We start from the raw sequence: 71,867 nt of genomic DNA, 5'->3' as shown, positions 1-71,867 counted from the left end.
CCAGGCAGAAGGGAGGACGGTAGCGGAGGTGGGGAGGCTGGAAACAGCAACGCCTATCAGAGGAATATAAGCGGCCCCAACCGGCTAGTTAAGGGTTCAGGTAGGGAAAGGGTTGAAAACAAGACTGAAAGGTGGATGGTGATCAGGTGATGGTATTAGAGACCAGCCAGAAGGCGGACTTGGTCATTCAGGGGAGGGTGACGCAGGCGACTACTAGGGAGATGGCAGTGGGCTTGCAGAAAAGCAGCAAGGCTGGGCGACTCACCAACGGTCGTGAACACACGGCCACCTGGAGGTGGACTGTGGCGAGCATTTTCCAGGGCGAGGGTTTGTGGCTGAAGTAAGCGGAGGAAACTCAGGCTGCCCGGAAGGGCAGGTGGCAGGGCTACTGGGCCACGGCAGAGGGTGAAGGGCTGAGTGGGTACACTGCACTGTCGGTCCCCCCGCCCCCGCCCCATCCTGCGGTCTCGCAGGCCAGCTGGGCCCTTGAGGAAACTGCAGATACGGCTGGAGGTGGGAATGGGAAGTAGGAATCCCAGGAGTTAGCTGGGGAAGCTCGTCCCACCCCATAAACACACCCAAGCCCACCTGGCTTTGTGGTCTGGAGTTTGTGGCCACTCTAAGTTTCTGCAAAATTAAGGAAGGAAGAAAGGAAAATGACAGAACACATGTAGCCTATAAAAAGCATCAGCGATGCTAGACTGGTGAAGATGCCCGTGGCAGGCTGAAACACAAGCCCCCAAGATGTCCACACTGTCATCCTGAGTCTGTGACTATGTTACCTCAGCTGACTTTAAGAAGAGTCGCCTGGATTAAACAGGTGAGCCCAGTGTAATCACAAGAGTCCTTTAAAAGTGGAAAAGGCAGGCAGAGGAGGAGAGAGTCAGGGAGGGCGATGCTGCTGGCTGTGGAGGCGGAGAGAGGCCACGAACTAAGGGATGTAGGCAGCGTCTACCACAGGCGTCCTCCAACTACGGCCTGCAGGCCACATGCGGGTGTTTTTGCCCATTTGTTTTTTTTACTTCAAAATATAAGATATGTGCAGTGTGCATAGGAATTTGTTCACAGTTTTTTTTAAACTATAGTCCGGCCCTCCAATGGTCTGAGGGACAGTGAACTGGCCCCTGTTTAAAAAGTTTGAGGACCCCTGGTCTAGAAGCTAGAAAAGACAAACGGATTCTCTCCGAGAGCGTCCAGAAAGAAATAGCCCTGTTGACACACCTTGATTTTAGCCCAGTGAGACCCGTGCTGAACTTCTGACTTCCAGAACTGTGAGATAATCCATCTGTGTTGTTTGTGATGACTTGCTGAAGCAGCCCTAGGGAAAGAATACAGTGTGGGTTCCAGTCCACGTGCTGGGTATCTCCCAAAAGGGAAAGTACTCATGGGAAGCCTCAGAAATCAGAAACAGAGTGGAGGTGCTCCTTGAGACACGTCCCAGGGGCTTCAGACGTCCGCATCTTGGGCAAAAGAACTGACGGTTTGTTCTTCTCTAAGCACTAGGAGTCAACGAACAGACTTTGCTAACAAGTGAGATGCAGAAAACACTTTTATTTCATTTTATGAACAACTACATGGCTCAGATGGCTTCATTCAATGTCATTAGCGACTAAATTCATGAAATACACTTGTCTTGTCTGTCTAGGTGGGTGGAGCAGGTTACATCTGACAGTAGCCCTGGTTTGGAAGCACTGCTTTTAAAACTTGTTCTCTTTCCAGCATAATCTTCATTCCTCCAACCTGCCACTCTAACTCATTTTTCTTTTGCATTTTGTTTTACAAAGTCAAACTATGGCGTCAAAATAAAACTCAAGGTAGATCCGAAGGGCTTCAGAGTACTGTCAAGGGCACAAGGTGGTTAGCAATAGAGCCTTTGGCTAAGAATAATCAGCATTAGTGACATGAATCAAAAAATGTACTTACATTCTAATATTGCTAACTTCACAGAAACAGGTTTTTCTAAAACTTCTTATCTAAGCTAAAGGATTCTGCTCATACAAATACATCCTCTGACAGCCTTAAGGAGCTTTGTTTTGTTTCTTGGCAGCAAAATCCTTGCTGAGCTTTCTAATGACATCCCCGTGGGTAATCCCCGCATTGCTATGCAGAACTAATCTATAATTCTGCTGCACATACTTGGCAAATGGGCGCACATGCGGTGTAATGGGGGTCCCATCCTTCCGAGTTAAGGGCAGCATGACCAGAGACCCCTTGCATTCGGCACAGATGGAGCGCTTGGTGTTCAATGATCTGGTGTAGCGGCCGATCCTAGCGAGGAAAGGAATACCACACAACAAAGGAATCAGTCACTGTACCTCGGCATCAGCTCTGAGATGTCGGCCTGGGGCCCAAAGCAAGAATTTTCTCTGGGTTCTCAGAGAATGGGGTACCAAGCAGCAGTAGGGGCCGGGCCAATTCAAATTAGGAAGGAGAATGGAGAAAGAGCACGGAAAGGAGAGTCAGATCGCAATCGGCTTTACTGATTAAAAGTCACTGAAGAGCCACTTGGAGGCCGTAATAAAACATAACTGGGAAAAGTCTGGGAAGAAAGGTCTTTCTTACCTGGATTTGCACCGAGTACATTCATACTGAATCTTGTAGTTAATGGTGTAGTTATGGCAACGGGTGACCAAGGGCAGCTCCGGGTGCACCAAGTTGGATTTCTTGGCATAATACTTCCATGTGTCACCATGAGAATCACGGACGCCATCGAGCAGCCAGGAGGCAGCATGGCATAGCTCATGGATCAAAGTATCGCGGAGTCGGTCTTGAAAGAGGAATGAAAAGAAAGCGAGCACTAAAGCCGAGCCTTTTCTGGCCTGCCACCCAGCTACCCTAGACTCTCAGCACACCGCACAGCCATCGTCAGAAGCACACGCAGGCGGCCAGGAGTGTTGCCTTCCCAGAATTCTGAAAGTGAAATTTCCACCCACTTCAGCCCAAGTTTGTTCATGGCACGGAGCCTTTGGTGAACGGGTCTTTTTGGAGCAGCTCCAATGTGTTCATCTTTTAGTGGGGCGCTGCTAGAAAAACATGTAGACAAGACCTGGTTTCTGCCTTTCAGGAATGGAGGTGGGCAGGGCAGGGCGGGGAGCGGTCACTGTGGCTGTGGGATTTGGTCAGAAGCTCCACGGAGGAACTGCGATCGGAGCTGAGCCCTTACCAATTGACTGGATCTACAAGGTTACAAAGGCCATTCTGGGTGTGGGGAAACACGTGAGCACGTAGTACTTTTTTTTTTTTAGAGACTAGGTCTCACTATGTTCCCCAGGCTAGCGTGCACTGGCTATTCACAGGTGTGATCATAGTGCACTGCAGCCTTAAACCCCCGGGGCTCAAGCAGTCCTCCCGCCTCAACCACCCAAGTAGCTGGGAGTCAGGCACATGCCACTGTACCCAGCCTGTGGACTACTGGTGAAGTAGTGAGACTGGCCACGTGGAGTGGGGGCCTCAAAAGCCAGGCTCTAGGCCTTGAAAAGCCCTAGGTTTCTGAATATAATAGAAGTTGGAAGAGGCTGGGGTGTGGCTCACACCTGCAATCCTAGCACTTTAGGAGGCTGAGAAGGGAGGATTGCTTGAGATCAGGACTTTGAGACCAGCCTCTACTAAAAATAGAAATTATTTAGCCAGATGTGGTTGGCGCACGCCTGTAGTCCCAGCTACTAGGGAGGCTGAGGCAGGAGGATCGCCTGAGCCCAGGAGTTGGAGGTTGCTGTGAGCTATGATCGTGCCACTGCACTCTAGCCTGGGTGACAGAGTGAGACCCTGTCTGAAACAAACAAAAAAAATGTTGGGAAGAAAAACGCCCTAGATTTCTCAGCAGTAAAGCAATGCAGTGTGTGCAGGAGACTAACTGAGCGGGGATGACAGCCCATTCCTGGGCAGACTCACGGATGGAGAAGGAAGATTTGGTGACTGGCAGATATATGGGACCTTGAACTTCAGCTGGTGAGAGAGTGGAGATGCTGCTGGCATGGGGACATGCAGAGAGAAAGGTGGGCCTAGCAGAAAGACTGAGTTGGATTTACAGGAATGGTGAAACATCCAATAATGTCCTCTAAGCCAGGGGTCACCAACCGTTTTGGCACTAGGGACTGGTTTCATGGAAGACACTTTTTCCACGTTGGGGGGAGGGTCATGGGAAGGAGACAGAGCTCAGGCGGTGATACGTGGCCCATTTCCTAACAGGCCACAGACTGGTACCGGGCTGCAGCCCAGGGGGCGGGGACATAGCTCTAAGCAACGCACAGTAGGCCTGTCCACCAAGGAATGACAGTTCAAGTTGTGATACTGGCCGCCGGCTAGGAGTAATTTAACAGGCAGAGCGTGACGAGAAAGCCGCCACGCCCGTGCGATCACCTGCAGAGTCGCAGACTTTCAGAGCAATCTGGATCTTGGCGAAGCGCTCCCTCTTCGGGTGCTGTTTCTCGCCGGTGGTGCATAAGCCAGCAGTTCTCAGCATCTTTTTATTCCAGGCAATGTCTATCTTCTCCGGCAGCTGAGAATGGAAAGCAAACGGAAAAGAGTCGGAAAGCAGTTCTAGCAGATCAGAAAACATTCACTCCAGAGTTTTCCTTCCTCTGATAAAAAGGAAAAGGAATTTTCTCCCCCAATTTTCTCTCTCCCTCTCTCTCTCTCAAAATTGGCTCAGAGCAAGTTTGAGAAGAAATCTGTCCAAAGGGCACACAAATCTAAACATTCTGGGGAGAAGAAAAGCCAAGTTGAAGTCCAGGTAAAGACAACTAACAGGCAATCGAGATACAAGGAGGGCCGGGTGCAGTGGCTCAAACCTGTCATCCTAGCACTCTGGGAGGCCGAGGCGGGAGGATCACTCAAAGTCAGGAGTTCAAAACCAGCCTGAGCAAGAGCGAGACCTTGTCTCTACTAAAAATAGAAAAAATTAGCCGGGCATGGTGGTGCATGCCTGTAGTCCCAGCTACTCGGGAGGCTGAGGCAGGAGGATCGCTTGAGCCCAGGAGTTTGAGGTTGCTGTGAGCTAGGCTGACGCCACGGCACTCTAGCCCGGGCAACAGAGTGAGACTGTCTCAAAAAAAAAAAAAAAACAGACACAAGGGAGACTGTTCAGACCACGTGAAGGCAGGATTTGGACTCCCCTGCATGAGACAATAGTCTGGGACACCCAAGGACAGAAACACAAGCTTGCTGAGGTGGGCAAGATGGCAGCCTGTGCATGGGAGTGGCGAGGCTGAATTGAAAATATGACTCAGGTCACTTCAGATTCTGACATGACACCACTGTCATCAGGAAGGGCACCAAAGCCTGGGAAACCTTTAGGAAGATACGAGAACTTCCCTCCAGAAAGTCTTGTCACCAGGGACAATAATCTAAAAATCCCAGTGGCCGACAGGTCTTCCCACCTCCAGATTCCATCTCAAACTCCTGGCCTCCCAAAGCTCTAGGATGACAGGCGTGAGCCAGCCACCATACCTACCCATCCAGTCCATATCCACAGGCCACTGTCAGATTAATTTCCTTCAGCAGCCACTTCATGTCATGCCCCTCCTGGTGCAGAGGCGCCTACTCGTGTAAATCTAATCTCCTCCGACCTGATTCCCAAGGCCCTCCGTTACCTGGTCCTATGCTATCAAAATATAATAAGCTTACTATGTCCTAGGCCCTGTTCTAGGCACTTTATGCATATTAACTTACGTAGACTTAATGATAATTCTATCAGATAGTAAGGACTGTTACTGCCCCCATTTTACAGATGAGGAAACTGAGGCAAACTGAGGTTAAGTAACTTGCCCAAGGTAACACAGCTCTTTCCCATTATCCTTCCACATAAATCTTCTCTTCCTGATAGGCCCCAACACACACCTTCTCCCTCAACACGGTTTTCACCCCTTACCATCCTTCAAAGAACCAGAGAGTCTCACTTCCTCCAGGCGATCTGATTTCCTGACTGTTCGGGCTCTCAGCCATTTCTCCCTCTGCTGATCTCCTGTGGTAACAACCATCTGTCCCATACATTAGAACCTGTACACATTCTTCCATGTATACACGTCTCACCTCCCCACCTAAACCGCCTCTCGGCAAAGGCAGGGAGTATACACAGTTAGCACTTGTCACGGCACCCAGGATTGATGGCGCATAGGTGCTCCTCAATGCTTATTTAGTGATCCTACCTTTTGATCAAAGACGGAGCTATTAAATAGGCTGTAGATCTTCTGAACCAGTTCATCCTTATTTTGCTTGAATTTCCTTCCGGAATATTGCTTTAAGTATTCAAGGCCAAGCAAGAAACATCCAGGTATGTTGCACGTAGGGTGCCTGCAAAGGTAAAGTCAACTGAGTTTTGTATGGCTTAAGAAATAGGAGAAATCTGCATCTACTTAGAAAGGAAGGAAAAAAAATAAAAAAATTAGGCCGGGCATGGTGGCTCACGCCTGTAATCGTAGCATTCTGGGAGGCCAAGACAGGAGGATTACTCAAGGTCAGTAGTTAAAAACCAGCCTAAGCAAGAGCGAGATCCTGTCTCTACTATAAATAGAAAGAAATTAATTGGCCAACTAATATATATATAAAAAATTAGCCGGGCATGGTGGCGCATGCCTGTAGTCCCAGCTACTCGGGAGGCTGAGGCAGAAGGATCGCTTAAGCCCAGGAGTTTGAGGTTGCTGTGAGCCAGGCTGACACCACGGCACTCACTCTAGCCTGGGCAACAAAGCGAGACTCTGTCTTAAAAAAAAAAAAAAAAAGGAAAATCAAAAAATTAAAAATTAAAGAAAAAAAGAAATAGGAGAAATAAATGTATAAAAGGTCATGTCAAGGGAGTTTCAGAACTTGCTGCTCCCCCTTCCACCCACCTTAGATATGGGGGCATTTCTGAAGCCTCCGTTTGTAGCCCCTTCTCTTTGCACATTCTGCAAGGCATGAAGTGCCTGGTTTCAACCTCCACACGACTGATCCCCACACCTGGATCCGAATTTACCTGATGCAAACTTCCGCTGTACCTCCAGCGGAACACGTTCAATTAGCAAACTTGTTATAACTGGCTGAAAACCTTGGAGGCATTTTTAAATTCCTGTTCTCCCTTACCCCATGTTCGAAGGGCACAGAGACTGCTACCTCCTGCATGGGATCCTGCCCAGCCAGCCGCTCCTGGCCAGCCCCGCAGTCCCCACTCCAGTTCAAATCCCTGTCCTCCGCTTCATGCCTCTACATGACACCATTCCTCTGGGTCCTTTTCCTCCAGGACCTTTCTCTTTCATTCCAACCACACACACACCCCCCCCTCCAGATTCATTTTCCTAATCGATGGCCCCCTCTGGCTTTGTATTGACTGCTTGGGCTGGCACTCAGGGACCCGGTCAATTTGGTCTCAATCTCTATTTCCAGCCACCAGTTCTACTCTGGCTGAAGCAGGCAACTCACATGTTCCCTGGACACAGAGAATAACCACTTGTGTCGCACTTCATCATCTGCAAAGAACGAGCTCTTGTATTGTCATATTTAATCCTCACAATAACCCTTCAAAGAAGCTATTACTATTTTTACAATCTCCACTTTGCTCAGAGGATAAGTGACCTGTCACAGAGACACAGAGACAATGAATCTTCTGACCCGAATCTCGTGGTCTTTCTATTAAACCACAATTGCTGCCCCCATTGTTCAAGGCTTAATTCAAACAGCACAAAGAATAGCGCTGAGCACGCAAAGGACTCGGACTGTAATTTAAGTATTATTTAAAAGTGAAGCATTTCTATCTTAGCTGGGACAACCCACAAGTACAGAGAGAAGAGCCCACAAGCTAGAAAGATAAAACAGGAGCAAATACACCAAGTTTCTGACTTAACAGAACTCCAGAGACTGAGATTTTGCCAGAACATTCATTAACCCTTAAGGCACAAAACACACCCTCTGTGAGGAGGTTGGGGTGGCGAGAGGGGAAAGTACCAGACAGGACAAAGGCAGCCTACACAAGGGTCTTCATCCCAAAGCCTGAAGCCACAACTCAAACATTACTGCCTCCAATGACTTTGGTTTGAAAGCAGATTTGCATGAGGAAAGAGGGCAGGTGCAAACCGGAACCATCTGCAGGCTTCAGCAGGGCCCGGGACCCCTGCGTGTTTGTGCACGAAGGAAGCTGGCCTTGTGGCTTAGCGCACCTTCACCTGGAGGCCTGCCCCTTTCCTGCAGGCTGAGCACTTCCACATCAGAGGAACCAACGAGACCCCAAACTGGGGACATCTGACACCATGGCCAGCAAGCGGCCTACACAGGAACAATGCTGAGCACAACAGGAAGCCTCCAGACTGACACAGGAAGTGTCAAGGCGACAGCTACAAGTCCAAATAGGCTAGTCTCCTTTGGATGATGCAGACTGACAAGGACACCAAGGGGCAGCTTCTCCTATCTTTTGTCACATTCTCTAGCAAAGCAACCCGGGAGCTACCCAAGACACATGTCCCTATAGGCAAAGCAGCTTCAATATGTATCTAGGAATCCAGAGAAGAAACCTCCCTGAAAGGGGACTCCATCTAAGAGGACATGGTGAGCTCCTGGCAGCGGCGAAACACGTGGAAACAGACTTTCTGCTCAGGTTCAAGTCGCTCTGTTGCCCCAGTGCCTGACACATCATTCTTGTTCCTCTTCCTTAAGATGCCTTTATTGTTTCAAAATCCAGGTTAAAAAACAACATACAGTCCTTCAAGTGCATCCCTTCTCTTGTTAAAACAATTCTGATGTGAGTATATATTATTCCCGACTGCAAGTGAAAACAAAGAAAATAATGCTTGTTGTATCATATTTTTAAAGGAAAAAGTGAGAAGTTCCTGGAACCTAAATGAGAAAATGTGTTCATTTTTTCCTTTAAGTATAAACATGTATTTGGCCTAAATGATCAGTTGTTTTGAGCATCAACTATATATAGCTTAAGAAAAATAAAGGAACAAGCAGTGCATTTCATTCTAACATTTAAGCTTTAAGAATTCACATACTATACGTGGTAAGACTCACTAGGTCCACCCAGAGCACTAGAAAAGCCTAGAAGACAACCTCGATCCCCCTCCCTCCATTTCTGACGATCAGAGCAACTTGTTGCTTCTGCCTTTTCACCATTTCCACTGCCTTTGCCTCAGTTTAGTGAACACTAGTGGCCATGAGGCTGTGTCCAGCCTGGAAAAAAGTGTCTTGTTTGGCTATACATTCTTTGATCTGAGTTTAAGGACAAAGGCACAGGCCAGGCACGGTGGCTCACGCCTGTAATCCTAGCACTCTGGGAGGCCGAGGCGGGTGGATCCCTCAAGGTCAGGAGTTCGAAACCAGCCTGAGCAAGAGCGAGACTCCATCTCTAAAAAAATAGAAAGAAAATTAATTAGCCAACTAAAATATATAGAAAAAAGTAGCCGGGCATGGTGGCGCATGCCTGTAGTCCCAGCTACTCAGGAGGCTGAGGCAGGAAGATCGCTTGAGCCCAGGAGTCTGAGGTTGCTGTGAGCTAGGCTGACGCCACAGCACTCCAGCCCGGGCAACAGAGTGAGACTCTGTCTCCAAAAAAAAAAAAAAAAAAAAGACAAAGGCAACCTCAGAGAACAGACATGCTGGGGGGGCAGAAAGCGTTCCCTACCCCCCAAAACCAGCCAGACTCCTTCATCCCCTTGCATTCTCCCCAGCACATGCCCAAGGGACTGCTCCACATGTGACAATTGTGCAATCAACTACGGTTCCACTGAATATGAGCGGTACATACCCATCCTCCAGTTTTTCAACTTTTGCTGCGCTGGGTTTCTTCTTGGAAGCCCCACTTTTTTGTCCTTTAACAGCTGAAAGGATAATAGTTCATTTATACCCTGAAGGTTGGTTCCATCAAGCGAGTGACAGAAAGGCAATCCCAGGAGCATCCCCCACCGCCAAGCCCAGAGCAACATGTCTAAACGAGTGACTGAAGCCCGCACACGGCTGTGTGTCACGCCGAACCGTCTCCACTGGGGATCACAGAGCTGCCAGCAGCGTGAGCCACGCAGGATTCTGTCACAGCCGCCAAGGACTACGGAGGTACAGGAGTGTGCCATTAGAGGCCAGGCAGTACGAGCAGAGGAAGCACATGCAGCCGAAGCACGGCACAGCTCACACGCTCGCTCCGAGGACTACCTCACAGCCGGAGCAGCACCTTCTCCCTGGGTGCACGCCAAATCCTACCTTCCTCTAGGACCCATCCTGCAAGGTGCAATAGCCAGAGACTTATGTATCACTAGTGCCATTCATTTATTTCAAAAAGTTATTAAATCTCTATTACATGCCAAGCACCAGGCTAGACCCTGAGGGAGATTAAAAGATGAGGAAGGCCGGGCTTGGTGGCTCACACCTGTGATCCTAGCACTCTGGAAGGCCGAGGCAGGAGGATCACTCAAGGTCAGGAGTTTGAAAGCAGCCTGAGCAAGAGCGAGACCCCGTCTCTACTAAAAATAGAAAGAAATTAATTGGCCAAGTAATATATAGAGAAAAAATGAGCCGGGCATGGTGGTGCATGCCTGTAGTCCCAGCTACTCGGGAGACTGAGGCAGGAGGACTGCTTGAGCCCAGGAGTTTGAGGTTGCTGTGAGTTAGGCTGATGCCACAGCACTCACTCTAGCCTGGGCAACAAAGCAAGACTCTGTCTCAAAAAAAAATAGAAAAAGTTAGCCAGGCATGGTGGCACATACCTGTCGTCCCAGTTACTCGGGAGGCTGAGGCAGGAGGATCGCCTGAGCCCAGGAGTTTGAGGTTGCTATGAGCTAGGCTCCACGGCACTCTCATCTGGGCAACAGAGTGAGACTCTGTCTCAAAAAAAAAAAAAAGGGAATATATTATAACTGTGATTAGTGCTTTAGTAGAGACAGGCTCTACAACTTAGGGAACCCAGAGAAGGAGGAGCCACTCTGACTTATGGCTTCATAAGGAAGTGACAATTGGACTGGGTCCTAAGAAAAATGGGATATCCTCAGGACAAAGGGGACACAGGCAGGAAACACTCCAGGCCTGTGGAACAGAGAACACTAAGATACAGGAGCATGAGAAACACATGGGCATTCCTCCCCCATTCCCAGAACAATCCTTTCGCTTGGATGGCTGCCTCCAGTGGCCACTAGGAAATTGCTGAAACAGCACAGGGTTGGCAGCTGGGACAGGCAGACCCAACGAGACAAACTTGGCATGACTGGCTTACCGGCTGGCACACAAATATTTTTGGTTTTTTGCTTCTTTTTCCTTGGTTGTTCCACCACGGATTCAGGCTCTTCATCAGTTGGCATCTTTCCATCTGAAATCTCTAGGTTAGCCCCAGGATCACTTGGTGGCTGGCCGAGACTTCCACCAAGATCCTGCTCAGCAACATCATCAGAGGCATTGTGCTGGGAGACAGCAGACTCGTCCAGCTTTTCCTCATCGCAGGCAGTTTGGCCCTGATCACAGGAATCCCCTTCTTTTAGCACAGGATCCTTCAAATCATTGCTTTCATCATCTTCTTCAAGTACTAGAGGCTCCATGATGATCGGCTCATCATCAATATCAAATAACTCCTCCAGAATCTCTTCTGAAATGCCAGACACACAGTCATATATATACACTCCCTCCACCCCCACCTTATAATACACTGCATTTCAGCAGATTATTGGCCTCAAATCAAATGAGCTGGGAACTATAACATTTTGTACCACACTTAAGAATTAGTTATTGTGGATTGTTTTCCCTCTATTTCTGTTTTATTTTACTGACAGCAGTGACAGATAAAATAGCAATCAAAGTCCAGGGGCAATTTCCACATAACTCTCTAAGTAGCACGATGTAGTTGCACAGGGGTTCCCAAATACAGGTCTGCAGACTTGTAGATTTCCACTAGTCCACAGCAAAATAAGAGAAATAAAAATAATAAAGTGGTGTTTTGGGCCTCATCAAGTTAAATTCCTGTAATTTAAAGAACTGTCCGGGCCGGGCGCGGTGGCTCACACCTGTAACCCTAGTACTTTGGGAGGCCGAGACGGGCGGATCACTCAAGGTCAGGAGTCTGAGACCAGCCTAAGAGCGAGACCTTGTCGCTACTAAAAATAGAAAGAAATTAATTGGCCAACTAAAAATATATAGAAAAAATTAGCCGGGCATGGTGGCACATGCCTATAGTCCCAGCTACTTGGGAGGCTGAGGCAGGAGGATCACTTGAGCCCAAGAGTTTGAGTTGCTGTGAGCTAGGATGACGCCACGGCACTCTAGCTCGGACAACAGAGTGAGACTCTGTCTCAAAACAAAACAAAACAAAAAAACTCATCAGTTCTTTCATTCCATAGAATTTCCTAAATTCATTACAATAATGGGGCCAGGTGTGGTGGCTCACACCTGTAATCCTAGCTCTCTGGGAGGCCGAGGCAGGCGGCGGATCATTTGAGCTCAGGAGTTTGAGACCGGCCTGAGCAAGAGCGAGACCCCATCTCTACTATAAATAGAAAGAAATTAATTGGCCAACTAATATATATAGAAAAAATTAGCCGAGTATGGTGGCGCGTGCCTGTAGTCCCAGCTACTCGGGAGGCTGAGGCAGGAGGATCGCTTGAGCCCAGGAGTTGGAGGTTGCTGTGAGCTAGGCTGACAGCACGGCACTCACTCTAGCCTGGGCAACAGAGTGAGACTCTGTCTCAAAAATAAATAAATAAATAAAAATCATTACAATAATAAAAGAAATGCCACGTGAAAAACAGCAAAGAAACATACAGAACGAGCCCTGGGAGAGCACCGTACACTGCTGGGACAGCCACCCACAGGTGGAGCCCACAGACCAGCAAGGTAAGAGCAGCCTTAGCTAAAAGTTCACCCTCAAAAGAACACGGCTCTTCTGATTCAAGGTGTCAGAACCTGGCGGCCTCTGGTGGTGAACCAGTTTCTGTTCCTGTCACTCCTGCCCTGCCCTCAAGCTGCCTCCTTGGGGTTCCCTTCAGTATTGGAGCAGCTTATCACGTCAGAGCCCGTTCAGCACCCGGACCTCTGACCTCTGTCCCGCTTAGGCACAGGGACCCAGAGCTAGACAGAGGGAGGGGGAAGGAAAATTGAGGGGACAGGTGGTGAAACAACAGGAGACTAGGGCTCCAAGCCACCTTTCCTTTCCCTGCTGATATCCCAGGTTAGCAGGGAACTGTGGCCCACGACATCTCTTGGGTAGTCATCTAAGAAGTAGCCAGAGAAAGTATATTGTCATTTTTTTTTTTTTTGAGACAGTGTCTCGCTTTGTTGCCCAGGCTAGAGTGAATGCCATGGCGTCAGCCTAGCTCACAGCAACCTCAAACTCCTGGGCTCAAGCGATCCTCCTGCCTCAGCCTCCCGAGTAGCTGGGACTACAGGCATGCGCCACCATGCCCGGCTCATTTTTTCTATATATATTAGTTGGCCAATTAATTTCTTTCTATTTCTAGTAGAGACGGGGTCTCGCCCTTGCTCAGGCTGGTTTTGAACTCCTGACCTTGAGCAATCCGCCCACCTCGGCCGCCCAGAGTGCTAGGATTACAGGCGTGAGCCACCGTGCCCGGCCTTATCGTCATTTTTTATATAAGTACTGTGTCTCTACTTTTAAAAAATCGGCCGGGTGCAGTGGCTCACGCCTATGATCCTAGCACTTTGGGAGGCCAAGGTGGGAGTATTGCTCAAGGTCAGGAGTTCGAAACTAGCCTGAGCAAGAGCGAGGCCCCGTCTCTACTAGAAATAGAAAGAAATTAGCCAATCAACTAAAATTAGCCAGACGTGGTGGCGCATTCCTGTAGTCCCAGCTACTCGGGAGGCTGAGGCAGAAGGATCACTTGAGCCCAGGAGTTTGAGGTTGCTGTGAGCTAGGTTGATGCCACAGCATTCTAGCCCGGGCAACAGAGTGAGACTGTGTCTTAAAAAAAAAAAAAATCAGAAAGAAATTAGCTGGACAACTAAAATTATATATAGAAAAAAACATTAACCAGGCATGGTGGCGCATGCCTGTAGTCCCAGCTACTCGGGAGACTGAGGCAGGAAGATTGCTTGAGCCCAGGAGTTTGAGGTTGCTGTGAGCTAGGCTGATGCCACGGCACTGTAGCCCGGGCAATGGAGTGAAACTCTGTCTCAAAAAAAAAAAAATTAAATTTAAGAGCCTCCCATTTTCAGTTGAGTTCAGCTTAGCAAACATTAATTAGGTACCCAAGTATCATGCCCTACACCTGGTACTGACTAAACAAAGATCAATGAAATACCATCCCTAATGCTTAAGAAGCTTCTACTCAGACTTTTGGGGGGAGGGGGGGAAATGGGCATTTATTGAAACCTTAAAATCTGTACCCCCATAATATGCCGAAATAAAAAAAAAAAAAAGAAGCTTCTAGTGGTCCTGTGTCTCGTGCCCACTGAGCAGGTAGGTTTTGAACTGCAAGTAAACCTCTGAGCCTCACAAAAAAGCCTCTTTGAATGCAAAGAGGCAAGGATCTGCTGTGGAAAACAGGCTCTAAGAAACACGGGACTCTCTAGAAAATATAAAGGAAGTGGCAAACAGCAGATGTCAACAGCTTGATGGAGAAAGCAAGCATCTCCCCTGACATGTCACTGCCAGCTGGCCCACAGCCATCACCCACCCAAGTGTCCATCAAGTTGGAAGGATGAGTCCATGCCTCCTACTCCTTTCCTCCTCCTTGTCATCCCCACACAGAGAGAAGGAGGGGAAGAGAGGGAGGAGGAGGAGCAGAGCAGCCTCCATACTTCTCAGCCTCAGTTCTCCACTGTGTCCCCTGGTATAGTTCTAGGTGCGCAAGAACTCTACTGAGGAGGCCACCCGAGGTCTAAGGCAGAAAGAACAGTGGCTTCTGTGTTAGGAAACTGACCAAGAGGCACAGGGAACCCGGCCATATCCACAACCAGGACATAGGAGGAAAGAAATGGTGGCATTTGCTACTACCGTGTTTCTCCGAAAATAAGACCTCCCCATAAAATCAGCCCTAGCAGGATTTCTAAGCATTTGCGCAATAGAAGCCCTACCCCGAAAATAAGCCCTAGTGGCGGGCGTGGCTACGCAGCGCATCTGCACGACCCATGCATGTCATCGCGGAGCGGGAAAGAAGACGAGCAGCTCCTCTCATCTGCCCCATCGTGACAGCTACTGTCCCAGAGGTGACCGGAAAGGTGTGGGCAGACCCACCAACAAGGCCGGCTCCCCCTGTCGGGTCCCGGCCACCCTGTGCATGCTGCAAGCTGAGGCTTTGAGGGGAAAATCACACATCCCCTGCAAATAAGCCCTAGGGGGTCTTCTTGAGGAAAAAGAAATATAAGACCCTGTCTTATTTTCGGGGAAATACGGTAAGTGATTCCAAACAGAAAGTTTGCTGACTCTGATCCCCAAACTGCTGTGTGTGATGAGGTTTCAGAGCTCAGCTGCTTCCCCTAAGGGAGTGGTATACTTGCCATCACTACCTGTTTCCAATAGCCTGGCTTTCTTTTCCTTAGAGAAGTATTCATCATCAAATTCCCAGTCAATCATCTCGAAGCTGAGTGATGAGAGGGGGGGAAGAACAAAAGAGAAATAGGAATGCGACAGTCTCCCTGTCATCGCATTTTCAATGAACATGATCACTTGTCAATTTTTTTTTCCCCACAGTAATTCTGTTCCCCTTCTTTGGAGCTACTCAATCTTGCCATTATTCCTAATTTTCCATCTTTTCCATCTTTCTACTGCATCTTTCCCTCCATCTCACAAACTTCTTAAAAGAAGGAGTCTGTCACATGTTGAGATTGAAATGGGCTATCAGAGTGTTCACATTCAAATATTTTTGGTGCGGGGTGGGGCAGGCGGGAACTGATCAGGGAAATGTCTAGCTAGAAAATGTCATCACTCTAAAAAAATTTTTTTAAAAAAAGAATCAACCCTCCACTGCTAAATTTGACTGACATACTGGGCTAAACAGCTTGATTTTTATATGACAAGCTATTTGAATTGGGGATCAATATGATCAAAGCAGGGCCTCAGGAATTCATGTGGAACGGGCGTACAACAGACTGGATCAGAGGAGGACTAGATCAGCGTCAGGAGCCCACTTAAAGAGGAGGAAAATGGCCGGGCGCGGTGGCTCACGCCTGTAATCCTAGCTCTCTGGGAGGCCGAGGCGGGCGGATTGCTAAAGATCAGGAGTACAAAACCAGCCTGAGCAAGAGCAAGACCCCGTCTCTACTATAAATAGAAAGAAATTAATTGGCCAACTGATATATATATGTAAAAAATTAGCCGGGCATGGTGGCGCATGCCTGTAGTCCCAGCTACTTGGGAGGCTGAGGCAGGAGGATCGCTTGAGCCCAGGAATTTGAGGTTGCTGTGAGCTAGGCTGATGCCACGGCACTCACTCTAGCCTGGACAACCAAGTGAGACTCTGTCTCAAAAAAAAAAAAAAAAAAGAGGAGGAAAAACTGGTAAGAGCTTAGATTTGTGGAGACTGGCAGTAAGGCATGGTTTACATTTTGAAGAAGAAACTGACCAATCAGATAATGGGCCAGGGATAAGGAATCTAATATTTTGAACCTGGTTGGAAGGTCAAACACCCATTATGATCTTGCTGAGAACCAGTGTTCACAGAGGAAATGTGATGTTTACTCTTAAATCTTCTTAATCAGAGCATCAGGCTATTTCCCTTTAAAGAAAGTCAAGTTTCGGGCCGGGCGCTGTGGCTCACGCCTGTAATCCTAGCTCTTGGGAGGCTGAGGCGGGCGGATTGCTCAAGGTCAGGAGTTCAAAACCAGCCTGAGCAAGAGCGAGACCCCGTCTCTACTATAAATAGAAAGAAATTAATTGGCCAACTGATATATATATAAAAAAAATTAGCCGGGCATGGTGGCGCATGCCTGTAGTCCCAGCTACCTGGGAGGCTGAGGCAGAAGGATCACTCGAGCCCAGGAGTTTGATGTTGCTGTGAGCTAGGCTGACGCCACGGCACTCACTCTAGCCTGGGCAACAAAGTGAGACTCTGTCTCAAAAAAAAAAAAAAAAAAAAAAAAGAAAGTCAAGTTTCGATAATTCTCCTACTCACCTGCTGCTCCATCTCTTCGGGGCTTCTGTTGTGGTCACAACTAAACACAGAGACAGAAAGAGGGCCTTAGGAAGCATCTGAAGCATGATAACATTTGGTTAGCCATGTCTGTCACTCCCTAAAACCATAGTTCAAAGATTAGAGCTGGTTAAAATTTACATAACCCATGAAAGATAAAGAGGAGATCAAAGTAAGGAGACCCAGAGCCAAAAAAAGGTACATGAAGTAAGTTGGAAAAGAAGCCCAGAAAAACTCCTCTGCTCCTAACAGCAGTAAAATAAATTTCCTTTCCCCAACCTAGAGAGAGTCCTAGATGAGATGAGCCTAGGACCAGCTTATGCTAAACGTCCCAAATCACATTTCAGCCATCTCTACAAAGACACTTCAAAATGTAAATTACTGCTGCGTGGACTCTACTTACCAGACTCACTGTCTTCATGGGACTCATTGTCTTCATCGCTGGAATCAAGAGTGAGAATGAAACTGCAAAAATAAAAGATACTTTTTAAAAAAAATTCTTATCGGTCCTGGCCTATAAAAGATACTTTTTAAAAGGAAGGCTACCAGTATCATAAGCAACCAAACATCACAAATCTCAAGTAAGTGAAGAGAACAACCAATCAGAGTTTCTGAAATACAAAAAGGTTTGCAGGGCTTTAAGCCTTTATGAAGTTAGGATCACAATAGTGGGGGTAAAAAAAAAAAAAATAGAAGCAACAAGCTGCTAAGTAGTCTTTACTGCTGAATCAAAGATAGGGGGAGAATGATAGCCGAGTAACATTAGCTGTCAGTAAGAAGCCTGTTTTCTGCCAAGTGATTTATTTAAGATATGAAAGTGAGTGAGTCCAGAGAAAGGGGCCATGGGAAAAAGGGCTTGAGGATGAAGAGATCGCATTTAAAAATCAAAAGGTTTAAAATAAAATTTTGCTGTAAGTTTGACCAGATTAAAAAAAAAAGGGTAAAGGAGCAAGGAGGTCCCCTTTTAGGGCGTTACCGCTCGGACAGCACCTACTGCTGAGCTTCCTATCTAGGTAAATGGCCAAGGACTCAAGTCCACTTGGGGAGCCAACAAAGGATGTTTTCAAAGCTGCAACTGCCCCGTGCAGTGAGCCATGATGTTGGGGCCTCTTCCTTCTCTGCCTCATGACATGCCACTGGGCCCGGCATGTGCTCTCCACTGCTCGTGCAAGGCCACTTTGCCTGTGGCTGTCGCTTACCAGACGGCTGTGCATACTACCCGAGGTGAAGCCAAGCGCATTCCTGTTCAGGACCCTTCAGCTCCCTGGACAGCCAGCCCACTGGATATCTCACTGACAGCCACTCATTACACCGGGCCAAACTCCAGCCCAGAGGAGCCACGGAGCCACGCTGCAGTAAGTGTCGCTTCACTGTTGGAGCCTGGCTACATCGAGGTAATCTTGTCATTAGTTATTGTGACACGTAGCCACAGAGGATATCAAAATGCTAGAGGAGATAGACATAATAGCTCTAAGGAAGTCCAGGTTTCACATATCAAAAGTTAGACTTAGGCCAGGCGCGGTGGCTCACGCCTGTAATCCTAGCACTCTGGGAGGCCGAGGCGGGAGGATTGCTCCAGGTCAGGAGTTTGAAACCAGCCTGAGCAAGAGCAAGACCCCCGTCTCTACTAAAAATAGAAAAATTAGCCCGGCATGGTGGGACTGCACATGCCTGCAGTCCCAGCTACTTGGGAGGCTGAGGCAAGAGGACTGCTTGAGCCCAGGAGTTTAAGATCGCAGTGAGCAGGCCAGGCGCAATGGCTCACACCTGTAATCCTAGCACTTTGGGAGCCTAAGGCGGGTGGATTGCTCAAGGTCAGGAGTTCGAAACCAGCCTGAGCAAGAGTGAGACCCCGTCTCTACCCAAAATAGAAAAAATTAACCGGGCATGGTAGTACATGCCTGTAGTCCCAGCTACTCAGGAGGCTGAGGCAGAAAGAGCACTTGAGCCCAGGAGTCTGAGGTTCCTATGAGCGAGGCTGACGCCACAGCACTTTAGCACAGGCAACAGAGTGAGACTTTGTCTCCAAAAAAAAAAAAAAAAAATCACAGTGAGCTAGGCTGACGCCATTGCACTCTAGCCCAGAAGACAGAGCAAGACTCTGTCTCAGATTTAAAAAAAAAAAAAAAAAAAGTTATTGCCTTGGGAGGCAAAGAAAGAAGGGGAAAAAAGAAAGTTAGACTTCACTTCTTTAGGACTTTTCATTTGGCCTAGAGGCTGATACTAGGCTCATTGTGTACTTTTTCAGTCTTTCAAGACACATGCTAGCTCACTCTCTTGATTAGATTTCCTATTCATTTAGCAACCACTGTACACTGGACTTATTCAGTAGTAAGCTTCAAGTTTATTTTTTTAGTAAGGAAAGAAAACTCTTGCTGGGTGTAAGTTTTCCTAGGTATGGGTCAAGACATGACCTTGGTTATCAGTAAATAGCACTATATACAAACTAAAAAGTGATTCACACTTCATCCATCCTTTTACATTGGTGTTAGACACACACAAATATTTGTGATACACATACAAATATTTTTTGAGAGGTCAGGCAAAAGGAAGAAAGGATGGGAAACATGATACAGAAAGTTACGTGACAGAGAGCCCCCACCCCAATCCCTAAAGGCAAAATATCCAATTCCAGGTTGGATAGTAACCAACAGAAGTGGTCTAAGGAAAGCACTAAGGAAGAAATCTGTGGTCAAAAAGAAGGCAGACTGCATTGCTTCTTATTGGAAAAAGAAATTAAATAGAAAAAAAAAAAGAAGGCAGATGTTTTTCTTCCAAAAATTGGGCTAGAAAAAATAAAAAAAGAAAAGAAATTTTAAAAAATTAAGAAATTAAAAAAAAAAAAAGAAGGCAGATTTTGTTTGGTATCTTTTTCAAGTAAAATTTACCACCAGGAGTATAAGTCCCTAGATTGTGTTTCATGGCTCATGTTACTGTACTGTCATTGGAAAATATATGCAGACTGGGTGAAGTAGCCCATGCCTGTAGTCCCAGCTACTCCAGAGGTTGAGCCAGGAAGATCGCTTGAGCCCAGGAGTTTGAGGCCTCAGTGGGCCATGATTGTGCTGTGAATAGCCACTGCGAGCTCCTGTCTCAAGCTCCTGGCCTCAAGCGATCCTCCTGCCTTGGCCTCCCAAAGTGCTGGGATGATAGGCATGAGCCACCACGCCTGACCCAGATCCTGTCTCTAAAAAAAATAAAGAAAAGAAAGAAACTATATGCATCAAAGTAAGAGCCTAGGAGCTTAACTAGAACTCTAACATGAAAGGAGTTAGAAATCACATTAGAAGGCTTTGAAGATACATCAAACAAAAACCCTCAAAAACTTTATGAAAAATCCTAAGTACTTCTCCCCTTTAAAACTGGGGCCAGAGACTGGGCATGGTGGTTCACGCCTATATTCCTAGCACTTTGGGAGGCCAAAGGGGGAGGATCACTTGAGGTCAGGGGTTCAAAACCAGCCTGGGCAACATAGTGAGAACCCATCTCTGAAAAAAGTTTAAAAAAAAAAATTAGCCAGGCATATGCCTGTAGTCCTAGCTATGTGGAAGGATTGTTGGAGCCCAAGAGTTTGAGGTTGCAGTGAGCTGTTATCTCAATACTGCACTCTAGCCCAAGCAATAGAGTGAGACCCTGTTTCAAAGAAAAAACATGTATGTGTGTGTGTGTGTGTGTGTGTGTGTGTGTAAAAAACTGGAGCCGGCCAGGTGGGGTGGCTCATGCCTGTAATCCTAGCACTCTGGGAGGCCGAGGTGGGTGGATCATTTGAGCTCAGGAGTTCGACATCAGCCTGAGCAAGAGCGAGACCCCATCTTTACCCAAAATAGAAAAAATTAGCCGGGCATGGTGGTGCATGCCTGTAGTCCCAGCTACTCGGGAGGCTGAGGCAGGAGGATTGCTTGAGCCCAGGAGTTTGAGGTTGCTGTGAGCTAGGCTGACGCCACGGCACTCTAGCCCTGCAACAGAGTGAGACTCTGTCTCAAAAAAAAAAAAAAAAACAAAAAAAAAAAACTGGAGTCATAAATCATAAAGAATGCGCATGCTTTTATATGACTATAGAAAAAGTTCTAAAAGAATCAATACTAAATTATTCATACATCAGAAAAATGGGAGGATGTATCCATGTGAAGGTTAACTTTGACTTTTTACTTTATATGCTTTTGTATTGTTTATTTTTGCCACAGACCCATATTCCCTTGGCAATTTTTACAACTCAATAAATGTTATAATTACATATGAGGAGGATATCTGTAGTTCATTCATTCACTTATTCAACATTTATTGAGCATCTACTATATGCTTGGTACTGGGGCTATAAAAGGAATAAGACTTCCAAGGATCTAACAGCTTAGTGACAAAGACAGAAAAGTAAATAGAAGGTTTTCACCAAGCCTCATTCAGAAACTGAATTTTTAACAAGCACCCCCAGGCAATTCTGACCCAGGGAACTGGAGGACCACACTTTCAAGAACACTAGTTGAGTGCAAGCGAATTCTTTTCCTTGAAATCAGGAATTGAAAATAGCAACACGATGCTAATTAAGTAAACTTGGCATTGTTAGGAAATTTGAAACAATAGCCAGCCTACTAAGTGACCCATTTGCTTTTCCGATCCAATTATTTAAACTCAGTGTAACACGGTAATTTTTAAAGTAAGGTATTTCTGTATGTCATCAAGGCGACCTTGTGATAGTACTAACAAAACGAAGACACTTGGGTTAAAAAAGACTAGTCAGTGTGTACCAGAGAGTATTAAATAGGCTTTGACTGATTGATGAAAACCAGTAGTCCACTTCTTGAATTATATTTCAGTAGCACTTCTGCCTTCAAAGTGCCAAACCACCCTTCCCCAACCCCCTCACTCAATTAATGACCTTGCCTCATAAGACACTGGGAAAATTGACTGGGCATGGTGGTTGTAATTCTAGCACTCTGGGACACTGACGCAGGCGGATTGCTCAAGGCCAGGAGTTCAAAACCAGCCTAAGCAAGAGCAAGACCTCGTCTCTACTATAAATAGAAAGAAATTAATTGGCCAAGTAATATATATAGAAAAAATTAGCCGGGCATGGTGGCGCATGCCTGTAGTCCCAGCTACTAGGGAGGCTGAGGCAGGAGGATCGCTTGAGCCCAGGAGTCTGAGGTTGCTGTGAGCTAGGCTGACGCCACAGCACTCTAGCCAGGGTAACAGAGTGAGACTCTTGTCTCAAAAAGAAAAGAAAAGAAAAGACAAGACACTGGGAAAATATAAGCAATCATCTGCGAACTCCCTCATCCTCCCACCAACTATCTGCAACTATACCCAGCTCCCTGCCTTCTCTATCACTAACAGCAAACAGTGCCCTTACCGCTATCAAAGGCCAATCCCTCCCTCATACTTTGGATCTTATCCCTTTCAGCTTTCTCAAGGATTTTATTCTTATAATTCCAGCACTCTGTACTGCATCATTGAACCCTCTCTCCTGGATCATTTCTTCTACTATCACTAGACTCCATGTCCCCAATTTGTTTTTTGGGTTTTTTTTTTTTTTTTTTTTTGAGACAGAGTCTCACTCTGTTGCCCAGGCTAGAGTGAATGCCGTGGCGTCAGCCTAGCTCACAGCAACCTCAAACTCCTGGGCTCAAGCGATCCTCCTGCCTCAGCCTGGCAAGTAGCTGGGACTACAGGCATGTGCCACCATGCCCGGCCCATTTTTTCTCTATATATTAGTTGGCCAATTAATTTCTTTCTATTTATAGTAGAGACGGGGTCTCACTCTTGCTCAGGCTGGTTTCGAACTCCTGACCTTGAGCAATCCTCCCGCCTCGGCCTCCCAGAGTGCTAGGATTACAGGCGTGAGCCACCGCGCCCGGCCTCATGTCCCCAATTTGATGTTAATAGTCTTGAGCTCTCCATTGAACTCCATGTACTTGACATCTTGGATATTCACTAAGTATTTAAAATATCACATGGCCAACACAGGATTCTTGATTTCCTCCCTCAACCCTGTTCCTCTTCCGGTCTCACCCATCTCAGTCAATGGCAGCACCATCCACCCAGTAACGCAAGCCCATAACTGAAGAGTCATCCTAGGTTCCTCTCTTTCCCTCACCTCCCACAACCGACTCTTCTGCAAGCCCTGTTGCCTCTACCTCTGTAACGTATTTCTTCTAATCTAAGACATTATTATATGTACCTCTAAGAAAGAAAAAGGCTGAATGCAGTGGCTCTTGTCTGTAATCCCAGCACTTTGGGAGGCTGAGGCAAGAGGATCACATGAGGCCAGGAGTTCAAGACCAGCCTGGGCAACATAGTGAGACTTTAAAAAAAAACAAAAAACAAAGTTGCTCGAGGTCAGGAGTTCAAAACCAGCCTGAGCAAGAGCGAGACCCCGTCTCTACTATAAATAGAAAGAAATTAATTGGCCAACTAATATATATATATAAAAAAAATTAGCCGGGCATGGTGGCACATGCCTGTAGTCCCAGCTACTCGGGAGGCTGAGGCAGAAGGATTGCTTGAGCCCAGGAGTTTGAGGTTGCTGTGAGCTAGGCTGACGCCACGGCACTCACTATAACCTAGGCAACAAGTGAGACTCTGTCTCAAAAAAAAACAAAACAAAAAAAAAAACAAAGGAACGAGAGAGAGAGAGAGAGAGAGAGAGAGAGAGAGAGAGAGAGAGAAACACTCCCCAAACCACAATCCGCCTTCAAATGATGCATGCCAATTTCAGAAATGTGAAAATATGAAAAGATGTCTCAGAACTGATGAAATTACAATATACTGCATATTCATCCAAATCTCCCCAATTCTACTGTTACCACTCTACTCTAAGGCACCATCACGTGTCACCTAGACTTCTGTAATATCAAGTTCCAGGACCTTGACTGTAAAAGACACATTTTTTCACACCGCTATTGTGAAAAGTAAACAAGATAAGGTCTACCCCCCTCTACTCCTATGGCAGTCTGAACTTCTGCCCCATCACAGCATTTATCACATTTCTATCCCCCACCCCAGGCAGTAAGTTATACAGGGACTTGGAAGTGTATGTTTCACATTGTTCAGTACAAAGCCAGGATTCAATAAATATTTGTTGAATGAATGAATGTATGAATGAATCTCAGAGAGTGATTCCAAGGACCCCTTTTATTATTTTCTACCCTCCCCCATATAACTTCATGTTGTGAAAGGATTTTACCTACTAGATCTAAGTAACAGTTTTCTCCATGTAAAACTATAATGACATATATGCTCATCTATGTGAAGGTCTGAGGTATAGAGTTAGCCAAGTTAAAAAAAAAAAAAAGAAAAAACATTAACAATCTTATCTGCATTAATGAAAATACAATGCCCAGATATCAGGGGAAGCGGTGGTGCCAACCTGCAGCTAGGGTGAGTGTGGAGACTGGCAGGTTGTTGTCCAGCCTCAAAGGCAATCTCCAACCAGAAGCCCAGGATCTGGTCTTTGCACTTATAGATTCAGAAACTCAAGTTTATCAATTCTTCATCAAATGCTAAAGGCATGACTCCTGTTAACCAAATTCACAAGGGACTAATAAAAAGGAACATCTATTTACCTCCCAGGACAACTCATGCCAACCATCTGCCCTGGGCGCTCTCTATTTGGGAGCAAGTGACTGAGGGTCATGGGGAGAGCTATGATTTGATCTTTTGCATTTTTTTATCACACATATATTACTTTAATTTTTTAATTAAATGCTCCAAAAGCATCTTTGTGCATTTAATCACTTTCATAAACTGGATTTTCCTAGAATCGGTTTCTAAAAATTAAAGTAATCAAAAGTGTGCCTGATTTTATACCTCTTGGTACATTTGATTAATCATTTCCAAAGGGTTCTGTCAATTCATGTTAGCAGCAATACTACAATAGGGGTGAATATTTTAAATTTGCTAATTTAATATGAAAATAATTTTTAAATTAGCACTTCTTTTTATTACTTAAGATGTATATTTTCCAACCTTTACTGCATTCTTTTGCTAATCCACCCTTTATAATGACTACCACAAAATAAGGTTTATCAAGTAGTTTTTTATTTTTTTTTTTAATTTTTTTTTTTTTTTTTGGAGACAGAATCTCACTTTGTTGCCCAGGCTAGAGTGAGTGCCGTGGTGTCCTAGCTCACAGCAACCTCAATCTCCTGGGCTCAAGCGATCCTCCTGCCTCAGCCTCCCAAGTAGCTGGGACTACAGGCATGCGCCACCATGCCCGGCTAATTTTTTCTATATATATTAGTTGGCCAATTAATTTCTTTCTATTTTTAGTAGAGACAGGGTCTCGCTCAGGCTGGTTTCGAACTCCCGACCTTGAGCAATCCACCCACCTCGGCCTCCCAGAGTGCTAGGATTACAGGCGTGAACCACCGCGCCTGGCCTATCAAGTAGTTTTGTGACTGATAAAAAATGAAAAGAGGAGGAAGAGGCTGGGCAAGGTGGCTCATGCCTGTAATCCTAGCACTCTGAGAGGCTGAGGCAGGAGGATCGCTCAAGGTCAGGAGTTCAAAACCAGCCTGAGCAAGTGTGAGACCTCATCTCTACTAAAAATAGAAAGAAATTAATTGGCCAACTAAAAATATATAGAAAAAATTAGCCGGGCATGGTGGCACATGCCTGTAGTCCCAGCTACTCGGGAGGCTGAGGCAGAAGGATTGCTTGAGCCCAGGAGTTTGAGGTTGCTGTGAGTTAGGCTGACGCCACGGCACTCTAGCCCAGGCAACACAGTGAGAGACTGTCTCAAAAAAAAAAAAAAAAAAAAAAAGAGGAGGAAGAACGCTTTGTTCCTGTTCCTCCAACAGCCCCACTCCCCAGAGATAAATAATGTATCTTATTTATCCTTCTAGAAAGTTCTTAAGCATAAGCGTATATCAGTAAAAGTGCAGACACCTCTTTATTTTTTTAACAAATAGCATTATGCTATATGAATTGTTCTGCAGCTAGCATTTAATTTTATATACCTTAGTGGTCTTTCTATTATCAGTGCTCATAGCTCTCCCCCGGAACGTCTCTGTATACTGGCCATTAAATCATACATCCTTCTTCCACAGAACTGAACAAAGACCAAAACAGCCTGTATGTGTCTGTATATGATTATATGAACATGAAGAAAAGCATGGAAGGATATGTAAATATTTAGCATGGGTTACAGGGAGACGGGGAAAAGAAAGGAGTCAACAAAAAGTAAGACTGAACTACATAAAAAGCAGGTATGCTATAACCACGTTTATGTACTTACACGTATGTGAGTATATGTATAAAGACATTAGATCAAATTGTTTTAAAAGAAAAAGTTCTAGTAATAGAATTGCTGATTCAAAGGACATGGACATTTAAAATTTTGATACTGCCAGACTGCCTTCCATAAAGGTTGTCCCAATTTATGTTCCTACCAAGAGTGTTTAAGATTGCCTATTTTCCTACAGATTTGCCAAAACTGGATATTATCAAACTTTTTTATCTTTGCCAATTTGATTTATGAAAAATGGCCTTTCACTTAAAAATTTGTATTTAATTATAAATAATATAATTGGGCCAGGCGCGGTGGCTCACGCCTGTAATCCTAGCACTCTAGGAGGCTGAGGCGGGCGGATTGCTCGAGGTCAGGAGTTCGAAACCAGCCTGAGCAAGAGCAAGACCTCGTCTCTACTATAAATAGAAATAAATTAATTGGCCAACTAATATATATAGAAAAAATTAGCCGGGCATGGTGGCGCATGCCTGTAGTCCCAGCTACTCGGGAGGCTGAGGCAGGAGAATTGCTTGAGCCCAGGAGTTTGAGGTTGCTGTGAGCTAGGCTTACACGGCACTCACTCTAGTCTGGGCAACAAAGTGAGACTCTGTCTCAAAAAAAAAAAAAAAATAATAATAATATAATTGAAAGTTGAATAAATTTTAATGTCTATGGGCCATTTGTATTTCTTTCCCAGAAAACTACGTTCTAATATCCTTTGCTCATTTACTATGTGTTTGCTCACCTTTTTCTAAATTATTGATTTATAAAAGTTCTTTGTAGATTAAGGAAAAAAGCCCTTTACATATGAAATGCAAATATTTTTCTAGGTTTTTATTTGCCATTTTTATGCTTTTTGTTTGATATCAAACTTAGACCTTTCCACTCCAAAATTATTGGAAACAAAACCTACCTATGCATTCCTCTAATATTTTTTTTCTTTTTTTTTTTTTCTTTTTTGTCTTCACTGTCTCTAGGGAATAATATTTTTACTTTTAATTTTTAACTTGTTTCACCAACAGAGTAAGACTAAACTAAGGGACAATAGAACTTTTAAAATCTCACCAATCATCATCCTCGAAGTACGATTGGCCAGGCTCTTCTTCGGACCTGTCCATGTCTGTAGTCAAGACAAAGAGATGCTTTCTTAAGGAAATCAGAACTCAGAACCAGTAAAACATTTCTACCGTCTGCATTTATCTTTTGGCATCTTTTTCACCCTAATTTAAAGCCGAAACTTTGCTCTCTGAAATAAGAAATATTTAAAAATTTTGGTGCAGACTTCCTGGACGGAGAAAACTAGAAACATGGTGTATCGCCCATGGGCGACGGGCACCACACCATCGCCCATGGTGTATTGGTTCTTTGCAGGCCAATCAGAAAGCCCAAAGCGCAGGACGGCCCCTGAGCTTAAGTCAGTTCAAACCCCGATTAGGGAGGCAGCCTGCACCTATTAGCCCCCAGACAAATTTTCTCCTCAGAGAAAGGCTTTAGCATGCATAAACCCCTACCCGTCCCCCGCCCAGTGCTCTCTCAACCCTCAGATTCCCACCCCTACACACCCCACCCCTCGGGCAGTCTTCCCTGCTCAGGCCTCGTCCACCCCACACCCCCACTCCCCTCCCCTCATCAGCCAGTCTTCCACTGACCAGGCTTCATCCACCCCCACGCCTCAGCAGGTCCTCCACCTCCCATCACGCCTCCACCCCCATCACGCCTCCACCCCCCTTACTCCCGCCTCACACCCAAAGGAAGTCTTCCACCTATTAGGCGGGCCTTTCCACCCTCCCCATCCTCCACCTCCTTACTCCCCACTCTCAGCTGGTCTTACCCAAACTAGTCCACGGCTACCCTCCCACCTCCCCTCTTCCCAACCTCCCCTATCTCCTACTCCAGCTTCCCACTGGTCTTATAGGTCTCTACCCATCCTACTGCGGCCTCCCGCCCCCAGCCAGTCTTCCACCAAACAGGCCTCAAACCCTCTACCCACTCCCCACACCTCCTGCCTAACATCAGGCCCAGATTCTCTCCCTACCATTCCCGCCTCAACCAGGCTTCCGCCAATGAGGTCTCGACCCCTCCACCCTTCCCCTACTATCCCCGCCTCCATGTGGTCTTCCACCAATCAGGGCTCAACTCCTCCACCCTTCCCCCCCACTATCCCCGCCCTCCTGCTGGTCTTCTACCAATCAGGCCTCGACCCCTTCACCCTTCCCCCCCTCACTGTCCCATGCCTTCAGGTGGCCTTCCACCATCCTGCCTGGACCCCTCCACCCTCTCCCCACCACTATTCCCACCTCCCACTGGTCTTTCACCAATCAGACTTCTACTACCCCCACGCCTCGATCAAAACTCTTACCCTCCCCTTCACTCCTGCCTTCCACCACCAGTCTTCAACCTACTCGACACCCCCCCCCCACACACACACACACGCAATCCCACTTCCACCCCCCTCCACTCCCACCTCATCTTGCCCTCCGATCTCCCACGGATCAGGCCTCGACCATCCCCACACCCCCACTGGCCCGCCACCTCCCCCCAGGCCTCCAATGTCCCTACACCCCCCAACTCCACCAAATCTTCCGTCACTCGGGCCCAGGCCCCCTAACATGCTTCCATCCCCTACTCTCAAGCCCCCAGCCGTTCTTCCGCCTCTTGGACCTACAGCCCCGAACCACCCTCTAGCCCCCGGCCCCCCCTTCCTCCCACCCCCACATATCTGTCCTCCCCATTCCCCATTTTCACCATACGAAAATATCATTAACAAAACAAAATCCCTTCTTCCAGAAGCTCCCCCCTCCCCATGGAAACTGGCAAGATATTTTGCCTCAATCTCAGTCCCAAAATCCACAGGCAATCAGAGTCCAAAGTACATGGTAGTCCTGATTTTAATTAAATCAGCGCGATTAGAATTAGCTTCTAGATTGCTCCCGCTTCAGCTTCAGTGCCCATCTCAGTCTCACCAGTCACCTACCCGGTGTTGCGGCCTCCAGCGTGGCGGATTCCTGCTCACCTACAACTGGCAGTTGGAGGTGTGCAAGACCCTGAGCAACTGGGGAGTGATGCCAGGCGCGAGACCGTTTTTATAGAGCCCAGCGCCCCAGCAGGGGGTAGGAACTGACGTATTCCCGTGCTCCTATACCCACCTATCACAGCGTGGATCACCAGACAACAAAATTTGAACTTCACGGTTATGAATTTAAACTTGGCGCCTAGCCACAGTGCTTCCGGAATCAGGTCTATCACTTCCACGGGGTGTTGCTTGTTTGTCCCGAAAGCGCCATTTCAATACAGACCTCGGACTGAGCCAGATTCTGTAGTTGAAGTTCCCTAACTTTCTCAGAGATAAGGAAAACCGAGCTGAATCCTCCCCTAACAAAGTTCCATCCTTATGGAAATTTGGATAAGCCAGATTTGTTCCTTGCTTGAATTGCCCATATCTCTAAGTCGGTTTGCCTGCCCTCCGAGCTGGAGGTAGGGGGGTGGGGCACATAGACCCCCAAGATAATAGCAAAGCAGCGACCCAACAGAGCCTGGCAACACCAAACTATGACATTTGCTTTCAGAAGCCTCCAAACTCTGGAGATAAAGAGAGAAGTTAACTGCGAAGCTCGGGGCTCACTCCAAACACACCAAGAAAAACAGGGGAAGCAAATGCTTTCCAGACTGTGCCCATTTCTCCTGCAGACATCCATACATTTCATAAGTTAAGCGTTTGGCTAAAGAATGAAAAAAACAAAACAAAAAAAAGCATTTGGCCAACGGAATATAAATAAAACATCCCTGCATTTATTTTGTGCTAGGCATTGTTCCAAGTGTTTTATGTGGATTTAATTCTTACAATGACACTTTTAAAAGTAGGCACTCATATTTTACAGAGCTCACATGACTAGAAAGTGATAGCTGGGCTTCAAACTCCAACAATCTAGTTCCAAAACCTACTCTTCCGCAGCGGACTGCCTACAATCCCTACAAACAAAGAGGTACTTTCTCAATTGAATTGGATTAAAGGGGTCTATTACTCTATCTCTACCACGGACTTGCAAATTAACCTCTAACAAGCCTCTTCCATAATAATGAGGATTTCATAACTCTGCCTGAGAGGTCTGGGCAAAGAACCTAAATGTGAGCTGTCATTAAGAGGCATGTGCTTCAAGTAAAAGAGTGGGTTAGGATTGGAATACAACCCTAAAACAGACAGTTCATAAATCACACAAAACTGAAAAGTTGTCTTGAAGTATAAAAAAAAATAAAGAAAAAATAAAATACAGTAAATCACACAAGTTTATTCCAGGTGTGCAAGTAAGCCCCTTAGAGGCAAAAGCTGAAGTAGACTGGAAATAACTGGTGCAGATTCTTAAATAGAAGAAGGTATGGATAAAAACTTTTATGCGCAGGCTACTGGACACCTTTCTTCACACACCATCTTTTAGGAAACAAACATTAATCCACAGTAAGGCTTTGAAGGCACAAAGAACAGAAGTTGGGCAATTACCTTAATTTTTTTTTTTCTTTACTTGAAACCCTCCAGAACATACATTTTTATTCAAAAACATTTTCCCTCTCATTTCCATCTCTGAGAAAACTGCCGCCAGCTTGCTCAGCTCTCTGATGTACTGATCGCCTCCTCCCTCAGCCTCATGGCAGAGTTCAACCATTGTACAAACGAGGAAGATAATTTCGCCCCCAAGAACCAAGACAACACTAGTCCACATAAAGAACAAGACTACAAAGGTAAAATAAAGCCAGAGAGGTCATAAGCAAAAGAGGACCAAGATGGATTGGAGGGCCGGGGGTCCAAAGGCTTTGTCTTCTTAAATGGTTCATAAACCAACCCCACTGTTCCACCAGACTTGACTAAGAAAACAATTCTTAGTATCATAGCTACAGTAGGGAAACCTGATTGTTTTTTATGTTCTTTGTACCTAAATGTAGGTACAATTATGTACTTGAATGTAGGTTTAATCATTAGATGACACTATTATTCAGTCCAACACTCAATATAACAGGACACAAAATACATCAGCCATATTAAGGGGAAATCACTCATTTATTGTTTAAAGATTGCAAGACAACATCTGAATTTCTGTAGCACAATTAAATGTTTTACTTTTTTGATAAAGCAGAGTACAATAGAAAAAACAATTAGTTTCCAGTAATATCTATATCTCTATTCAGAATTAAGTCTTCCACAGACATGTTACCTGGAAATAAAAGCCTGTTACAATAAGCAAAGCTTCGACCAGAGCGGCTACTTTACGTGCCAGGAAAAAGTTCATCCCTATAGGAGGAATGATGTGCTATGTAAAATGGCTGTAAGGTCACAGCCTCAAGGGCATTGGAAGTATATTATCCTATTCCACATTAAGTAGTTCGGTGAACTTCAAATATCAGTTTATTTGCAACCATGCTGGCAACCTTTAACTGATATTTAAATCAGGTAAAAAATAAATTAAGAAATCCCTTAACTGATGTTTCTTGATTTATACTGTTAAAAGGTACACAGTTCATTAACATGTAATTCAGGTTCAGAATTACATTTGAGACTCCTTGCTCAGAATTTGGTTAGCAGTAAGAATCTTTCAGAAATTCAAGTTCTTGTTAATCAATAATTTGTCAGCTAGGATACATTCAGGCATCAGCTGCAACTACACAATAGGTGCACTGCCTCAGCGCTTTGGAAAGACATTATAATCTAGAACACTACTGGCAGACAAAAAATTATCTGCGACTAGATAGCGTAAGTGCAGTACAGCAAGACAAAACATATATTCATATGTTGGCTTAAGCCCAAGCCCTCGACCCTTTGTTGAAATTCAATAATTTTATTCCTATGATTTTTAATACCAATAACTCAAGTTCCAGTAGGACTAAAGTCTAATTTATACTCCAAACCAAGTAGCAGTGCAGTTCACTACTATCCAGGCTGAATCTGTACAGACTTCAAGACCAAGTCCAGAACACAGTTATTATAATACCCTACAAGGTCTGAAAAATAATTACTTGTATACATAAATGGTCCTTCAGAGATTTTACCTATGTTTCTTGATGAAAATTATTTAATATATTGAAGATAACTGTGACTTACTGATCAAATATTTGAATACTTATACTTACCTGGGATTTCATTTCTGCTGAAAGAAATAGGAAGAACAGGACTCACTTAAAAAAAAAAACAAACTTTAGAAAGGAAGGTCAAAATCTTATCACACACTATCACTTTTGGAAGCAGCATAGAAGGGGCAGTCAGGGGTAAAACACTGGTAAAATAGGTCAAAATTCAGCAAAAAAAAAAAAAAATCTATATTATTATCAAACAGTACCACAACTGTGCCCTTCATAATTAATAATCACTCCTAAGAATCTTCATTTGGCACCAGATGGTGTGTATAAAGAGAAACACTCTGGGATGTTTTGAGAATCAGACTTGGTTTTGTTAGCTGAGTTACAGGAGAAATTTTAAGAGGGTAAAGGGGAGAGAAGGAAATGGGAAGTGGACCAGAAAATATTTTGAGTCATCATCTAAACCAACATAGCACTGATAGCTCCAAACATTAGGTCAGACACTAAAATGACTGATATAGGCTCAAGTGGTTTATAAAACCTATAAAAAGACTACACCAGCAAAGTCCCCACTGATCTGTCAGAGTTCAGAAACTAAGGGAGTAACATTTTAGCTTAAAACCTTATTCTCAAAAGAATCATATACACTTCACATGAATAAAAATACCTGAAACCAAACATTTTTAAAAGCTCCAATACCCAAAATATAAAGAAAAAAAATGAATTCAGAAGACTCAATCAATCCATGGAATCACAAAACGGCTGGACAATCTGTATCTCCCCTCCACACTAACCATCCCATGGAAGACCAAGGGAGATCAGAACTTCCAGACCTATGCACCACCTCGTTGCTGCAAAATTCTATGGAGATTCCTTGTGGAACAGCAGTTTCCCATCCATCTCTTGTGTCTCTCCCTATCATGCAGGAATCAAGTCTGGCTGTGCTATTCTATTACCATTATATATCACCCATCTGCAACATGGTACTGTACAGATAAGTAAGAAGTATGTTATCTAGTTCCCTTTCCCCCAGAAGGTTGAGGCTCAGGTATAGGGGTAATTCTTCTGTGCACAGTCTTTATTTAGGCTGACTCAGTGACTTCAACAGGCTTAATCATGTGGTCAGGTTTGTTGCCAGCTGCGTAATGCTCCCACATCTGTAGATAGAGCCGCTCTAGTTCCATTGTGTATTGTTTGGTGTTGAACAGAGGGCTAGATATTCTCTGCTTCCAGACTTTGCCACGAATTTTCTTCAGACTGTGTAATAAAAAAAAAGAGAACCACGTGTACAAATCAGAGGAGAAACTCAGAACTAAACCCTATAAACTTAGTCACCTTTATGGCAAAATATATGAATAAACTTTATGCTATCTTCTTTTCTGATTGGCCCACTGTTACCTCAATGCCAAAAAAGTAAAGGGTCGCAGCTAACACAATGCTAACACTTTACCCCCATGTCCTCTGAAAAAAGTTAGTTCTTTCCTAAACAAGTATATCCAAGGAATATCATGCTTTTTCTCCATTTCACCTCATTTCTAATAAAAAGAAGAACTGGCAATGGCACATGACTATTCTTATGTGCTATGTAGTAGAATGTAAACTGCTTACCTTTGTGGAAAGCAATTTAGCAATGTGTGTATTAAGAACTTTAAATGTTCAGAACCCTCTGACCTATCAATAACACTTTTCTTTTTTTTTCTTTCCTGGTCTAGTTCTGTTGAGTAAATAACACTTTTCAATCTATTAAAAAGAAATAATTAGATACAAAGACACACATAATCATGCAAAAAAATTACAATAGTTAAGGCACAAATACAAGATGAAATATTCAGTTTATGAAGATTTTAATGAAACAGGAAAACACTCAAGGGAGGAAAGAAATGCATGTCTATTGCCATAATTTTCCACTTGTATCTGAACTGCATCATTTATTTAGGAATTAAAAATATGTTCTATGCTCAGTGTTACCTGGACTGACACTAACAACAAAACAAAAAACAAATGTTCCTAATATAACCAAAACCATGGTTTTGTTCAGCAAAAGGGAAAAAGCAGCAATCAATTCTTCTGGAAACAGGAGGGAAAGAATTCTATTTCCCTTCTGAATATATTATTTATTTATTTTGAGACAGAGTCTCACTCCGTTGCCCTGGCTAGAGTGCCATGGCGTCAGCCTAGCTCACAGCAACCTCAAAGTAAGTCCTGGGCTCAAGCAATCCTTCTGCCTCAGCCTCCCGAGTAGCTGAGACAGGCATGTGCCACCATGCCCCGCTAATTTTTTCTATATATTTTTAGTTGGCCAATTAATTTCTTTCTATTTTTAGTAGAGACAGGGTCTCACTCTTGCTCAGGCTGGTTTCTAACTCCTGACCTTGAGCGATCCACCCGCCTCGGCCTCCCAGAGTGCTAGGATTACAGGCATGAGCCACAGCACCTGGCCCGAATATATTGTTTGTCATGAGATTATTCTTAGATGAAGAATTAGTACTGTGGAACCAAAGCTGGAACACTTCTGTGCATTTTTAAAAGCAGTTTTTAAAAGTTGTTTTAATGTTTGTTGTGACAGAACTAGTCAACTAGCTGTGCATATATATCTATTGGCCTCAACTCAACCATGTCCATTATTAATGCTCCTTGCCAAAGAAGATCTCTGCACTAGGGTTCCATGTGTCAACAGGAAAACAGTTAAACTGTGGTACATCCATATAATGAAATACTACTCCACAAAAAGGAGTGAACTTGCTGAGTGAAAGAAGCCTTCAGAATGCAAACCATAGGTTCTATTTGGATAAAGTCCTAGAAAGGCAAAACTAATTTATGGTAGGAAAAAAAAATCCAGAACAGTGGTTGTCTCTGGGGTTGGTGAAGAAGACCAGCTGAGAAAAGGTCACATAAGAACTTTCTAGGGAGATAATAATGTTCTATATCTTGATAGGAGTTTGGGTTACAAAGGTATTTCTCAAAACTCACTGAATGGCAATATATGTGTAGTAATGCTTTCCTCACTATATATAAATTTGGCCTTGGTCGGGCACAGTGGCTCATGCCTGTAATCCTAGCACTTTGGGAGGCTAAGGCAGGAGGATCACCTGAGCCCAGGAGTTTTGAGGTTGCAGTGAGCTATGAAGATGCCCCTGCACTCTAGCCCAAGCAACACACTCACACTCACACATATACACACACACTCTCTCTCTCTCTAAAAAAAAAATTCTGCCTCAAAAGAACAACAAATAGCATAATAAAATATTAATTGTAGAATCTAAGCAATAGGTATAAAAGTATTTATAAAATAGAAAATTTTCATAACAAAATGTTAGGGAACAGTATTATATGAACCAAACTAAGTTATAAAAATCTAATAAGAACTTAAAAATACACCAGAATGTTTACTGTAGTTATCTCTGGGCTGACGGACATGAATCTTAATTTTTTTTTAATGTCTAGGCTCAAAATTTTCATTTTTCTATTGAAAATTTGAATATGTACCACACATGATAATAAATTGTGAATTGGTAGAGCTTATGTAACAACTCATCAACATTTGAAGATATTGGCACTTGATATGCTCTTAAGGAAAATTTGCCTCCAAATTTTAAGCTGGAAAGTCACTGCAATACCTGTTTTAAAAAGAATTGCAATGCATGGTTTTTTAGATTTTCAGTATGTATGTTAAGAATTGTGTACAAATTGAAATGTCTGTGTACTGATCCTCAACACAACCAATAAAATCCCAATTACAAAAAATAAATAAAAAATAAAGCAAATGAAAATAATTTTGTTTTAATTCTTTGGTGTATGTGATGTTCAATGGAGAAAATTTTGAAAATAGCTAACATTTGCTTAATGCTTACTATGCACCAAGAACTATTCTAAGTGCTTCGCATTAAATATCTTTTTTAATCCTCACAAGATCTTGCTAAGCTCCATTCTGCAGATAGAAAAATCAAGGCACATAGAGATTAATTTGCCCAAAGTCACAGAGCTTGGATTCACTCAGGTAGTATGACTCAAAGAGCATGTTTCTTTAACTTTTATATAATAATATGCTACTTCGCAGAAAAACATAAGGAAAAAAATCACCCATAATACCCAAAGAAAAACCTCATTTAAGAAATATTATTTAATTATATGGATGAAACCTCATTTAGCTAAGCATCACCCCTCTAATTCCCACACATTTTCAGGCATTTAAAGTTATGCTCTTTTATTTCTTATGCTACAGTGAAGAAGTGGCAAGATTCACTCTGTTGGCCCGGCTAGAGTGCCATGGCATCAGCCTAGCTCACAGCAACCTCAAATACCTGGGCTCAAGTGATCCTCCTGCCTCAGCCTCCCGAGTAGCTGGGACTACAGGCATGTGTCATCATGCCCGGCTAATTTTTTACATATATATTTTTAGTTGTCCAGCTAATTTCTTTCTATTTTTTAGTAGAGACGGGGTTTCTTGCTCAGGCTGGTTTTGAACTCCTGACCTTGAGCAATCCTCCCACCTTGGCCTCTCAGAGTGGCAGGATTACAGGTGTGAGCCACCACACCCAGCCTTTTTTATTTTTAAGTCTCTAAGAACTGTGAGGAAGACTTGTACCAATTCACTCACCAATTAATGAAAAGGCCAATGCCTCAATGCTCCCTCACTGATATCATATTAAAACTCTTTCTTTTATAGAAAATAATAGATATATCTCAATATTACTTTAATTGGCATTTCTACTACAGACTGAAACGTTTTCTTGTTAACCACTTGTATTTCCACTTCAGTGAGCTGTCTGTTCATTTCCTTGTTTACTTTCCTATTAGGGGATTTAAAATTTAAATGTCCTTCGGTCTTTATATAGCCAGGCTATTAATACTTTGACATATGAAACAAAGATTTTTCTTTTCTTCATTTGCCTTTTAATTTTAATTTTTTTATTCAGCCTCTTACTCTCTACATAGTAAAGTCTATTGATCACTTCATTTATGGAAGTATAGAAAGTTCTTCTTCCATCCAGAGATCATACAACTGATTCATCTATATTACCCTTATTTTATGGTTTCATTTTATAACAGCTATATTCTCTCTACTTTACCACATAATATGTTCATGGAAAAGTTAACTTACTATTCTAGATCAGTTCCCAGTTTCACGGCTATATCTTCATATTCTTGTCTATTTTTAGCAATAAGCTCAAGACAACCTAAGCAAGTGAGCTGGGAAGCCGCAACTCGGGAAGCAAGAGTCTCTCCTATAATACAAAAGAACAATTGCACACCTGAGAATGTAAATAACACAGTTATCAATGTTACTTATGGTAAGCATCCACACAATACAGATGAAGAGAGTGGAGCCAAGTGTTCAGACTTAAACAAGTTTCATTATCTATCATCTTTCCTTAGCTGTTGCTTCTAATACCATAATTTCACCTGTAAGTGTCTCCCCCCAAAAGAGATTTTTAAAACAAGAAAGAAGATTCCAATGATTTATCAGCAACTTACCTGGCATAGTTACCATGGGTGTCCCTGCCCAGAGGACATCCATCCCCGTGGTGTGTCCATTACAAAGTGGAGTATCCAAGCAGACATCTGCCAGTTGGCCTCTCCTGACATGTTCCTCTTTAGGAGCGACAGGTGAAAAAATGATACGGTTCTGGGGAAGGCCCATGTTTTGTGCGTACTGTTGAATATTAGGTTCTCCTACTGCTGGAAAACGCAACAGCCATAATACACTATTGGGAACACGCTTCAGAATCTAAAATAGAGAAAATAAGAATTATTAATAGCAGATCTACCCTTCTCAAAAGATTCCCATAGGTCTCTAATGATCATACCACACTCTATTCTTTCCATCCAGACAGAAGCCTACTGTGAACTTAAGTCTTTCCTTCACATAGATGAATCAGATCAACTAAATTACTCTTCTTCTGCTTAGCTGTCCCCAGAGAGAGTTCAAAGAAAGAGAGGAGACTGACGTTATAAGACACAAATCAAGTTACTAATTGGCAAAATCTCAGGCATCTACCTCCTGTGGGAACTGACACAGGCAGTGTTTTTGTTGAAGAGATGGAAATTTTCCATTTCAAATTTTAAAACCCCCACCATGACAATAAAGAAAGTTAACTCACACTTGCCTAACTTTATTTGCCTAATATAAATCAAAGATCAGCAAACTTTTTATGTAAAGGGCCAGATAGCAAATATTTTCAGCTCTGTGGCCACATGAACCATCATAAATACTCAATTCTTCCACTGTAGCTTGAAAGCAGCCATAAATAATGTGTAAACAAGTGGATGTGGCTGTGTGCCAATAAAATGTATACAAACAGGCAGTGGGCTGTATTTGGCCCATGGGACATAATTTGCCAACTCCTGATTTAGAGCTACTTCTACTCAATGTACCACACAAGTTCAAGAAGAACACATGAATTTCTGAATTCAGAATATTTCCGATTTTAAAAAAGTAGTACAGTACACATATATTACATAACACCCTCAGCGGCAACTCATTATAAACAAACACATTAGTACCTCTGCCTCAAGGGGCAGGAATGTTCATACTATATGGATTAAATATTCATACTATATGGATTAAATAAAAGACAATAAATAGCTTAATGTCAGTTCAGGTAGTTCTGCTGTCAAATTTGTCACATAGTTATCAAAAAGCTTTTGATTTTCAGAGTTTTTTGAACATTGGGAAGTGAGGACAGTCCATCTGTACTCATCCTCATCTGCTTCCTCTTCTCCTCTACCCACCCCTCTCCTCTAAAACAAAACAAAACAAAACAAAACAGATGTGTGTGTGTGGTGGGGGGATTAACCAAGGAATTATATCCAGATTGCCTAAAGGTAAAACATGCCATTTTATTTTAATTCTGTGGACTAAGATCAAGTTACAGATATGCAATATCCTGCTTATGCAAACTGGTCTGATGAACTGAGAGGCAATGACATAAATCGACTCCTTCCTGGTTATAACTCTAAAATACTGCAAGAATGTTAAACATGGGTGGATGTACATGACAGCTTTTGCTATCAGTTTAGACCAAACTACAGCCTGTAAACCAAATCTGGCATGCTGCCAGTTTTCATAAATAAAATTTTATTGGAACACAGCCATAGTCATCATTTATGTAAAGTCTGTGGTATTTTCGAGCTATAACAGCAGAGCTGATTAAATGGGACAGAGATCATACATCAAAAACTGAAAATATTTACCATCTATCCCTTTAAGAAAAATTTTACTGACCCAATTTAGACAGACTATAAAAATTTAAAAGGTTCATAATATAATATTTAGAAATTAGAAGGAGAAATCAAAAACGCCTGAAGGCTGGGCGCGGTGGCTCACGCCTGTAATCCTAGCTCTCTGGGAGGCCGAGGCGGGCGGATTGTTTGAGTTCAGGAGTTCGAAACCAACCTGAGCAAGAGCGAGACCCTATCTCTACTATAAGTAGAAAGAAATTAATTGGCCAACTAATATATATAGAAAAAATTAGCCGGGAATGGTGGCGCATGCCTGTAGTCCCAGCTACTCGGGAGGCTGAGGCAGGAGGATTGCTTGAGCCCAGGAGTTTGAGGTTGCTGTGAGCTAGGCTGATGCCATGGCACTCACTCTAGCCTGGACAACAAAGTGAGACTCTGTCTCAAAAAAAAAAAAATGCCTGAAAAATCTACAACTTGAAGATTAGGAATAAACACAATAGTTCCTAAATGGGAGTAGGAGGACCCGCCTCAGCAAGATGGTCTATATACAGAATCTTTACTAGTCTCCAGACAGTAATAATGAATCTATGTATACTCACATTTGCCCACATCTGCAAAGTAGAAGGATCAATTTTATACAACTGATTAAAGTTACAGTACACAATGGCATCTTCTGGTAGCCCATACTGAGAACGGGTAGTTACGATAATGGTGCGGGGAACCTCCTCTCCAGTTGCAGCCTTATTGTTGATCTAGAACAAGGAAAAGAATGTGGTTATATTTATTTAAAGTCAAAATAGTCCTTTTCTTTTAAGAGACAGGTCTCACTCTGTCACCCAGGCTGAAGTACAATGGTGCAATCATAAACTCACTTTAGCCTTGAACTCCTATGCTCAAGGGGAATGATCCTCCTGCCTCAGCATCCCAAGTAACTAGGACTATAGGCCTGCATCATCACATCTGGCTATATTTTAAATTTTGTAGAGATAGGGTCTCACTATGTTGCCCAGGCTGGCCTGGAACTCCTGGCCTCAAGCAATCCTCCCCGCTCAGCCTCCCAAAGCACTGGGATTACAGATGTGAGCCACTACACCAAGCTGATTTTTTTAATCCATAAAGAATCCAGCCGGGGCCGGGCGCAGTGGCTCAAGCCTGTAATCCTAGCACTCTGGGAGGCCGAGGCAGGCGGATTGCTCGAGGTCGGGAGTTCGAAACCAGCCTGAGCGAGACCCCATCTCTACTAAAAATAGAAAGAAATTAATTGACCAACTAAAAGTATATATACAAAAAAAAATTAGCCGGGCATGGTGGTGCATGCCTGTAGTCCCAGCTACTTGGGAGGCTGAGGCAGAAGGATCGCTTGAACCCAGGAGATTGAGGTTGCTGTGAGCTAGACTGACGCCACGGCACTCACTCTAGCCAGGGCAACAAAAGTGAGACTGTCTCAAAAAAAAAAAAAAAAAATCCATAAGTTTTACTCTACCGGCTGAAGAAAAAAATTTTTCAAAATTAAAACAAAAAAAAAGAATCCATAAGATGCAAAATGTAAAACCATTCAAAGTCATGTCACTGAACTATGGGAAAATATACATGATATATTAAATTAAAAAAAAAATAGTTGCAATGCTATTTTAATTTGGGGGAGATTGTACTACAAAACATCTTGCTCTAGCCTGCAAAGTTCTAAAATCCTATTAACAATCCAACAGCAAACTTTTGCTCATTCTTTTCTTTATGGATAAAATGTCCTTTTCCAAATCACACTCATACTTCAAGGATAAATTACCCTTCCCAAATGGGTCTCTTCTCCCAAGACTCTCTCTCCTAAAACTGATCATCACCATTTTTGAGCTTCTACATTATATAATTAATCTTCCCTTGTAATTTCCACACATTTGAATACTGCCTTGTGTTGTTATGTAACTATTCCAGATGTACATGGACATTTAACTGTTAACTCCTAAAAGGTCAAAGATCCTTGCCTTATACTCTCTTGACAGAGCTACTTATTCAAGAATGCAATATATATTTATTAAGTATATATACTACATTACTGTGGTTAACACATGGGTCCCAAAGTAATTCAACTCAGTGGCAGATACAAACACAGGGAATTATAATGTGTTATGTTGAATATAATGATATATCCCAAATATTACAGAAGCATAGAAGATATAGTTACCAATGGAGTAGCGATAGAGAGGTTAGCAGTAAGTATAGGAACAGATTCCTGAAGGAGCTGTCTGAACTGAGTCTGAGTAGGATTTAGTTAGGGAAAAGATGGGGTTACAGAAGCAAGAAACTGTGTGGTGCCTATAAATAGGTAATCATACGATAAGAGAGTAAAGCCACGGTCAGGGAATAACAAGATATTAACACAGTAATAACCTATTAACACTCAGTAATAACCTACTGGCTTAATCTGGAAGACTTAAAATCAGACAAAGCTACTTAAGATGCCAATTTCCACTGAACTCATTTCCTCATTTATAAAATGGGAATAATGGTATTTGCCTCCTAGAGTTCTTAGGAGGTTTAAACGAAATAAATGCATGCTTGGTAGTATATACTATGGTCTATTATTCTCTCACCTGGGTAGTTGCCAGCCCATTGCTAATACTGAACCCATTAATTGTTATCTGAATCTGTCCTCTGTTAATCATTTCAATAACTGCTTCTGCAATGGTATTCATAGGAATGACAGGCATATTAAGAGCTGTGTTACTGGTGTCTGCATTGTCTCCTCCATCAGGACATTTCATCTTAAAAATAAAAGACACAAAATGCATCATTAGGTAAAAGATCCCATCCCAAATGCAGTTAACTTTTCTTCAACGACAATATTGACTTAGGTTCTGACCTTGACAATTTTCACATCTGGTAGACTATCAAGAAATGCTTTGAGGTCGATGCCATTCAGGACTATCCGATTGTCATAAATGTGCCCATTGGACTTAAAATCAATGACTGCTTTTTTCTAATGAAAAAAATAGTTTCAGACATGTCTGTTAGGATGAGTAAGAAAAGACGTGACTACAATTCTTTGAAATTCCCCCATAGCACTGTTTTATACCTACCTTCAGGTGAGGAAACATGTTAGCATGATCACCAATAAAGAAAGTGTGGGGCATATAAGCCAGCTTCTCAGAATACTGCTCAGCAACTTCAGCTGGTGAGGTTTCCTGATCCGTGATGATGTAATCCATGAAAAGCGCACCACTAGTCCCCGGGTAGCCCAGCCACATTGCCTAAACCCAACAATCCCAGATCAAAACTGATTAAGAACCTTCATTAGTATACTCATCTTTAAATTCATCATCAAATACCTTAAACATGTACAGCTTTTCGTATGTCAATCATACCTCAATAAAGTGTTTTTTTAAAAAAAGAACTTTCATCAAAAGGTGCCAAAGTTAAATAAGTAAATAAACAAACAAGGAGGGTTGACTTCTTTAGCCAAGAGCAATCAAGTAATATTTTAGACTAACCTTCTAAGTGCTAAAATGTTTTTCAAATTTGTAAGGCAGAGCACCTATTTATACCCAACCATGAATTGCATGCCTCCGCATACATGTACCTATAGGCACTGTATTCTACACTCAAATTCTTTATCCCTGTGCATTTCAAGAACGTTTAAAAAAATCAAGCATGTCTGCCCTATTGTTTCAAACGTCAGTTAACCAGAGGGGGAGAAAAACACAGCATTGTCTTTTTAGCCCAATACACGTTATAAGTGATTGCTATTAATTCCTTTACCTGTATAGGAGCTGGCCTGAGAGCAAAGAGCTCATTTCGAGCCCCCTTGGTATAACCATTCATATTTACAAGGATGTGAATTCCATCCTGATGGATGCGATCAGCTGCTTTTCCATTGCATGGAATCTATGGAATAGAAAGCAAGAACTCACTATGTATAATCTCAGATTAGTTCATTTAGCTTTAATGGCATTAAAAAAATTCAGATTCTCAGATTGAAAAGTTGTAAGAACACAAATCAACTACATTAATGCAGGGCAAAAATATGATTAAGTGTCATTAAAATGGGCCCAAAGCATTACAGAAACAGAACACAGAGGAAGGAGAGTTTATTTCTGGATTGAATATATGAGAAACAAGGTTCCATACAGGAATTGGTATTTGAAATGGGCCTTCAAAGATAAATAGGAGTTTGAGAGAATACAATCTCAGTAGCAAATAGTATGAATAAAGAACCAGAGTAGTTGGTATTCAATATTCCACTGCTAAATTTGAGTGGCTTTAAAAAAAAGAAAAAAGAAATAAAGTATAAGGTTGGTTAAAAAAAAATGGTAACTCACTTTTATTTGGTATAGGGTATACATGAAGGTGAATGGTGGGTGAAAGTCTTGGCAAACTGAGAAAGGTTATAAAGGCTATGCTAAAGAGTTTAGACTTCACTCAACAAGCAGTGAGGTCTCTGATGGTCTCAAAGTAGAAAGGGGTATGCTTCTTGGTCACAAAGCGTTCAACTATACATTAAAAATGGCCAGGCATACTTTTGAAACAACTATATTGCAAAAGATGTTGGTGCATACTATGTATTAAATGAGTCTTACAACCCTTTTGCTAGGACTTCAGTGATTTACATATATACATATACACATGTGTATTTACATACATATGCGTGTATACACAAACATACACACTATAAAGAGATAATATTTTGTCTCTACTAGTCACCAAAGTGGCCAAGAGAGTCAACAAAGAAAAACTTGTTGTCTACATACTCAGGAAATTAATTCCCCCAAAGGTTTCAATCTTAATTTATTTTAAAACTTACAACTAAAGGATATAACAACAGAACAAGTACAGAAACAAAGATAACCAGAGGCAAACACGGCCAGGCACAGTGGCTCACTCCTGTAATCCCAGCAGTTTGAGAGGCCAAAGTGGAAGGATTGCTTGAGGCCAGGAGTTTGAGACCAGTCTGGGCAACATAGTGAGACCCCGTCTCTACAAAAAATAAATTAGCTGGGTATGGTAGGATGTGCATGTAGTCCTAGCTACTTGGGAGGCTGAGACAGGGGAATGGCTTGAGCCCAGGAGTATGAGGTTGCAGTGAGCTATCATCACACCACTGCATTCCAGCCTGGGCAACAGAGTGAGACCCTGTCTCAGAGAAAAGGAAAAAAAAGAGAGACAAAAGTCCACAGAAATAGATGAACCATAGTTCATCTATTTTCTTTAAATACCCACTTATTCTTCCAAGTCATCATTTTGTTCAATTTCTTCCGTTAGTACCTATTAAGTTTCTACTGTCACAAGTGCTGGCTCAACCCCCATAAAAGTTGTATGTCAAAGCACAAATACAACGCATTTCTGTTTCGTTCAAAACCCCAGCAAAACCATGCTGATTATAAACATAAATGACCAAGGAAGGAAGATCAAAGCAATTGCCCGTATGTAGTACTATAATGTTTTATACCTACCATCAAAAATATAAACCATATGCCAATAGCTTTATTCAAATTTGCTCAAAATAAAAAGTTGGAAGGCCTGTAATCCTAGCACTCTGGGAGGCTGAGGCAGGCGGATTGCTCGAGGTCAGGAGTTCGAAACCAGCCTGAGCAAGAGCGAGACCCCGTCTCTACTATAAATAGAAAGAAATTAATTGGCCAACTAATATATATATAATATTAGCCGGGCGTGGTGGCACATGCCTGTAGTCCCAGCTACTCGGGAGGCTGAGGCAGAAGGATTGCTTGAGCCCAGGAGTTTGAGGTTGCTGTGAGCTAGGCTGACGCCATGGCACTCACTTCTAGCCTGGGCAACAAAGCAAGACTCTGTCTCAAAAAAAAAAAAAGTTGGAAGTATAACAGTTTCACCTAGGCTGGGCACGGTGGCTCATGCCTATAATCCTAATACTCTGGGAAGCCGAGGCAAGAGGATCATTTGAGCTCAGGAGTTCGAGCCCAGCCTGAGCAAGAGTGAGACCCCATCTCTACTAAAAATAGAAGGAAATTAGCTGGACAACTAAAAATATGTAGAAAAAAATTAGCCAGGCATGGTGGTACATGCCTTTAGTCCCAGCTACTTGGGAGGCTGAGACAGTAGGATTGCTTGAGCCCAGGAGTTTGAGGTTGCTGTGAGCTAGACTAGCACTCTAGCCCGGGCAACAGAGTGAGACTCTGTCTCAGGAAAAAAAAAAAAAAAAAGAGTTTCTGGGACTGCAAACTAGTTCAACCTCTGTGGAAAGCAATATGGAGATACCTTAATGCGATAAAAGTGGATCTACCATTTGATCCAGCAATCCTATTTACTGGGCATCTACACAAAAGAACAAAAGACACTCTATGAAAAAGACACCTGCACTCGAATGTTTATAGCAGCACAATTCACAATTGCAAAGATGTGGAAACAACTGAAGTGCCCATCAATACATGAGTGGATTAATAAAATGTGGTATATGTATACCATGGAGTTCTATTCAGCTATAACAAACAATGGTGATAGAGCACCTCTTGTATTTTCCTGGCTAGAGCTGGAACCCATTCTATTAAGTGAAGTATCTCAAGAATGGAAAAATAAGCACTCACCAGCAAATTGGTTTTAACTGATCAACACCTAAGTGGACATATAGGAATAACATCTATCAAGTGTCGGGCAGGTGGGGGGGAGGGGATGGGTATTACGTACATAATGAGTGCGATGCGCACTAACTGGGGGATGGACAGGCTTGAAGCTCTGACGGGCGGTGGGGGGGGGGGACAAGGGCAATAAAATGTAACCTTAACATTTGTACCTCCATAATATGCTGGAATAAATAAATAAGTAAGCAAGTAAGAGTTTCACCTACCTGAGAAAGATCAATGAAATGATTGGCTTCTGCCATCACCTTCACTCGGAAGTTTGTGCCATCATCTGGGCTCAGGGCATAACAGAATACCTGGAAGGCGGCACATAGTATATTTAATAAAAACTTGCTCAAATTTTTTGGAAAGACATTGGGTTTAGTACATCGTGGTGACAATAAAGCCAACACTGTGTTTTTTTTTTAAACAAATAGTGAGTGATTCTATAGAAACACTAGTCTTACCTCAAATTTATCAGGATTATGCATGCCTGGAATAGACTGCATAAGGTGAGAAGTAGGATGATTCCCAAAGTCAGAACTCACATATCCTACACGAAGTCGACCATCACTGAGTTTCAAGTCTTTTGGATGTTCATATGGTGGTTTATGAAGGACATTAATCTACCAACAGAACCCAAGGCTTGTTAGTAAAATGGAGTCTATACAGAAATTTTCATCTAGGAAAACTGACTAAAAACACACCAAACCTACACATCACACCTGTTGAGGTTTGCCCAGAATATTTCATTTAATTCCTATAGCCAGTTTGATATAACCTTAGCAGTGTATGTAATATGTTTCATACTTTAACATTTTCCTGAGACCTATGAAAAAGTATGAGCGAATTTAAAACTTGTAGGAATGAAGCAGCATGGACAGAGCATGATAAACCCTCCAGCATTTTAGAAAATTCTGTAGGGAATTTTTTTTTTTAAATGTAGGGGAACCTTTTAAACACTTTATTAACCATTATGGCTTTCAACTTAAAGGAAAACACCACCAGTCTATCGTTAGTGTTTAAGTTAAGGATTCCACCTTATGAAGTACAGGGGGTTATGCTTGACACAGGACACAATGGAAAGGGGCTGATAAAAAGTTTCATTTCTCAACTTAGGTAGTGTTCACTTTATGATAACTCATTAAGCTATACATTTGATTTGCAATTTTCTGTATTGGTGTTTTTGTTTACAACAAAAAGATTAAAACAAAAGAATCATACCTTATCTAGGCAGAGGTTCCCATGCCTCTCAGCAATAGCCTTCCTGAAGCCATGAGAAAGAGGATATAGCATACTATGATGAGGATGCACAGAAGGCAACCTATTCTTCTCTAACTGGTCAGCCACAATGCTGACCAACTTCTTCATTCGCTCATCATAGTCTGTCCAATCACAGACAATCTAGAGGAAGCAAAAAAGAAGTTGTTATCCTGAAAACCCTATCCTAAGATCTACTGTTTTGTGTGTCTTTGGCCTAAAGTAATGTCAGATAACCTACTAAAAAACAGATAATCTACTAAAAAACACTATCTCCAGTCAGGCTTGGATTATTATGGCACATAACAATTAAAAAGCAATTACAACACTGAAAGCCAATTACTGGCCTGTTATTCTTTACCTGCAGGCAATGAGCCAGGTTACAATAAGCATCAGGAAAATCAGGCTTAAGTTTCAGAGCCGTGCGGTAAGAAGCTATTGCTTCTGGAATATTCCCTGAATCCTGAAAATAAATAAAGTGGGATGGTGAAGTTTCTTAAAATTAACCTTTAGGTGCTAAGATGCACATATTATAATAAACAGTGGTACCTTGTGAATGGAAGCCAGATTGCTGTGGGCATCTGCAAATGCAGGGTTAATCTGGATGGCACGTGTATAACATTGCAAGGCTCCCTGAACATCCTGCATCTCCTTTAGAGTGTTTCCCATATTAGAGTAGGCATCAGCAAAGGTAGGACTGATTCTAAAAGAGAGAACAAAGGTTTTATCTAGTAGAAGAATCTTAAACCCCCAATTGTTAGTAAAAGCCATTTTAGCACTTGCCCAATGTGCCAAATGCCAAACATTTAAAAATTAAAAGATAATTTAAAAGGGCCAGGTGCGGTGACTCACACCTGCAATCCTAACACTCTCGGAGGTGGGACAATTGCTTGAGGCCAGGAGTTTGATACCAGCCTGGGAAACATAGCAAGACTCCACCTCTACAAAAAATTTAAAACTTAGCTAGGTGTGGTAGTACATGCCTATAGTCCTAGCTACTCAAGAGGCTAAGGCGAGAGGGAGAGTCACCTGAGTCCAGAAGTTCGTGTTTTAGTGGACTATGATTGTGCCACTGCACTCCAGCCTGGGCAACAGAACAAGATCCTGTCTCTTTAAAAAAAATTTTTTTAAGATAAAGCTGTGAATTCCTTACCGAATAGCCTCTTTATAATGCATCAGAGCTTCTTGTAGTTTTCCCTGCTGCTGTAGTACACTTGCTAAGTTTGAATGGGCAGCAGCAAATTCTGGGAAGACCTACAAAAAGTCAAAATCATAACTGAGATTTACAAAAAACTGTTAAACAACAGTAATAACTTACTACAACCTTAAGAACTTTGCTCAAGTACCTCTATACCCCTAAACTTCTATCTTTTTTCCAAGTCTACTCATTCTCCAAGGCCTAGTAGCTCAAATTCTACTTCTTCCTCTATTTTATACCTCTCCTTGTTTCAAACATGAGGTAGACCTCTCCTCTTCTTCATCTATGCTGACTACTCCAGCACCACTGAAATCTCTCTCTGCTAAACTCCTACCATATCTACTAACCACCATACAGCCATCAGGTTCTGAAATTATATACTTATGGATAGCTCCTCTATTTTTTTTTTTTTTTGAGACAGAGTCTCACTCTGTTGCCTGGGCTAGAGTGCCGTGGCATCAGCCTAGCTCACAGCAACCTCCAACTCCTGGGCTCAAGCGATCCTCCTGCCTCAGCCTCCCGGGTAGCTGGGACTACAGGCACACGCCACTGTGCCCGGCTAATTTTTTCTATTTTTAGTTGTTTGGCTAATTTCCTTTTATTTATAGTAGAGACGGGGTCTCGCTCTTGCTCACGCTGGTCTCAAACTCCTGAGCTCAAACGATCCTCCCGCCTCGGCCTCCCAGAGTGCTAGGATTACAGGCGTGAGCCACCACGCCCGGCCTATAGCTCCTCTTAAACCATGGGTTCAATTTAATTTTTTGTTCAGATCTTATCTAGCCATAGAAAAATGAACTCTGAATGTAGAGATTTTCTTCAGTGTTACACAGGACCTCACATCATACCTTAGGTACTCAATTATTGGTTCAGTGAATAATCCTCTTTTAAATGATTCAACCACTATGTATTTTTACAAAAGTGGATGACATGGCAAACTTAACTGCTTTCCCTCTACTATCACACAGACTAAATACCCAGCCACACCACCCTCAACATACTTCTAATGCTTTACGATACAAGCGAACTGCCTCTTCGATGTTTCCTTGTTCTCGTTTGATATTGGCTAGATTATTCAGAGAGTCTGCATGGGTGGGACACAGACGGAGAGCAGTATTATAACAATCCTCTGCTTCAGCAACCTAAAAAACAAAACAAACCATTCAAAAACTACACAGAAGAATCATAGAGCCAACAATGATACTGTTCTAATAATTGCTTAGTTAAGCCTAATGGCTGGTAATACTCCAGAAAATGGGTATTTTTTGGTATTCTTTCGCTCAACCAAAACTCCACAGTAAGCCAATATACCATCTCAATACTTAATAATAATACATACAAAAAAAGACTTTCTTAATCCTACCAGATAATAAAGAAATAGACTGAGTAAAAATCCTTACACTGCCCTTCTCTTTGAGAGCATTGGCTAGGTTGCAGTAAGCATCAGGGAAATGTGGTTGCAGTTCAATAGCTCGCCTGTAGGTATCTATTGCCAGATCTATCAGGCCTTGCTCGTAATACACACAAGCCAGGTTGCCGTGCACCACCGCGTGATTTGGACTCAAGCTTAGGGCACGAAGGTAAGCTGCCACAGCTCTGTAAATAAAAACACACACACACACACACACACACACACACAAAAATGCAATTAATTTTTGATACTGTGTTACAATTAATTCAAGCTGCGCTATACCAAAATATATCAAAATACCATATACAACCTGAAACCAAAATTGCACCTTTATAAAATGTATTTTTATATTAAGGAATTTTAAGAACAATGAAGCATATTTGAAAAAAAAAGAAATTTTCTATTCCCACATAGTAGGCTTTCCTTTGACAACAACAAAAAAAGTTAAAAGTTGGGATTTACTTAGCTTTCTGAATCAGATCAAAGAATAATTTAATCTAAGAGATAACCATTTCAACAGTTCTACAACAAAGGAAATTTCAACCAAACTCCCAGTGAGAAAGATAATGGCTTTGAGGAAAGCCAACAATGAAAAGTCAGGCAACAATACCTACAAATAAAAGGTATCAAAGCAGACATTATGGGCAGGGAAAGACAACGTATTAGGAAAGGAAAATGCGTTTCAATGGACTATTGTGATAATTTCAGTCCAAACTCTCAAGTATCAATACAATAGACTCAAGAAAATTTATTAAATAGAACATTCTCTCACCTGTCAAAAATGCGTGCCTCTTTCAAGACATTTCCTAAATTGATATAAGCATCCAGAAAATTTGGGTCAAGCGTGACAGCCTAAAAATTTCAAGACAGTTACTTAGAGCAAGTTAGGATTTTGCCAGATTAACTTCCCAATTAAACAATTTTTTTATTCTGAGGTCATTTTCAACCTCCAATTACAGTCACTAGTATAATTAAATCTTATTTCATTTTTAAAACCCAATTTATTTAGTACCTTCTCATTATTTTTACAAATCTCAATTTTATGAAAAAACTTCTCATGTTCTCATGAGCAAAACAGGTCCTGAAGGAAAAAATTTAAAAGTGGGTCTTCTCCAATTTTATTGAGCTGAATACTTCTAATGATTGCCCCTATTTTATTCAAATTAACCAGTTTAACTCTTCTAATGGCACAAAAAGGCAGCAAGCTCTTACTGAAAAGGAATCATATAACTCAGTTATATACATACAACTGTATACTCAGCAAGACCTTAGTAAGATATGTAATTAGAACTATATACTCAGTAAGACAATACTTCAAGGAGATACTAACCATTAAATGATGTCATGTGAATAACTCTGAAGTTGTCTTAAAATATGGCCGGATATATCTAGAACAGTGATTCTCAACCTTGGCAGTATATTAAGAATTCACCTCCTAAAAGGTGCCTGGACTCTATCACAAGCCAGTTAAATCAGACACTCTGAAGATGGGGCCAGGATATCCATATCTTTTTACAAGCTTCTCATGTGCGACCAATGTAAAGAACCACTGATCAAGAAAGGTACTCCTTGCTGTGCATTAAGATGTAGGGGTGGGGGGAAAGAAAGGTACTCCGATAGTGTGGTAATTATAAACTTTAATCAAAACACTGAAAAGGTAAAGAGTAATTGTAAATACATTTAAAACAGTCATAAGGAACACTGCATCTTCACTTAGATGGTGATTCTGTAGTAAAGACAGCACGCTGCATTTAACTTAGATTGTCTACAGTGATAGATGTCTTCCCCAAAAATCTTTAACTTTTTATTATGGAAATTTTCAAACATACAAAAACAGAGGAACATGAACCCAACAAACCCAAGTCTCCCTTATCCATCTTCAATTCATAAATCATGTTTAATCTTACTTAATCTATATTCCAACCTACTCCCCCAGATCATTTTGAAACAAATCCCAGACATATTCCATTTGAAAATATTTCAATATGTATCTCAGAAACAAGAATGCTTTTCCCTCCCAACATAACCATAATACCATATACCTAAAAAAAAAAAAATGACAGCAATTCCTTAATATCAACTATCCATTCAGTGGTCCAATTTCTGATTAGCTTTACATCAGGATCCAAATAAGACCCATACACTTTGCCAATGTGCCTTTCTGAGTTTCTTTTAATCCTTAAATGTAAAGTTTAATTAAAATCTCCATTTTTATTCCTAAAATTTGTTGAAGAGATCAGATTACTGTCCTATAAAGCTTCCCATAGTTTGGATTTTTCTGACTGCATCCTTATGGTGTCCTTTAACATGTTTCCCTGGCCAATGTATTCCCTGTAAACTGGTAGGTAGAACTAGAAGCTTAATCAGATTTGGGTTTCTCTTTTTGCAAGACTACTTCACTAGTGGAATTGTGTACTTTACCACAAGGTACTTAGTATCTGGTTGTATTTCTTTTTTTTTTTTTTTTTTTTTTTGAGACAGTCTCGCTTTGTTGTCCAGGCTAGAGTAAGTGCCATGGCATCAGCCTAGCTCACAGCAACCTCAAACTCCTGGGCTCGAGCGATCCTTCTGCCTCAGCCTCCCGAGTACCTGGGACTACAGGCATGCGCCACCATGCCCGGCTAATTTTTTTTTTATATATATATCAGTTGGCCAATTAATTTATTTCTATTTATAGTAGAGACGGGGTCTCGCTCTTGCTCAGGCTGGTTTTGAACTCCTGACCTTGAGCAATGCGCCCGCCTCGGCCTCCCAGAGAGCTAGGATTACAGGCGTGAGCCACCGTGCCCGGCCTTGGTTGTATTTCTTTATTTGCCATTGATAGATGCCTAAAGCTATTAATGGTGATACTCTATCATTCTTTCTTTAACAGTTGAAATACTTTTATAAGTGAAACTCGCCCATCAACTATTGGGATACTCTAAAGTCCAGTTCATACAGGAGAGGGAAGACAAATGCTTTATTCATTTTTTTCTCTTTTTTTGAGACAGTCTTGCTCGGTTGCCCTGGCTAATGTGCAATGGCATGATCATAGCTCACAGCAACCTCAAACTCCTGGGCTCAAACAATCCTCTTGCCACAGCCTCCCAAGTAGCTGGGACTACAAGCACATGCCACTGTGCCCCGCTAATTTTTCTATTTTTAGTAGAGATGGGGTCTTGCTGTTGCTCAGGCTGGTCTGGAACTCCTAAGCTCAAGCAATCCTGCCTCTGCCTTCCAGAGTGCTAGGATTACAGGCGTGAGCCACCTTGCCTGGCCCTTTTTTTCGATCTTTAATTGACAAATAATAATTGTACCATATATTTATGGGGGTACAATGTGATGTTTTGATCTATGTATGCATTGTAGAAAGATTCAGCTAAACTCATTAACATATCTATCACCTCACCAACTTTTTTTGTGGTGAGAATGTTAAAAATCTATTATTTTAGTAATTTTGAAATATTTAATACATTATTATTAACTATGGTTACCATGCAGTACAATAGGTCACTGAAACTTATTTTATTCCTCCAGTCTAACTAAAACTTTGTACCCTTGGAGGAACATCTCCCCTTTTCCCATCCCTCTCAGCCTTTGGTAACCACCTTTCCACTCTGTTTTTGTGACATCGACTTTTTTAGATTCCACAAATAAGAGGGATCATACAGTTATTTGTCTTGCTGTGCCTGGTTTATTTCACCTAGCATAAAGCACAGGTAACAAAAGCAAGAAGGGACAAATGAGATTGCATCAAACTAAAAAGCTTCTGTACAGCAAAGGAAATAATTAACAGAGAAAAGAGACAAGCCACAGATTGGGAGAAAATATTTACAAAACATACATCTGATAAGGGGCTAATATCTAAAATATATGAGAACTTCAACTCAATAGCAAGAAAACAAACCTGATTGAAAAATGGGCAAAGGATCTGAACAGACATTTCTCCAAAGAAGAGATATGAATGACCAGATATTAGCCGGGCATGGTGGCGCATGCCTGTAGTCCCAGCTACTCGGGAGGCTGAGGCAGCAGGATCGCTTGAGCCCAGGAGTTTGAGGTTGCTGTGAGCTAGGCTGACGCCACGGCACTCACTCTAGCCTGGGCAACAAAGTGAGACTCTGTCTCAAAAAAAAAAAAAAAAAAAAAAAAAAAAAAAAAAAAAGATCCTTTTGTAGTTCATAAGCATGATGACTGGGTGTTCGTGTCATGTGTGAGATGTGCCACTCTCAAACCTTGTTATGATGTCGGCACATTACCCATCTGACATGAAAAAAAGAAGAAAAAATATGTTCAACATCACTAATCATAAGGGAAACGCAAATTAAAACCATAATGAGATATTACCTCGCACCTGTCAGAATGGCTATTATGAAAAAGACAAATGATCTTAGACAAGCTAGCATGAGGAATTAAAATTTGGAAATTTAAAAATTTTAAATAAAGAAAAAATCTGATAAAAAGAGAAAAAAACAAAACAAAAAGACAAATGATAACAAGTTAGGATGTGGAGAAAAGGCAACCCTTGTACACTGATGGGGGAATATAAATTAGTATAGCCATTTTGGAAAATAGTAGGGTGGTTCCTCAAAAACTGTGTTCTTGGCCGGGCGCTGTGGCTCACGCCTGTAATCCTAGCTCTTGGGAGGCCGAGGCGGGCGGATTGCTCAAGGTCAGGAGTTCAAAACCAGCCTGAGCAAGAGCGAGACCCCGTCTCTACTATAAATAGAAAGAAATTAATTGGCCAACTGATATATATATATAAAAAAAAAAAAATTAGCCGGGCATGGTGGCGCATGCCTGTAGTCCCAGCTACTCGGGAGGCTGAGGCAGGAGGATCGCTTGAGCCCGGGAGTTTGAGGTTGCTGTGAGCTAGGCTGACGCCACGGCACTCACTCTAGCCTGGAAAACAAAGCGAGACTCTGTCTCAAAAAAAAAAAAAAAAAAAAAAAAAAAAAAAAAAAGAAAAAATCTGATAAAAAGAGAAAAAAACAAAACAAAAAGACAAATGATAACAAGTTAGGATGTGGAGAAAAGGCAACCCTTGTACACTGATGGGGGAATATAAATTAGTATAGCCATTTTGGAAAATAGTAGGGTGGTTCCTCAAAAACTGTGTTCTTGGCCGGGCGCTGTGGCTCACGCCTGTAATCCTAGCTCTTGGGAGGCCGAGGCGGGCGGATTGCTCAAGGTCAGGAGTTCAAAACCAGCCTGAGCGAGACCCCGTCTCTACTATAAATAGAAAGAAATTAATTGGCCAACTGATATATATATAAAAAAATTAGCCGGGCCGGGCGCTGTGGCTCACGCCTGTAATCCTAGCTCTTGGGAGGCCGAGGCGGGCGGATTGCTCAAGGTCAGGAGTTCAAAACCAGCCTGAGCAAGAGCGAGACCCCGTCTCTACTATAAATAGAAAGAAATTAATTGGCCAACTGATATATATATATAAAAAATTAGCCGGGCATGGTGGCACATGCCTGTAGTCCCAGCTACCCGGGAGGCTGAGGCAGAAGGATCACTCGAGCCCAGGAGTTTGAGGTTGCTGTGAGCTAGGCTGACGCCACGGCACTCACTCTAGCCTGGGCAACAAAGCGAGACTCTGTCTCAAAAAAAAAAAAAAAAAAAAAAAAAAAAAATTAGCCGGGCATGGTGGCGCATGCCTGTAGTCCCAGCTACTCGGGAGGCTGAGGCAGAAGGATCACTCGAGCCCAGGAGTTTGAGGTTGCTGTGAGCTAGGCTGACGCCACGGCACTCACTCTAGCCTGGGCAACAAAGCGAGACTCTGTCTCAAAAAAAAAAAAAAAAAAAAAAAAAAAAAAAAAAAACACTGTGTTCTTCTCTTTTTAATCAGTTTTCAAAATGAGTTGTTCCTTATCTTCCAATGGTGACAAATGAATTTTTTAGTATAACTATGAGCTCATGGATTTAAATATACTTGATAAGTTTCATTATATTTCAGTTATTATTCCTGTTGATTGATGCTCAAGTTCCCATCTTTAGCCAGTGGAAACCTCTTCAAGTTGCCTGAGTCCTTTTGAAACCAAGTAGTATGTATGTCAAAGCTTCCTTGCTTTCTGGTATGACAAGGCATTCCAGACAAATCTTGTATATTTCCTGCCCCAGATCTGGAATCACCCTTTTCACCAAGAAGCCCTGCTTCTTTAAAGCCTGTTTTAAAATGCATTTTTAGAGCAAGACCCCATCTCTACTATAAATAGAAAGAAATTAATTGGCCAACTAATATATAGAGAAAAAATTAGCTGGCCATGGTGGCGCATGCCTGCAGTCCCAGCTACTCGGGAGGCTGAGGCAGGAGGATCGCTTGAGCCCAGGAGTTTGAGGTTGCTGTGAGCTAGGCTGACGCCATGGAACTCACTCTAGCCTGGGCAACAAAGTGAGACTCTGTCTCAAAAAAATAAAAAATAAAATAAAATGCATTTTTAATTACTAAAGTACATTCTCAGTGCCAAACTGGAAGCTGCCATACCATATACCATCCAGCAAACACTGCAATACAGATGTTCCTCCACTTAGAGAAAGGTTACATTCCAATAAACCCATCGTAAGTTGAAGATATCTCAAGTCAAAAATGCATGTAATACACCTACTGAACATCATAACTTAGCCTAGCCTACCTTAAACATTCTCAGAACACTTATATCCACCTACAGTTGGGTAAAATCATCTAACACAAAGGCTATTTTATAGTAAAGTGTTGATAGCTCATATAACTTATCCAATGCTATACTGAAAGTGAAAAACAGAACGGACATATGGCTACTCAAAGTACAGTTTCTATTAAATGCATACGTCTTTTGTACCACTGTAAAGTAAGAGAATTCCTAAGTCAAACCATAGTAAGTCAGGGGCCATCTGTTCTGTCACAGAAACAAAGACATCATGTGACTGGTTAAGTAAAGACCTATTATTTTAGTTCTGGTAAAAAACACTCTGTACATGTACATACTTCATAAATACCAATTATTAATTTAACTAACCTTTTCAAAGTGATGAATTGCAAGCCAAATCTCCCCTTGTGCATTGAAAACACAGCCAAGATTACTCCATGCTACTGCAAAGTTCGGTTGCGTCTCAATTGCTTTCAAATAACATGCCTTAGGAGGGGTTAATGAAAGAAGATGGGAGGGGAAGGAGGTAAAGGGAAAGGGGAAAATTTGTAAAGGGAAAAAAAAAGATTGGGGGGAGGGGGGAAGAAGGTGATATCATTATTCCTTCTCTGACCAGCCAAAAGTGACCCTGCAGCATAGGCTCGCTTGCGCCAAAACTAATGCGCTGCCACAGCTGGCTGCTCCTGCGCCTGCGCCACCAGAACCCAAGTGCAAACCACCGTGTTCAGTTCTGCCAACCAACGACCAACCCTTACACTGGGACTAACGTGGGAAGTCAGTTGCTGTAAAACTATATGCTTGACTTCTCTTATCCAAACACCTAAGGGCTCTTGTTAGGTTCTCAAGTTGTATCTAGAGGGCGCCACTGCCAAGTTTTCCTACCCCCACCATTTCCCAAAGTGTGTTCCACAAGGCTTTAATTAACAGGTGTCACTGGAAAAAAGGATTTCATGATCAAATAAATTAGGAAAACAAAACAGGTTTCTTTACTACAGGACTTCCCTAAGCCTTTAGTAGTATCACAGGGATCCCTGAACTTAGCTGACCATGGAACTCTTCTTTCCTTGGGCATTTTATTACAGTACTAGGAAACACATTTTGGGAAATGCTACTCTTCGACAATAATGGTCCTCACTAGCATCAGAACTATCCTACTGAAAAATGTTTTTCTGCCAAGTCAGATACCATGAAGCCAGGCTTTAAGTTACATCCTCACAATGCCCTGTCTCCCAAGAAGGACTGAGGCTGAAACCTCACATGACAGGATTGCACCTAGGTTGAGGTCCCTGTAATGCGAGCGCAAACATCGCTTGCGCAACCTAACAGCATCGCACTGCGCAATCGCTGCGAACTGCTGCGCTACATAGAACACCCCTAGACGCAGCAAACGGCCAACCAGATCCATTAATCTACTAGACAGGCCCATAGAGAATATTTGTTTAATGAGATTAGTTAGACTCGAGGTATGTTAAAACCCAATTTTATCCAAAAAGGCTACAGAATAGGACTGAGGGAGCCAGTCAATCAGATTACTCATCTAGTCAACCGTTCGCAGGGGCTCATTCGCACGCAATGCGCATTAACGCCGCGCAGCCTTTGCGCTACTGCAGGGTCACAGCGCATCATCAGAAGAGCAGAATGCTGCAATCCAAACAAAGAAGAAAAAGGAAAAAAAATGAACAACAAGAAGAGTTAGAAGCTTTTACTAAGTAAATTATCTCTAATAATTTTTAATATCTTAATTAACTTTTACTTATCTTTGACAGAATTGTGGCTATAGTATAAAACATTCTCTTAAATAACTTGCTTGTAAATAAAATTATTTTAAGCTGTTTCTGAAGCCACAAGACAGAAGATTCAGGCATGGAGGCAAATTGTTTTGCTGTGGCAGTTACAAACCCGTTACCATATTTCTCATCATGTGACTTTTCGGTGCGTTCCTTGCTGGAAGAGGAGGAGGAGGTTGTGTGTCTGCCCTAGATCCAGGCCTCGAGCTCCCTTCAGCGAGGCACCTTACGCATGGAATAGGAGGTTTCACCCACCTGAAACCTTCTAAATACAATATCAATGGTGAAAAACCAAAAACAAGAGAGAAAATAAAAACAAGATCATTAGTAAAAGTTCAACAAAGCAATTGAAATTCTTTGGATGTCTATTACATATGGGAATGAGGACAGTCTCAAGTCTGTAACATGGGAAACATGCAGAAGGGAGAGGGTTAATCAGGGCTATTGCATACAGCAGGGATTTTTGCTGGAAGAAAGGCTCTTCATTTTCTACAAAGACAACTTAATTTTGCTTCCATCTACTAGGAATATGCTGGCTTGAATTTTCAAATGCACTGATTACAAAAGAAATACATTGCATTTCACTCAAGAGTATTTTCTTGTTTACTAAATTCTCACAAAAAACAGAATAACATTTTTCAAACTAGGTGTCTCCAGAGCTCTGAAATAAAGAAGTCAGCAACCTAAGGCAGGCGCAACGTCTCAGCCTAAACCGATCTCTAAAGCCGCAGTGAAGTGCAATTCATGTTAGCTGTCCGCTTGGTGGGGTGACAATTAATAGGAGCTGATCAAATATTTGTCCTATAAATTACCAATTAGATTTATCGGCTAAGATTGAAATCAATTACAATTCATTAGCTGGAAACCTACATAAGGTTAATCCAAAGTGTCAGCAGAATTTATGAGCTATGCACTCAAAACTAGTGCCTTTTTAACATTAGATGGTGCTGAAAAGCCTTCTCCCTCCCTGGACAAAGCAGTCAAACAGACAGCTACGCTGCGCATACACTCCACGCATTAGCATGCGCGTGGGGCTCAGAGCAACAGGTGGGAGTTTCAGAAGCATTCTGGTTTCTCCCCACTCCTCACCCCTGCAGCGCGGTTGCGTAAGGTGGCTTGTAACAAGACAACTGCATTTATAAATTTAATTTTACATTATACCAAAAGCTTTAATTAACCCAACCTGGTGTTCAAATTCATTATTTGAAAACACAGAATGCTAAAAGCCACCTTTCCACTTTGGCAAGTTTTCTTTCGATCAGTCCATTTCCCAAACAAACCAGCTTTGTCCTTCTGACTTTTTTTTTTTAAGGGAGTGGGGTAGGGAGGAATAAAAGAAGGAAATGAGAAAGAAAAGGAGGTAGACAACCAGGATTGAAAAAGAGGAAAAAGGAACTCAGGAAGGGAGTGAGGACAAGAAGGGGCAGGACATTCCAATTATTAATTTGCAATCATTTTAACAGCCTTTCTTCCACTGTAAAAAAGGGTGAGGAAGATGAAGGGAGGAAGGTTAAATAAGAATTTTAAATGCCAGCATTACAGGGTAACATTTGGATGAAATTCTTCTCCACTTACAAGCCACAAAGGACTTAGAAGAGCAGCATTTTCAATGGCACCTGCATCATATAGGAGTCTTGAGCCAAATCACAGGCGCTCTGCTTGTCACCAGCAGGCAAGCCTCAGATTTGAAGGAATGTTATTTATTCCCACATAAGATCATGACGGAGCCCATTGTTATAAAGATGATCTAGCTCAGCAGAAAGGCTCCAAAATGTTCAGGTTCTTGCTTTACCCCCAGATTTAGAACAGATATGCCAAAGCCTGGCCCTGCTCTAGTCTGAGGCGATTCATGCCGTCAGTTTTCCTCAGTTTCATAGGACTGTTTTGTGAAGATAGCTCAATGAAGAGTTGAAGACTTGGCAAAAAGTACAAGTTTTCATAACACTGATGTCTAAATGTGTTCTATCAAACACCTACCTTGGCTTCTTCCAAGCGACCCAGGGCTTTGAGCAGGTTCCCCAGGTCACTGCGAACACAGTACAAATCCTAGAAACCCAGAGATACTCTGTCATTAATTATACTCTGCTCTGTCGATCACAAATATCTTGAAATCATTTTTACACATCTAGCTCCCTGCCATTTTATTCTGTCAACCAAAGATACTGCTTGACCAACTTAAGTGCAGGACCACAATCCTTCATTCTAAATTCCAGATTCCAAAAACGTTCCAAAAACTCATTTGATGGTTAAATCTAACCTTAACAGACATGAAGCTATTTATAAAACTTATTTATCTCACTTAGTATAAATACTCCTATATTTTGTGGCAGAAATATGTTTTACTGGCCGGGCGCTGTGGCTCACGCCTGTAATCCTAGCTCTTGGGAGGCCGAGGCGGGCGGACTGCTCAAGGTCAGGAGTTCAAAACCAGCCTGAGCAAGAGCGAGACCCCGTCTCTACTATAAATAGAAATAAATTAATTGGCCAACTGATATATATATAAAAAATTAGCCGGGCATGGTGGCGCATGCCTGTAGTCCCAGCTACCCGGGAGGCTGAGGCAGAAGGATCACTCGAGCCCAGGAGATTGAGGTTGCTGTGAGCTAGGCTGATGCCACGGCACTCACTCTAGCCTGGGCAACAAAGCGAGACTCTGTCTAAAAAAAAAAAAAAAAAAATATGTTTTACTATAAGGTGCTGCTTTAGAGCTGGCTGAGAGTTTTATATATGGTATTATCTTCCTAAAATCCTAAAAATTCTCTATTTTGAAACGCATTTGGCCCTACCAGTTTCAGATAAAAGAGTTTGGGGACATTACTAGAGCTTCTCCCCTCCCCAAATGTCAGTCATGTTAAAAAAATTATCAAATTTTTGTTCAACTATTTTATTCAAGGCTATGATGAATCACTCTTATATCAAGGACCAAAAATTTTCCACAGTGAGCAAAAGAGTATTTAGCAAGTGATTACCTATCAGCAAATCTACCCTTATGCTGTCAGACATATTTACAAACCTTAACTTCCTTTCAATATCAGGCAGGATTACCATCCAACCAAAGCCTCAATCCTGGCACCTGCCACTAGATTACTCATTAGTATTAAGTGCCATTAGAGTTGAGTGGGTGAATAATGAAAAGCAGTTGACTCTGCTTTTTATTAGCAGCTCAATTGTGTTGCTAGTCATCTGACTCACCAGTCCATTCATCAGTATGAGACACTCATCAGAACAGTGAGCATAAATTTTTATTTGCTCTATTTTTCCTTTGTTAGTCAAATCCATCAGTTCACAGGCAGAGACCATGGCAATAGCAAGTATACTTATCATTGCAAAGGCCCCATGGGTACAAGAGCCTTAAATTACATCCTAGAAAGTGAAATTGTGTCAACTATGCCGAATTATCATATATATTTTTCTCTCTGCAACTGTATTATGCTTTCCAGAATCAGTTGATTTTACAGATAAATAGCTTTTGTGATTGTATTATCATCATCCATCAACTGAACAAAAAAGTGTGCCCAAAGTACACTGCCACAGAACAATCATGGTTGGCCATATTAGGTCAGCTCTATGACCTACCTGACTCAGTGCCGTCCCTCAAGCAATGACTGATGTTTTGGGAGAATATGGTTGTCTCCATGACCTCAGGCACAAAAGGCTAATACTAATCCCCAAAACATCATAGGTGGCCGGGCGCGGTGGCTCACGCCTGTAATCCTAGCACTGTGGGAGGCCGAGGCAGGCAGGCAGATCACTCAAAGTCAGGAGTTCAAAACCAGACTGAGCAAGTGAGAGACCCCATATCTACTAAAAATAGAAAGAAATTAATTTGGCCAACTAAAAATATATAGAAAAAATTAGCCGGCCATGGTGGTGCATGCCTATAGTCCCAGCTACTCGGGAGGCTGAGGCAGAGGGAGGCTGAGGCAGAAGGATCGCTTGAGCCCAGGAGTTTGAGTTGCTGTGAGCTAGGCTGACACCACGGCACTCACTCTAGCCTGGGCAACAAAGTGAGACTCTGTCTCAAAAAAAAAAAAAAAAAAAAAAAACCAAAATCATAGGTACCATTAATGTTATTAAAGACTTATTCTCCTCTGATTAGTCTAAGCACTTTCTAACCCTATTTATACTCTCTCTCAGAAGTAATGAATTTTATAATCTTGCTATCTACTTTGTATGGCTATTTTTTTCCTAAACTTAAAAGGTCAGGATCTATATTCTAGAACAAAAATAAATAAAAGGGTTACCTCTCTGTTTTGGAAGACTATGACTGAATAATCCAATCTGTTTGTAAATTCTTCTACTACTTAATAATTGTGGTTATACATCTTTGGATTTTTATCAACTCCTATGCCTTTTCTAAGCCATTATAATAAGTCTTGCAATAATTCTCCAACCATGACTGTTATGACTATACATTTTAACCAACTGTTGTGTAATTTTACCCTGTAGTTTAATACAATGTTCATAGTTAAAAATAATCTTGGCCCTCTTGTTATGACAGGAGGTCCTACGGGCGGGGGGGGGGGGTCCATCCATCATCTGGGGGCAAATGTATCTTGCTCTGTAAATCTATCTTGCCCTTACTCAATAAACCAAGTTTCACACTTTAAAAAATCTTCAAAATTAGCATAAAATAAAGATTACTATAAGTAGTAGGGCAGTTTTAGAAAGAGGTAAAACATATTATATTAAATATAACAGTGAAATCCAATTCTCCTGCTTGGGAATCCAAACCTATGTGCCAAAACAGCTGATTTCTAGAAAATGCAAGGATATCATCATTCTCCCCAAAAGTTCAAAACCTAAGACCATAAAATTCTGCATCATCTATCAAATCAAAACATGAAGGATCACATTTCCCAATTATGGGCCATTCTATCCATCCCAGGTTAATACCTTTCATGCAAACCTTTATTCAATTCAAAAATATGCCTGGAACTATAGGGGAAAGAAATTAATAAAATCTTTATCAACAAGGAGCTTACAATCTATGTGGAAAGACAAGACACACACTACATGCCAAAACAGTAACAAAGAATTTTAAGAGAAGTAGATGAAGGCCAGTCGCGGTGGCTCACGCCTGTAATCCTAGCACTCTGGGAGGCTGAGGCAGGCGGATTGCTCGAGGTCAAGAGTTCGAGACCAGCCTGAGCAAGAGCGAGACCCCATCTCTACTGTAAATAGAAAGAAATTAATTAGCCAACTAATATATATAGAAAAAAATTAGCCAGGCATGGTGGTGCGTGCCTGTATTCCCAGCTACTCGGGAAGCTGAGGCAGCAGGATTGCTTGAGCCCAGGAGTTTGAGGTTGCTGTGAGCGAGGCTGACGCCACGGCGCTCTAGCCTGGGCAACAAAGCAAGACTCTGTCTCAAAAAAAAAAAAAAAAGACAAGGGAGGAGGGCATTGTAAACAGGGGAAAATAGTATGAATAAAGGTAAGGAGATAAAAATGAGTAAGATTTTCCTATAAAACTATTCCTCCTAAGATGGCATCTATTTCCTGCCTTTCCTCCTAGAGTCCCCCACCCTGCCCCCACCCATAACATCTACACACATACATACACATGAAGTAAAATCAGGTCGATAAAAACCTACAGTTCTCAATTGCCTCTCAAATTAAATTCAAACTCCTCAGCCTCTCTATTCTTTCCAAATCTTCCAATTGACTCTCCTCTACTACATTCACTTCTTGTTACTACTTGACTCACCACTTCAGCCAAGGAAGTCTACTTGCTATTTACCTTCCTACAGAATGCTTAGGTTATAAGCACCCACTCAAGGAAATCTTCTGATTAATACTCTCCAACAATAATCATCCAAGGAACTTATATCTTTTTTTTTCTTTATGGACTAGGTCCTATCTCTTATTGTAACATATTATAACCCACAAATTTTCCCTGAATTCCTAACAAAGCATTGTACACATAATAAGTACTCAAATATTTAAATGTGACATCTGCACAGCAACCTTAACAAAAAGCAGAACAGAGCAGAATAGAAATATATGGTTTTCTATAGTTCAGCTGTATAAATGAGGCTCACAACAATAATAAATAACATGACAGTAACACACGATAGTCAAGATGCCAGCTCTCAATTCCGTGCATCCACAATCAAAGCAGAAGCAACGATTCAACAACTTATAGATTCAAAAACAGAGCCACTTAGAGCAACTCAGGGTTTATAGCCACTATACAAAGGACAATTTTATACACAATTCATAAGACAGATTGCTGGGTATAGGAACTCTAGGGAGCCATGATGTGAAAGAACACCATGTGCAACGGCACCTTCAAATACGATGCAGTAAAATTTTCATGAAATTATTAAGCCATCCAACATTATGGAAGACAATTCAGAATGTAAAAAAATGAATAGCAATGTCTTAAAAGTAATTTCTATAATCAAGTCACAAAGAATAACTCCCAAACTGACATATTAACTTAAAAAGATAAACAGCTGAAAACAGGTTGCCAAGAATACTACCTTACCAAGAATACTACCTTAACATCTTACTTTCACTGCTGCAAAACCAAAATAACCTCTGAGTTTCCTTAACCATTTTTCATAGAATGCCAACTACATCTATGATCCAGGCCCGCAATGCACTAAAGATGCATTTAAGCACCGTCAACAAGAACACAACATAAGGAATAGACTCAAAGAGTGTCAGTCCCAAACTGACAATGGGCATTTGACACAAAGTTTAAATATAGTTAACAGTAAATATCCTGAAATAAATTAAAGCATGATCACTATGGTGTATTTAGGTGAAATCAAGGGAGTTTGCACAATCCAATTTTCATTCTTACTAGTAAGAACAAAGAAATAAAGTAACACTTTCCACTGTAAGAAACATAGAACCAGATAGGAACACACAGGCCATTCAATGCCTTCAAGAGGTAATCCCATGATTTATTTTAGTACTGTCTCACTTCTTTGGTAGGGCATGAAGATGAGCTTAACAGGTTAGATACTAAATAGCATGGTTCCATCTCCCACTTTAGTTTCTCCTTCTCAACATACTCCTACAATTTGGTATACTGTCAGTAGCAATGACTGCTCTGTTACACAAGCAACTGGAAAACTTGAGCCAAGAGGATCAGAGTTAAAGTTGGTAAGGACCGCTGCTGTGTAAGAGGGTGCAAATGATTTTACACTCAATCAACAAATGAAGAGTGGAAACGACCCTGATTAATAAAGGGAAAGAACTTACTGTGACAACCGGGTATACACAGGTGAGCCCTGAGCCTTGGGAAGAATGAAGTCCAAGCCCCAGTGGCAGCACATACCTAGGGAAACCCTGTGGTTTCCCTAAAACTTTCTGTGGGTAACTAGCTAGATAGTACTGCAATAAAAATTACAAAAAGTCACACAAATTTAGATCTATATGCATTAAAAACTATTAAAAAAGAAATGAATTCTTTTAAAAAAAATTTTAACCCTCAAAATTAACTGAAAAAATAATTGTTAATAAACATCATGATGAAAAGTGATTTCAGATCTTTAAGCAAACTAGTAAATTAAACTTCAATTTCCTCTCCACTCCCACTGCTTCACTTGACTAGCCAAAAAAAAAAAAAAAAATTAAAAAAACAAACAATTTCCTAACCTATAAAATGGAGATTAAGGGACAACAGGCTATGATCAGTGGTTTTCAAACTGTGCTCAAGGGCTGCCTAGAGAGGTGGGTGCCCTCTGGGAACATCATTCCAGTTTTATCTTTTATTTCTTTTCATTTCAACATTTGCTTTGAAGATATTCCGACTCAGGTTTTAATATCCACTTCACCATTACTAGCTATATGATCCCAAGAAAGTTGCATAATCCCCGAGTCCTTGCTTTTTTAAATTGGTAAAATTGTCAATAATACCATCTACTTTGAAGGATCATTACAAGTATTAACTAAGACCAATCATCTGAAGCCATTAGCACAGTGTCTGAGCACATAGTAGACATTCAATAAATGGTACCTATAATAGTTAATAATTATTAACCACTTCTAGGTTGGTTGCAAAACTGAATGTCAACAACACGGCTTGGGAATATATTCTTAAACTTTTTCTGGATTCCTATAACCCTTCACTTTATCACTTACCTCTTAAGTTTACATTTATTTTCCCTAAAGTTTTGAGGGCAAGCCTTATGTCTTTGTATGTCTTTCAGAGACCCTAATCACAGTATGTACTTAATGTCTGCCAACTGGGCCTCACTTGTTCCCCAGAACACATCTGCAACTTAGACCAAAAAAAAAAAAAAAAAGATTAAAGAATAAAGAGTCAATCAAAAGCCTGGTGGAGATAGTATCACCTCAATTCTACCACTTCTAATTATGTTGAAAAAAAAGAACACGATATTGAGGACCAAATTTTACAGCCTAGCTTCATGTCACTAATCCATATATTGGCATTTTGTTTTAACTATATTATAGGTTAAGACCCTATATCCACCATTCCTTGAAAATCAATTAACTGCTGCAAACACTTATCAGAATTTATCCAAAATTAATCACAACAGTGCAAAGAAACAATGTTATGTGTCCTATGCTTTATGGGCATTATAAAAAAATTGATGAGTTTCTTGCAGTAAGAACAATTTTTATGCTTTTTAATGTAACTTGCTAGAAAAAAATGAACATAATGGCAATTTCATCATTTTAAGTACATAAACATTTCTAAACTCTTGACTTTATTCCATACAAAAACCTATTTCAATGTCTGAAGTATCAAACTGTTTTCTTTCTGGGTTTCTGTGAGGGGAAAATAACCATTAAAAATTTTACTCACAGGATTGTACTGAAGAGCAGAGACATAAGCTTGTACTGCCCCTTCCATGTCACCTGCTGCTACCAAGGCGGCTGCCAGGTTAATATAACCATCGATGAAATCAGGTTTGAGACGCAACGCATGTCGATAATGTTCAATTGCTTCCTGCAACTGCCCTCTTTCCTTGTATACGTTTCCCAAGTTTGAATAGGCTTCTGCCAAAAGGGGATTCTGCTTAATTGCCAGGGTGCTAAAGTGAGCAGATCTGGAAAAGGTGAAAAGTGTTGATGCATGGGTATGCATGTTATAGAAAAGAAGGTATGGCCCATATGCAACTCAGTTTCTGAAGATCCTATTGCTAATTACATAACAATACATTATCTTTTAACTAGTGCATAAAAGGGAACATTTTGGAAATCAAAGTTTTTCGAAAGTGGAAGTATTCCAGATTTCAAATTGAACAGTTTTTTCTTATGAGATAAAGTTTTTCCTAGAGTTAATATTACAAAACTGCCACACTAGAAATCATGATCAAGAATGAAAATGCTATGTGCATGAGTCTCACTTTCCAGTTGTTAAGATTTAATGACAGGCATTTTTAAATGTCTAAATATGCCAGAATAACAATTTATTAAAAAGACAAGAACACAAATTCTTCCCTTTTGACTGATTCAACTGATTAACTAAAAGCAATACACTGTAACAATTTAATGACTCCATTTGCAATTTGAACCACACATGCATCTCCTACCATAGTATATACAACCATCATTTCTGAGCATTTCAGTCCCTCAAGCTTGACAAGTCTTAAAAGGTGAGACTGGATGCTCAGATGTACACCAAGAATAATTTATTATGTGAACTGAGTTTATAAAGTAGCAGACCCAGGTGGAAAAAAATCTAGCAAAGGTTTCTAGTCATACTGATAATGTAACCACCACCACAAAAGGAGGGGCAAATACTGACAGCTGGGCATGTCACAAGTGGGCAAGAGAGAAGACGTGGTTTGGTTGTTCAGTTGAAACCCAGTACTGGAAAAATTTCAGTTCAAATATTTAAGTATCATTTTTCAAGCTCAGCAACCAGAGGTAGCAATCACCAGCAGGTACCCCCCCATACACACTTCTCCTACCTGTCCAGCCTTCGACACTGGAAGTGTATAGATGAAAGTAATAAAAGCACACCAGTATTGTCTGGCTCTTGTCTCCAGAGCTGCATGCAGTGTCTTTCAGCTGCCTCAAAATCTCCTGCCTGATATTCTCGATGTGCCAACTCAGCTAACCCTTGGAAGGAAAGCATACGTTTCGTTGGTTCTGGAGAATCATCAAAACATTTGAGGGAAGGAGGGGGGAAAACAAAAAGTTAGAAATGCAAACCAAAAAAATGTAAAAATATGGTATATTAAACTTAAAGATGAAAATGCTTGAAATTATGTAAAGCACTAGAGTGTTCTGCACGTTATTTATATCTCCAAGTTAACATCAGGTGCAGAATTGGCATTTTTAGAATTCACCCATTAATACTTTCCCTCAAACTAGAAAGGAATATTAACTTCCAAATGAGATTACATTTAATGAGCAAAAATACTTTGTACTTTTAAATTATAAATCATAGACAGCACCTAAATTCACTGAGCTCTATACACATGATTTGTGTAAAAAAAATAATAAGATAGTACCTAAAGAGTCACTGAACATTATTCTTTATACTTTAGTTAACATACAGAAACAAAATATTAAACATGTGATTTGCAAGGTCACAACGATTTAAAGTCAGAGTAGCCTACTGAGAAACTTAATATCCTGTACCTTGTTCTCGGTTGGATCTGTGGCAACAATCTATCTCTTAACCTCAGTGGGGGCAGCAGATGCGTTTTTTAACTCTTGAAATTATACTGTTTATATATTTCTTAAATTTTTATTTTTTAAAAGGGCAACACTAGAAACAAGCCCAAGGGAAAAAACCTAAAAGTCAAGGTGCTATTTTTAAAACAGCTGATAAACAAGATGAATTCATTTGTCCAGAGCCGAGATATTTAAAGGGGTCATCAAACATTTCAAATAATGACCCAAGATTATATTGCTCCTCTACCATCCCCAATTCACAAAAAGACCAAATTAGCTAAATCCCACCCTTGCTGGTTTAGCACTAACCTTTTCCAAAGAGCTCTGGCACTGACTAAAGGATAAAGACCATAGCAACCAATCCTACATAAACCAAGCAGCTACCTGCAACTGCAATGGTTAAAAAAGTAAAAAGAACAGGAAAATGCTGAAGTATAAAATATTTGATAAAGTGCAACAGAATAAATAAATGTAGTAGGTGACTTAATTCAGATACATAAAGGGTATTAAGACCAGAGAAGTAAAAAAACTAAGTTTCAGTTGCAAATACTTAAAACAGTGATACATTACTGGGAATTCGACCACAGCACTTTAAAGGGTTGGAATAGGAAACCATGGACAAATTATTTAATTTCACCAAGGTTACAGTGACAAGCTCAAATTTGAGCCTAGCTCCCCAATCATTAGGGCTGATGAGTATTCTAGATACTCGGGAAAGCAAAGTAAATTTCCTGACAGAATGCACAGCTGACCACGAACACAAAGAGCAGAGAGATTTGCATCCAAATCTGGGGGAAGTTATAGCTCTAATAGAAACTAGAAAATAACATTTTAGACAAGTCTCCGTTACTTCCTAGCTCCTTATTTTAACACGGTACTTTGTCGCTTTTCAAAGCCGTTTATCTGTCATTTTAACACTTGAAACGACAAGTTTCTCAAAATATCACATAAAAAAGTGCAAGCTACGAGCCCAGGAGTTCGAGGCTGCAGTGAGCTATGATCGCGCCACAGCACTCCAGCCTGGGCGACAGAGGGAGACCCTTTCTCTAAATAATAAAGAAAAGGGAAACCTGATACGGAATCTTAAATCTTTGAAAAATCACGGGGACCGGGGTGCAGGGGGGCGGGGAGATGAGTACGTAGTAATTATTAATCCCACTCCCTACAATTGTGAATAAGATACTACTGACGATTCACCTGTAACAGCACAAAACAGCAACTAAAATCCCTGACACATCTCAAGTGAGAAACAACCAAAAAATAACCTCGCGGGAAACCTTAGAACCGCAGCTTAATTCCCCACCCCCTCCCGCCCCAAATAGCCTCAATATGGAAAGGCAGCTGAAGGACACTCCTATAATTTGGTTGTTTTCTAATTCTTAGTACCAAATGCTCGCGACGGAATTGTCTAAAAGGGCAACCCCTTCTACTTCTGCAGCTACACTCCAGTTGCTTTACAAACTCTTCAAGCAGGGATGGAAACTTAAAAAAAAATATATACACCCTATGAATAAAGAGATACCGGGCTAAAGAATGGGGATGGAAGACCCAGAGGCGGCGGCGGAGGAATACATGGAGAAAAGTAACACAAAGCGAGACTTGGGCGGGCGGGCAGGGTGGTCAACGCCAAAGCAACAGCACCAGGGTGGTTTCTCCCCCAAGGATAGGAAGTGGACCGTAGGGCTGGCAACCTCGCAAAGGAAAGGGTGTGGTTCCCCGCGGACATGCAGGGAGGGAGGGAAGGGTGGGAAATCCAGGCTGGAGGCAGCGGGTGGAATTGGGCGATGGCAAAGAGAATCCCTGGAAATTTCCAATCTCAACGGGGACCGCTCAACCGAAAAAAAAACACCAGAAAGGCGCTGCCCAGCGAAGTGCCGCTTAATGTCCCCGCTTCCCGAGGTTACTTGTAGCACATCGACGAGCTTTTGCTAGTCCTCGGGTGATGCAAAGTGAGGATATGGTTACATCGGAATGGCAACCCCCGCCCTGAAATAGCAGAGAAGAACCCAATCTGGCTAAGGGGAACGGGATGGAGGAGGTGGAGGGAAAAAAGAGGCGGCGACGACCTAGAATTAGGGGAGAAAACGGTTGCGAAGGAGAGTGAAAGGGCAGGGATTCCAGTGCAGTCCATTCCGAGGCATTCTAAGCGCGCACGTGTGGTACAAGCGTCCCGAGAGAGTGGAAGGCGACGTATTTAGGGAGTAAAATTAAAAAAAGGCAAGAAAACAAGCAAGAAGCAAGCAAGGAGGAAATGTTCGATGAGCAGACGACAGCAGAAAACCCGAACAGATGCCAGTAGACCACGAAAAGCTCAGCAATGTCACCGATGTAAGGGGGATGGTTAGAGGGAAGGGAATGATGAGAAGTAGAGAACGGCGCGAGACCCCCAAAGGGGCGCCTGCCTAGGTAGAGCGGGACACCAGTACCTGTGCTGTCGGCCACGTTGCCCACGGAAGACGCCATCTGGAGCTTCTTGAGAGAGCGAGAAGGAGGTGATTGACTGCCGCTGCCGCCACTACCGGCAAGAACGTTCCTGGAGGTAGTAGTACAAGGGCAGCAGCCGTACCAGTGCTTGGGAAGGCTTAGGCGGCGGCAGCAGTTACAGGCTTCGAACCTTAGGAACTCTAGTTGGCCATCTACCTCTCACGGTCTTGAAATGGCGGCGACGGCTCCTCGGCCGAACAACACGAGCCGGAACTACTTTCTGTTACAATCAAGTACCCGCGCGGAGGTATCCCGGTAACCAAAGCTACCAACAAAATGACTACAGTATAATCAAAGTCGCAGCTCTTGTGTAGCCTTCCGCGCAGGGCCCATTGCGACAAACACGGTGTGTTGTCAAGAGCGCATGCGAGTAACCCTGTCAACCCGACTCCCGGTTAGGGCACTCTCTGGGACTGGAGTGCCCAAG

At 42.1% G+C, this 71,867-nt stretch overlaps 2 protein-coding genes and 1 non-coding gene across 4 annotated transcripts; 1 reads left to right on the top strand and 2 right to left on the bottom strand.

Annotated features, from left to right (window-relative positions):
* Positions 1-1,531: 1,531 nt before the first annotated feature.
* On the bottom strand, positions 1,532-20,996 carry GCNA (germ cell nuclear acidic peptidase). Its single transcript, XM_075999299.1, has 8 exons — positions 17,010-20,996; positions 15,406-15,479; positions 11,168-11,533; positions 9,713-9,785; positions 6,147-6,291; positions 4,360-4,498; positions 2,563-2,767; positions 1,532-2,268 (listed from the first exon to the last, which is right to left on the bottom strand). Exons 1-8 carry the CDS (start codon positions 17,093-17,095, stop codon positions 2,019-2,021), a joined length of 1,338 nt encoding a protein of 445 aa, XP_075855414.1. The 5' UTR covers positions 17,096-20,996; the 3' UTR covers positions 1,532-2,018.
* Positions 20,997-31,284: 10,288 nt separating this feature from the next.
* OGT (O-linked N-acetylglucosamine (GlcNAc) transferase) lies at positions 31,285-71,659 on the bottom strand. Of its 2 annotated transcripts, none has more exons than XM_012736183.2 (22): positions 71,383-71,659; positions 68,245-68,425; positions 67,134-67,377; positions 60,324-60,392; positions 56,929-57,045; positions 50,724-50,803; positions 49,941-50,136; positions 49,542-49,682; positions 48,499-48,599; positions 47,895-48,048; positions 47,707-47,808; positions 47,310-47,489; positions 46,553-46,711; positions 46,313-46,402; positions 43,255-43,380; positions 42,576-42,746; positions 42,359-42,475; positions 42,090-42,260; positions 40,098-40,250; positions 37,792-38,044; positions 37,418-37,541; positions 31,285-33,573 (listed from the first exon to the last, which is right to left on the bottom strand). In XM_012736183.2, exons 1-22 carry the CDS (start codon positions 71,417-71,419, stop codon positions 33,399-33,401), a joined length of 3,141 nt encoding a protein of 1,046 aa, XP_012591637.1. In that variant the 5' UTR covers positions 71,420-71,659; the 3' UTR covers positions 31,285-33,398. The 2 variants fall into 2 exon arrangements, with proteins under 2 accessions (XP_012591637.1, XP_012591638.1); XM_012736184.2 differs by having other exon boundaries at positions 68,245-68,395.
* On the top strand, positions 54,097-54,199 carry LOC142866139 (small nucleolar RNA U13). Its single transcript, XR_012916199.1, has one exon. It is a non-coding gene; the product is annotated as a small nucleolar RNA U13 (small nucleolar RNA).
* Positions 71,660-71,867: the final 208 nt, after the last annotated feature.

The sequence above is a fragment of the Microcebus murinus genome, chromosome X (genome assembly GCF_040939455.1).
Source record: "Microcebus murinus isolate Inina chromosome X, M.murinus_Inina_mat1.0, whole genome shotgun sequence".
Lineage (NCBI taxonomy): Eukaryota > Metazoa > Chordata > Mammalia > Primates > Cheirogaleidae > Microcebus > Microcebus murinus.
This window is presented reverse-complemented; position numbering and strand designations above follow the sequence as displayed.

Excerpts from the sequence above, each read along its gene's own strand:
- OGT (XM_012736183.2), bottom strand. The coding sequence starts at position 71,419 with ATGGCGTCTTCCGTGGGCAACGTGGCCGACAGCACAG. Across the intron at positions 46,712-47,309 it reads GGAACCTCTGCCTAGATAAG|ATTAATGTCCTTCATAAACC; the intron begins GTATGATTCTTT and ends TTCTGTTGGTAG. Across the intron at positions 43,381-46,312 it reads ATTTCATTGATCTTTCTCAG|ATTCCATGCAATGGAAAAGC; the intron begins GTAGGTGAAACT and ends TCTATTCCATAG.
- GCNA (XM_075999299.1), bottom strand. The coding sequence starts at position 17,095 with ATGCTTCAGATGCTTCCTAAGGCCCTCTTTCTGTCTCTGTGTTTAGTT. Across the intron at positions 9,786-11,167 it reads AAATATTTGTGTGCCAGCCG|CTGTTAAAGGACAAAAAAGT; the intron begins GTAAGCCAGTCA and ends TTATCCTTTCAG. Across the intron at positions 2,269-2,562 it reads TGTACTCGGTGCAAATCCAG|GATCGGCCGCTACACCAGAT; the intron begins GTAAGAAAGACC and ends TTTCCTCGCTAG.